Genomic DNA, 60,948 nt, shown 5'->3' with positions numbered 1-60,948 from the left:
CTGATATAAGCCATTTTTATGGATCATCCAGTATTGAAGAATTGTTCCTCCATTGCAACACATGCTGTGTACTGTTTCCTTTTCCTTCCCACTGGAAAGGATAAAATTTTACCACCTGTATTTGGTAGCGGACACCGACAGTAACTCTGCCAAGGTCTGCTGGTGAAGATGTGGACAGAATAGTTTAGTCAGTGTACTGGCTCTATCACAACAGATCCTCTGGAAGTAAGTTAGTAGGTTTACTGCTAATACTTTCCTCTTCTCCCTTTAAAGCACATTGTTGTTTGCTGCCATTTTTGTCAGGTCACCAAGAAGTTACTGTATTCCAGTTGCTCATGCAATTTGTCTCAAAAAAAGCTGGTATATTCAAATAAAGACATAGGCAAGCTTATGCATAAGACAACACCTGTAAGAACTTATATTAAGATTTGCACTTGAGCCTCTACAAGGTCACATTTTCATTACAGCAAGAACTAAAACCAATGAACTACCATAAGAGGAAGTATTTCCTTCTGTACATTATTTTTATTATTTACATAATACAATATAGCATAGATGCTGGGTAGCTTATGTGCAATACATAAATATGAACTATCTGTACATGTTTGCATATCTAATAACTCAGAAGAACAAAGAAGCAAAAAACTGATGCTTTTAATAGTGAAGTAAAAACCAAGACTGAGCACTGGCAACGAAAGTCAGGTCAGAAGTAATGCCTTGTGTCTGTATGTAACTATTTACAAATGAGAACAGACATTACCACAACACTAGTCTAAACCGTATTTGTTTATATAAAAAAACCAAATTTCATACATCACAAAACCCCCTTCCATTATAACACAGAAGTGATATATATTACCAGACAAGCATCAGTGAAGAATACTGCCTTTTCTAAAGTTGTTATTGTACAATGCTGTAGATAATGCAGCCCATGCAATACACCCAAGAACACTAGTCCTATACCCAAGTACAATTAAAAACGATAAAGCAGCCCTCCAAGAGTGGTTCCAGCTACCATTTAAGTCTACAGCAGCCATGTTAGGTATGGTTTTCTATGCAGAACGGTGCAACTGTTACATTTAAAACTAGAAAAATTAATCCCTAATATTTTTCTGAACTTGGAACAAACAGAACATAAGTAGTACATGAATAATAAAACTGCTCTAGTATTTCAGCAACATATTTAGACCTGTGTTGTTGATAGAGATGCTGTGATATGCCTAGAAACGCTTGTAACTGTTTTTTGAAAACCAACCTTACAATATTGTGCTACACAATATTTTTAGCTATGCAAGGAAAAGCAGACAACTCTGTTGCAGGTCAGCTCATAAGCTCCTAATGGGACATTTCCTTTGGGAATTTTTTTTCCAAGATTCTAAAGTAAATGTAATCTTTTACAAAACAATTTCTTCTCATATGTATCTAATTTTTTCTATTTTTCTCAGGGCAGTTGTTAACTGACTTAAATATGGCATCAACGTTCATCTTACCAGGATGATAGACCCCTCTACACAGCTCGCATTCTGCTGGAAAACTAAAATGGAGTGTGGCAACTAAAAGTAGAACAAGATTTTAAATGATAGAAGTAGACTGCCAACTGTTTTGACGACTCCTTCTCCAAAACAGGCATATAACATATGCCAAACATTAAATACCCCATGCACATCTCAAAAGGCAGAGCCCTTGCACACATGTGAATTGCATACATCTGTTTGGCACATGTGAACTAGAGTCTGTCTCTGTGCATGTGTACACCTGTGCAGGTTTCTGATCATCCATCTGTTCTGAGGAGGGCATATATATTTTCAATGGCTGTATCAATCCAATTCCGCCTGTAATAAACACCCAAACATCCAAAGTATCATTTAGACGGACAGGACTAGAAGTAAAACTTTGGAAAACAAAGGAAAATGACCATGCACCTGCTCTTCTCATGTTTTTTTAGGATGTATTGAAAAAAAAAGCCCCACAAAAAGTCAGTCAGTCTTTTCACAAGCAGATTAATTTATATTCTCTGAATTTTTTCAGCCACCACAACTGGATTCTCTTTTCTGATTTTTGCTGCAGCTTCTGCTTTGTAATCATATGGGCAGTTATGCTTGTCGGAATAACGGTGAAGTCCACAAAATAGGTTTCCACATCGGCAGTCAAATCCTGTACACATAAAAAGAAGCAACATTACTAGGAAGATTAGCTTTTAATTAAGGTGTTAATTAAGGGTGCAGTCACTACAAAGTGTATATGTTTGTCTCCTATGACATACAGAGCAAGAAAGAAGCTGATAAATTTAACAGAACACATATTTTGTCAAGTTTAATCTAGCAAGAGGTAACTAATCATGCATATTTGTTGAAAACTGACAGTATTCTCATACCTGTAAGGCCAACCTTCTTCCTGCACATGAAACATCTGTTCTTCTTTGGTTTTGGCAGTTCAGCAGCTCTCTCTTCACTCTCTGAAGTACCAGGCTGAGAAACTGATGGGCTTGGTTGAGTAACAACTGTTAAAGCACACAAAGGAAGTAAGGGTTAAATTTGCTTTTCTTGACTTCACTAGGTATCCAATAGTATGCGTACATTAAGGATTAATTCACCCACTATGACCCTGACATCTGTTGCCTAAACTACTACACAGACTAGTCTAAAATGTGAATCAGAAATAAGGATTTAGCTACTTTATTCATCCCTTCCGATTCTACTTGAGATACTCAGATTTTTCTCCACATTTCAATCAGCTAGAAAAGATAAAGCACTTACTCATTATACCTATACAGGCTTGAGAAGCTTGACAGAAATTCCATGTATACATTTTATATTTAAATAGGTATTATGATCAAGTAAGAATCTAAACCAGTAACAATACTGTCACAGCTAAAGATCCTGAACACAGATACCTCTGTAGGAAATGTAACTAATAGAAACATATTTTAGAAAAAAATTAAATTCAGTAACGTGTTCCTGCTAAAGTTGTTTTTGCCACTTCTGTAGTGAAGTCAGGTATCTAAAGCAGTTCATCAAGACAGCAGCTAGGAAGCTGTTAATTCTGTGACAGATCCAGAACACAGCTACAAAATACACAGTTCAAAAGAGCCCTCATTTAAGTTAGAAAGTGCAGATTTGCATTGCATATCTCTTGTGTTCCTCTGAGGAATGGTTTTTCCCCTCAGAGTCCCCCTGAAGCCTGTGCTATGTAGTTTAACCCTTCTTCCCTATCACATCTACTCCTGACCCTATTGGCTCAGGGCCAATATCTTTCCTTGGCCCAAAACTAGATATACCCCTGTCTCTTCCTGGTTCTCTCTCTCTCTTCTTGGCCTCCTGGAACATCACATCGAGAATAAAGCTTGGTCTGGAGATGGGGGGTGAGAGCCACTCTTTTGAAATCTTTATTCTGTCTCTGTGAAATATATTTCCCTAAAACCCCTGAACAACTGAGCTAGCAAGAGCCGGGGGGTGGCAAGAGGGAGTATATTTTCACATATCTGTATTTTTTGTAATTAATTCAGTTTCAGTGTTCCATGAAGTATAGTGAAAATGAGTACTTTCTCAATTGCCACTTTAGACATCTTTAGAACATTGTTAGACAGGCTGTTTTACTGAAAAAACTGGTTTTTTCCCAAAATTTTAATTTTTTTTTTTAATTGCTATCCTCTTCATATCCAAAACTGGAATTAAGGAAGGCTGAGAGATGCATTTGTATACAACTGTAATACCTGCTCTTGGTACAAGTTTGCTGAACTCTCCCTGTGAACATCTACCATAATGTCTATTACCTACATAATGCATTTCATAAAAAATGAAGTATATAAGCCTCAAGGACATATTTGCAATCAACTTCATACAAACATGTTTTGTCAGGTGAGATTCTTTTGAATAGTACTTGTTTTTTAAAACTGTGTTTGCACTGTCATAAAAAAACTTCACAGTTTACCATACAACAGGAAAGGCCCCAGGCAAGACTTCATAATCTAAACAAGACTTAAGCAACAAACTCTCAGAAGTAACAGGGAACCCTCAGTGCTCATCACCAAAAAATTTCATGCAGTAAAACAAATGACTGCTAATATTTTCTTACAGTTCTACATTGTAGCAAGAGTCCTAATGAACAATCAAGGTCACTTATGACCTGGTTTTTTTGGTCACATCGCAGATATTTTATAACTACTTTTTTTTTGTGAAAACAATTTGTTTTGATTAAGATTTTCTAGATGAACAAATATGACACTCTGAACTAGTCTTTAAATACTACAAAAATCAGTGTTCACTACCAGTTTGTCTAGTAGAGAGCCTGTGACCAAAAATTGGCTTAACAGCCAGCAATATCACAAACTGAGTGTACCATTGGATGTTAAGCCCCTTCGCCAACCACCATCAGCTATGGCCTTGAAAAAAATAAGACTAAACAGCTCCCCAAAAGCATAGCCAAATCCCTTTTTAAAAGATTTGTTATACTGCTAGTCTGCTTCAAAATGAAATGCTAATTGTAAGCCAAGACACATGAATAAGAGGAACCAGACACATGCACATTGCAATTTGGTGGGTAGTTAGCTAAGGGAAAGCTTCATCTGCATTTATATCACTGGCTAACACATGTCAACAAGGAAGCAAAAATGAAAACAGCAACTTCCCAGGAATGACCAAGGCAAAAAGACAGCTTTGTAGATCACCTTACTACAAAATAAAGCCTCTGACAATAAATTAATCTTGGGAAAATGTTACCAATTACTACAGGTAATTACTACTTCCATCCTCACATCAAGAAAATGCAACAATGGCAGCCCACAATGTGTAACGTGATGGAAGTGATACTAAGCACATTTCCTGAAAGTGCTGCTGAACAGGATCCTTCCCCCTGAACTATAACATCTTCCAAGGAGGAAAAGCAATACACAATTTGCAGTAGTAGTCACTAAAAGATACCATGACAAGAGGGGAAATAGCTTCCTAAATCGAAACTAAAATTATTACTTTACTACTCCCCAAGAATAAAGGATTCTCCTACTATTTTATGCCAGTAGACTTTAGTCTGATTGGCTTTTATGATGTTAAATGTTCACAAATGTGCTTGCAAGTAATCGTAAGAAGAAAAAGCTGCCTACCCAGTCCCCTAAAGCTCAGAACAAAGCTCCTTTTCCAGTAACTTTTCAAATATGAAAAATATTGAAAACTGTTGTTGTTCTGCCATGACATCAGAAGCCCACCTAAACCAAAATACTCTTCTTACAGTTACTTGTCACAAAAGGCTTCCTTTAACACAAAAGACAAATCCAACAGAGCAAGTACAATTCCAGCCCTCAAGATATTAAATAAAATCATGCCAAAAATCACAGAGTGTTAATCAAAGTGCTCTAAATGATTTATGTATCATCACAGAACAGGTAGCTGAAAAAATGCCAAAAGCTGGAAAACAGCAGTTACTGGTACCAGTCGACCTGCTTCCTCAGTAACAGCGTTCAGATGAAGCCAACTCCTTGCCACTTAAATGTCTCACCACCGTAAAAGAGCTCTTACTGGCATGCACGCACTTTCTCATCCATACTGGAGAAACATAGATTTGAAGGATGGACTATATGGTGGATAAGGAATTGGCTGGACGGACACAGCCAGAGAGGTGTGGTCAATGGCTCTATGGCCAGGGGGAGGCTGGTGATGAGTGGTGTACCTCAGGGCTCTGTCTTGGGACCCCTGCACTTGAATATCCTAATCAGTTACACACAGTGGGATTAAGTGCATCCTCGGCACGAAGGATGGGATGCCGGACAGGGACATCTGGACGAACTTCAGATACGGGATCAGGACCTGTCCATCTACTCCGCTACTACAGACCCCACCTGGAGAGCTGAATCCAGCTGTGAGGTCCCCAGCACAGGAAAACTGTGAATCTCTTGCGTTAACACCAGAGGAGGGCCACAAAAATGATCAGGGGGCTGAAGCACCACTCTTATGAAGTCAAGCTGAGAGATATGGGGTTGTTCAGCAAGAGATGACAATGCTCTAGGAGTAACTTATTGAAACCTATCCAAGCTTAGAGGGCTTACAAAACAGAGGGACAGACTTACACATGGGCAGATAGTGACAGGACTAGGGGAAACATTTTTGAATTATGAGAGAACTGTATTAGATGTTAGGCAAAATTCCTAACTCCAAGAGTAGTGACACACAGGAACAGAGGGGCTGGAACTAGATGATCTATAAAGCTCTTTCCAACTCAAATGGTTCTATGGTTCTGGGTAGCCCTCTCCATCCCTTAGGTCATGTCCTTTCCGTTCTCTGGCTCAACACCTGCAAAAGCCTACTTCATGAGAATTCTACCAGATCAGTTCTCTGACTACAATGCCAAAAGCCTTTAGGAACAACTGATTCTCAGAACTGGGTAGGCTTTTGTTAACTACTGTTTTGGTCTTAAATTATTGCCTGTAGGCACTCTAAAGATGCATTACCATTATGCCCAACGATAACTATTATCCTAGCAAATTAATGATAAAGACTAACATAATCCTATACTGGGGGGTGGGTGCCTGAAAAAGTCTGCACAAATACAAGCATTTCATAATGAATTTGGGAAAATTTCCTTCAAATGTAGCGTAAACATAAGATGCATCTTCACAAGAGGAGCAGTAAGGCCACTGATGGAACCAGTCATGACAAAGTACAGCAGCTACTCAATCTACATGCAGAAAGGTTCTACAAACTGGGGAATAAATTTCTTCTTGGACCCATGGGAGTGCCACTCAAAATTAAAAACCACTCTAAGAAAAGAATATTCAAAGCTGTCAGTAGTTTTTCTTATATAAAACAGTATGGCTGCTTCAAAAAAAGCATTTATCAGTATCACAGAGACTTCACACTGGAAAGGAACAAATCTAATGTTTCAGTTGAAGAAAACACATTGAAAATAAACCAGTACTATTTTCTAACATTTCCCATACCAAAAGTGACCAGAAAAGGATACAAAAGTAACAGAATAAAGTTTTTAGAAGCTTCTCTGACAGAAGCAAAATTCACCAAGAAAAGATCTAAACGCCTTAAACTTCAAGGATAACGGTGGCACAAATTCTTGAAAGCACAGGGAAAACAACTGATTTACGGACCATGATGAAGCTAACTGCTAACTCCCACACCATTAAAGAAATGGAAAAAATAAAACAAGAGAGAGAAAAGGTAAAGTCAGAAGTTATCAGAAAAGACATTAGGTGCATTTCTGCAATTCTGGAGCTGAAATAACAGTAGAAGTATTAGAAACAATACAATCCTTATACTGCATACTAGCACAATTGTCCTAGTTTCAGTTGGGATAGTTGTTCTATTCTCAGTAGCTAGTACAGTGCTGTACTTTGGATTCAGTCTGAGACTAATGTTAGTAATATTAATAAAACTAATGTTCTAAGTGTTGCTAAGTAGTGCCTTTACTTTAAAACAAAGTCTTTTCAGTTTCATGTGCTCTGCAAGCAAAAAAGTTGCACAAAAAGTCAGGAGGGAGCACCACTGGGACAGCTGACCTGAATGAACTAGCTAAAGGAATATTCCACACAACAGAACACCCTTCCCAATACAGAAATGGGGGAGGAGTTGACTGGGAGCTGTCAATCACTGCTGGGGAATGAGCTGGGCATCTGTCAGCAGGTGGTGACCAAATGTAGTATGCATCACTTGTGAAGTTTCTGGGCTTTATTCCTCTTTCCCCTCTTTTCATTACGATTATATTGTTATTGTCATCCGTACTGCTTATTTTACTTTGTTTTAATTATTAATCTGTTTTTATCTTAATCCACAGGGTTTAGGTTTTTCCCCTCACAATTATCCTCACCACTGGAGAGTAAGAACTAATGGCTGCACAGTACTTAGCTGCCAGCTGGGAATAATTTAAGACAACAAAACTTTTGTACATACAACTTTAGTCTTGAGAGATGGGCAGTACCATTATGCTTCATCAAGCTCCTGCTCAGGAACAACTGCTATGCCAATCTAGCTTCCCGTGACGCCAATCTAGCTTCTCCATCACACTTACTTTCATGTTGAAGAGCAGGAATAAAAATGTTCTGCAGCATGCCACTCACTTTCTGCATGCCCAACACTTCACTCGTGTATTTGTGTATTTAGTATCTTAATCTAATATCTAAATTTAATATGCCACATTAATACAACATAAAGATACCCCAGTTTCAGTATCACACAGAAAACAAACTTTTAGTTATCATTAATACTTGATGTGTGTGGTGTATCACTGCTAGAGTAATAACAAGGTGCTATCACCAAGATGTACAGCACTAGCAGTAAGGTCCTCCATGTTTCTGTATGCAGTGGACAGCTTCAGGGCTTACAAGAGATTTTATTTCTGAAATTTTTCAATCAGGAACATTTAGCAAAGCTACAGCAGACATGGGAAAAATTAAGAGAAGCTAATTATTTTCAACACAATAAAGAATTATCGTATCAGACAATGTCACTAATACAACGGAGCTGTTTACAGAGAGCAACACGGTGAAACTACTACAGCCCTGTCTGAAAACAAACCAGAACTAACAAGGAACTCATTAGAACCAGATTTAAGGAACATCACATACTTACATCTTGATCTTACCAGATCTCATAAGCTACCTTACATCTTACTCACAATGTTACCTGCAACACACTGGCTCTACCTACAACATAGCAAGAGTAACCCATTACAGGGTCTCTTGGTCTGAATGCCAAGCAGGTGTAAAATAGCTCTAACCCTAACACCTTGATAGAAAGCAGAGAGGCGGGCCAACCACCATTGCCTGCTGTCTTCTAACACTGCTGCTGCTGAACAAAAGGGTAAGTTATAACATGGATGGAAGTTAACAGTATTTGTGTATTTTTAAAGTATGTAATTTACACAATACCATTATCAGTTCAACTGCTGGTTGAATTTTTTATAAGCAATACTACTTGCATTTAACACTACTCCCTAAATCAGAGTATTACTGCATTAAAAACCCACCCCAACCCAACTAAAAACCCCCTAAATAACAACAACAAAAAACAACCACAAAAAGTACTAGACCCTTGAGCCAGTGCTGATACTGTGTCTGGAAACAGACCTGACAAGAGGGTTATCATTCAGCAAAGCAATCACCTACAAGTCCAAAAAAAATGCTAAAAATATGCTGTACAATAAAACAATATGATTGTTTAAATAAACTTGTTCTCAAAATCATTTATTTTTAGTAGTGTATTGGTTTTGCATGTCTTGGTTTTGGTAGCAGGAGGCTACTTAGGTGGCTTGTCTCAGAAGATGGTAGAAGTGCTTCCATGTCTGGCAGAGCCAATCCTTGGTGGCTCCAAAGTGGAATGTGCCGCTTTGCGGCCAATCAGAAATGGTGGTAACACCTCTGTGGTAACATATTTAAGCAGAAAGAAAAACAGAAGTCATTGCACAGTTGTAATTTCAGCCAGAGAAGAGCATGAACATGTTAGAAGAACAACTCTGCAGACACCACAGTCAGTGAAGGAGGTGCTCCAGGTGTTGGAGGCAGACCGTGGTGCAGACCTGTGCCCCTAAAGCCATGGAGGTCCATGGGGATGCAGAGATTCACCCACATCCCAGGGAGGAGCCCCACACCAGAGCAAGGGGATGCCTGAAGGGAAGCTGTGACCCCATGGGAGACCTGTGGAGAGTGGAGCCCCCACTGGAGCAGCCTGTCCTTGGAGGACTGCATCCCACAGAAAAGTGACCCATACTATGGCAGTTTGAGGGGTGCCACTGCCCATGGGATGGATTCATGTTGCAGCAGTTCTCAGGCAGCTGCTGCTCCTGACATAGACTCATGCTGGAGAAGTTCATGGAGAACTCTCTTCAGTGGGAGGGATCCCTCAGTGCAGCAAGAGAATGACTCCTCTCCCTGAGCAGGAGGAGCCTCAGGTGATGAACTGACCGTAACCCCCATTCATTCCCTGGCTCCTGGCACCACTGGGATAGGAGGGACAGAGGAGGTGGGATGTGTATAATGAGGGGGTGACGGGGAGGTGTTTTTAAGGCCTGGTTTTGCTTCTCATTATCCTGCTCTGATCTTGTTAATGATAAACTCCGTACCTTTAATTCAAGTCTGTTTTGCCTGTGATGGTATTTGTTGAGTAATCTCTCCCCATCCTTATCTCAACCCATTAACCCCTCATTTTATTTTCTCTGCCCTGTCCAGCTGTGGAGGGGAGTGACAGAGAGGCTTTGCTGGATGCCAGGCATCCAGTCAGACTCACCTACTACGAGTTACAAGGAAACGACCATTTGAGTTACAAGAGTTACATACACCATGCCTTTCTTCAGATGTTAAAGTACAATTAACTGTCTTAGCACCAGGTTTGTTCTACAGGTGAATCTAGGTTGCAACCTCAACCTGACCAAAGAGGAAAAACCCAAAATCCCAACAAAATCAAGAGAAACAAGCTTCTCAAACTTCATAGTTTAATTTTTTTCTCAACTTCTCTACCTTCTAGGCAGTTGTTTCAATTTCAAAAGCAAAAAAAGAATAATTTTATTCTACAAGACTGAAAAAAAAAAGTTTACCAGATGTAATCCTTCTTTTAAACTTTCGGAATCATAAGGGAAGCATATAAAATTTATTTTGCTAATGAACATCTGGCAGAAGAGAATGTGACTGTTGAAGATACAGCTCATGATCTATTACCATCTGGTTATGAAATTGTCCCTAGTGTCAGGCTATGCTTACAGCTACACTGTGCGCCATTAACAAGTCCATGACTGCACCATCTCAGAGAATCACACCTCAAAGAAAGTATTAACTTTTGTTGCTATTAGGTGATGCAAATTATTTATCACTGCTCCAGTTTGTCCTAGAGAGACCAACACATAATGGATGCTACTGGAAGAAAGGAAGATAAAAAAATCTGCCTAGTCCAGACACACCAGGAATTTTTTTCATAAAGGTCTAGTCCAGTTACTCTTGCCTGCAAATAGCCAATACCGTTAATTTAAGATGCCCAACAAACCCTAAGAACAGTATATAAGGACATTATGTTATGCTGTCTAGGATCTGTGCCAAACAATAATACTTAAAAGCGAGCCTGGGCATTAGAGCAGCTGAGGCTGCCTCATGAATTTACAGGTATGTTCTCTCAGGAGGTAGTTTAGTTCAAGTTTTTTCCAGAGGCATATAAGTTCTCTGGTAGTATTTCCAATCTTCTTGACACAAGCTTGTGACAATTTACTGGTTTCAACCTGTGAGATCATTTACTCTAATTCCTCGGTATCTTTGGATTTCTTCTCCCATTCTAATCAATAGTGAGCTGCGCAACTTACTATACAACTGACCCACAGTACCTGAAAAACAGGTTATATGTCAACAATAACTAAGGACTTTCTTTACAGCTGGCAAAATGAGAACTGTTCTAAGAAAAGTAAAATCACCTACTACTTCTGCACTACTACCATTTTATGTATTCCTATTTCCTTCTTGACACATTCCAGTGGTATTTCATAACATGGCACAATGGTTTAATTAATATTGTTGTCAAGTCAAAATTACTTTTCAGTCACATATTGAAAGTCTCTTCAGATTACATCAGCTACAGAAATTTAATAATAGCACAAACTCCCTTTTAGTTCATACATAATGAAAACACCCAACATATTGTATAACTGCACTTTAATTCATGTCACAGAACCTTGATTTAGCATGACTTACAAAAATAGTAAAACTCTCTGTACAAACACTGAGCAATTAAACATCAGACCAGCCTTTGTTGACAAATATATAACTAGACAAAAGTCACTTTGATACAGGGCTGAGTAGCATCTGATGCCATTTTCATCTCAGTGACTTCAAAACTGAAAAAATACATTTTATCTTCAGCTTGAGTAAACAGACTTCCTACTACACATCAGCTTCTAGTTTTTAAAACTCTTTCAGAGCTGGTAAATTAAATTAAAAAGTCTGGATTGGTTGAAGTACCAAACAAGTGCATTAAGCTATCCGTTTGAACAAACTCCTACGCATTCAGCTGTTCACTAGTTAGGTTAAACTAGCTGGCCCTCCCTCTTTGCCTCTCTCCAAGAAATAGTTTACACACTGAAGTTTTACTACGCCAGCTACAACTATCCAGCATGAGAACAATCTGTTAGACAAGCCACACACAGCAATTAAAGCTGCAACTACCCTACATCTCTGAAACACCATTGGTTATATCTACGGATTACTTAATTATTTCAAGAACCCTAAGCAACTTTTGTTGCTTCTAAAGCACATATTCTCCCTTTCCCCACAGCCCCACTCCTCTGTAGAATGGAATTTATTAAGCACTCTTCTCCAAATACAATAATCCATTTTGACTGCCATGAGTCAGCTGGAATTGTTCTGCTAGGTAACATACTGAACCCCAAGAGTTTGACTTCAAAACCAAACACTTTGCCCTAAGAGGATTTTAGAGTGTCTCACTTTTAAAAACAAATGTTAGGGATCTAAAAACTCTCTCATAAGCAGCAATTCTCCTACTAACAATTAACATATATTTGAAAGATGTTCAGGACTGAGTCCATTTTCTTGATTCTGAGGAGACTGTACTCAAAAGCATCTTAAACACATTTCTTAAGACAACCACCATAACAGGAGAAGGCTACTCAAAAAGCAAACAAACTTGTGTTAAGTCACTGGTTGTGTCCAGTGTCAGTCTGAGAACCTACCTGGCTCAGTCTCTGTTTTCGGTGTTAATTCTTCCTCTCTTGAAATGCTCATTTCTGTCATTTGCTGTGTTACAGGCAAAGCGGCAACAGGCACGTTTCTGTTTAAGCACAGTGGAACACATAATTTACACTGGTTTTACATTCATAATAAAAGCTTGGACTGTCAAGATCCATTAATGAACTGCTGGTTCAGTCACTACTGATACATTATCCTGACCTATGCTTCTACTACATTCAAAACATACTTCGTTATTCTGTTTTAGTTTCCCTAGAAGAAAACAGGCAAGCCTGTAACAAATTAGCTCTGTAGATACAAAACCCATTATTCTTACTGCAGCACTAGAATACCAAATATTTGAATGATTTTTCTAATTACATGCAACCATAGAGCCCTGTCAGATCCTTTTTCCTCTGCAGACACTCACTGCAACAAGGCAGGATTGCTGCAGGCCTTCCTGCACACACACAGCTCATTCAATTGTCACAGTACAACAATAATTTTACCTTGTTTTTTCAGATGTGCTGCCAGCAGCACCTTCACAGTTGTTTAAGCCAGTGTCTGCTCTCTGTACAGATGCAGAGTCTGAGGTAGGACTGTTTGAACCACTGGTTGTTCCTATGTAACAAGAATTTGACAAGTTATGAACAAACTGTAGAAAACACATTAATCAAATAGTCTCCTATGCAGCTGTGAACTGCCTGAATACAATTTTCAATGCTATTGCTTATTACTTCTTACTTAAAGAAACTTTTTACTTAATAACCAAAATACAGATTGCATAAGAAAATGCTAACAGAAGTGGCTAAGTGGGAAAGCAGGTTATGACTGAATGCCAAGCAAACCAGAACACGTTACACAGAAATTTTTACCTCTGCTGTGCTTTTAAAGTAGTATTCTCTTTGAACATTCATTCTTTCAGTTTAGCTTTAGAAGTTCCCTAAAAAATGTTCTAGTACTCCTTGTAATCCACTGTATATTTTATTTTGAAAGAAATAAAGAAACCCCCAACTACTCCCCACACCCTTACCCATTGGGCTGATTCTACCACTATTCTGCTGTCGCTGAAGATGTTCTTTGTAGCAAACTGAACACATCCCATTTGTCCTAGGATTTCCATAAAATCCGCATCCTGTACTACACAGCATAGGCCCTGGGGTCTGGTTTGTCTCCTGAGTCATCTCGATGCTGTAGATAAAACAAAACACTGCATTAGGAGCTGGCATGTCACCAAAACCAATTACAGGGTTAAACGTATTAAGAATTAAAAGAATTATGTCTGCTCATACTGCCCCACCAAGAGATATCACCATTCTTAAAGAGGCTTATATGAATGTTAATATACCATTCAAGACTGCAATTGATTGCTAAGTAATATCATTATGAACCTTTAAGACAAGAAAAAAAGTCATCCTACTAAGAAATACTGAGAAATAATATACTTGCTGAGCACTGAACTGCATGTGCAGGTTAATTTAACTTGACAGTCAAAAAAACCTCCTTAAGTACCAGCTTCTGAGCACTAACAGGGACGTGCAAAATAAGTAGGACTAAGTTCATACCCACAAAACAGTTCTGGCAAATAACATAGCTTACTTTTGCTGGACTCCAGCAGAGCCAAGAGACTCCAGCAGAAATGCCCTGCTTTTTCAGTGCTGATCTCACATAATTTTGAGATTAATTCCACAATTAGCAGTACTCACTCTCACAAAACTCTTCCAAGGGAGACAACATCGACAGCTCCAAACTGTTGAGTATATTCTATTACATATATTACACACTTATGAAAGGGAAAAAACCTTCTCTAATCAAGTTGTGTCAAGACTTCTAAGTCTCCCAGAAGCAGACAGTGCTAAGCATTTTAGAAATAAGGTTTTCACCTTCACTGCCTGTTAACCTCTGCAAAGCAAGGTTAGTAGAAAATTGCTTAGCAGCCAAATCCTTGATTCCCAAGGGCAATAAAACTGGAACACAGTAATCATGCATTTGCTACAAATTGAGGACATGTAATAATATTACACTAAAATTTAAATTTAGTAGAAGTTGTGCATATGGCATCTAAAGACATTTTAGTATAAACTTTGGATTGATGTTTTCCCATTCATAAACTGTCACAGTAAGAGCTGACACATCCAGATGACACGCTAGACATCAAAAGTCCCCAAAGTGAATTCATTACACTGTAATGAAAAATGCTTGTAATTAAGAAAGCTCACACTGCAAGTAGTACACTTATGTTTCCCTGGTACTACAACTGCAACTGACAAGTGCCTTTAGCTAAATTAAACTTCTGGGATCACAGTAAACCAAAACCAAGAGAAAGTAAACAAGCAAAATTCATCTTGTCTCCTGGTGATCACAGGACCAAATTTTCCAGACATAAATAGCTGTACTGTTTATAGCTTTACAACACTTTCCAGGTATAAATAGCATCCTTTCTGGCTACAACAAGGCTTCACACTTATTCTGATACAATTTTACAGCCAAACACAGCAAGGGAGGTAGAATAAAGCCTGAACCACGTAGAGAAAATCTAAAAAAATCTTGTCACATTTGACACGATATAGACCTATGTGTATATAATCCAGAAAGACTACTTCTGCCCTTTTGTTACTAACCAGGTAAGATCAACATGCTATCAAACACACTGCCAACATCAACTGACCTGCTTAATTTCCAAGTTAATGTGCTAAAACAAATTTCACCACTTACTCAATGTCGCTTTAGGCGCCAACTCTAATATTCCAGTACAAACTAGACACTCAGCAGCTCCTTTGGTCTTCACTCTTCCACTACTTGAAATGCACGCCTCTAGATCGAGTTGTTGCCACCCAACGCCGAACAAGTCGCGCTTTTCCAGGCCCCGGGAAGCGGCCGGAGTTTCACCCGCGTTCGTTTTCCAGGCGCCTCCGGACAGTGGGAACCCCGCTACGGCGCAAGCACCCCGGCCGACCCCTTACCGCAGCCCTGCGCCGGGGCACGGCCCGCTCGGCGGTGCCGCTGCCGCCGCGCCGGGTCGGTCACATGGGCGGACGAGCGCCTGCGCTTCCGCCTGTCAGGCGGCGGCGTGACGGGCCGGGGCCGCCCGGCCTCCCTCGCCGCCCGCTGAAGTCAGTCCCTATTTATATCTCCCGCAGGCCGCCGGCTCCGGCGAGAGGAGGCGCCGGCGAAATCCGATGGCCCTTCCCTCCCAGGGTGGAGCGGTGAGAGCGGGTGCTGACCTGCAGCCCAGAAAATGCGGCATCACCAGCCCGCCGCCTCCCGCGGTGGACGCCCCAGGGCAACAATCTCTCCACAAATGCGCCCCGCAACCCGAGGCGGGTAGGGTTACACCCAACTGCTCCTCTTCGACAGAAGGGAAAAACGTAACTGGAAAAGGTCTCCTTCCACAAGCACCCCCGCCGTCACCAGCCCAGCTCGGAGGAAGGGGAGGGTAAATCCCGTTAGCGACCTCGACCGCGCACCTCAGTCACCCTTTGGGCCCCCAGGCCATGGCTGGGCTGCCACCGTCCCGCCGGGCGATCCCACACCGGCGGCGTAACGACAAAAACGAGGGCCCCAACGCGCGCTGAAACCAGCCCCAAAACCCGGGCACTGCGTTAGCTACGGGCTCACTGACCTAAATATGGAATTGCAACATCCTCCTCCCGAAGAGAGACCACGATAACCACGAGAAACACAGGATCAAAACAAAAGAAGCATGCACAAGGGCTGCGCGGGTCACTGGCCTCTCAGGCCGCGCTCGGGCGAGGAAAAGCCCAGTGTCGGTACGGGGGAACTGAACCGGCACAGGGAGCTCCCCAGGCAGGTGCAGTCCGGCGGCTGACTCAGACAAAGGGGGGGCTCCTGCCAAGCGCCCGCAGTGCCGCGCGTCTTAACTGCGTCGCCCACCCCCCTCCACCTCCTCCGCCTCCCGGACACAAAAGACCCGCGAGACTGCCGGGCTGAGGAGCGGCGGCAGCGGGCGAGGGTGTCCGGCCGGGCCGCTCCTCGCAACCGCCTGAGTCACGGTCGGCCCCACGCCGCCGCCAGACACTGGAGCCTCATTGTCTCGCCGCCCGCGTTGCTCCGCACCGGCCCCGCCGAAGGCAGAACGCGACGAGGCCGCCCACGAGGAGGCCCGGGCACACCCCGCCAGCGTGAAGGCCTCGCGGAGCCGAGTCCAGCCTGCCACCCCTCGCCTACCTGTTCCCGGCGGGGGCCACAAACCCCGCGGCGGGTGCCGGAGAAGGCGCCGCGGATAGCTCCGGGCGGCGGCGGCGAGAGCGCGGGTTGCGGGGGGCGCCGGGCTGGCGGCCGCGCCGCCGCCGCTTCGCTCCTTTGTTCCCGCAGCGGCGGCCGTGTCCGCAGCAGCGCGAGGCGGGACCCGCCGTGCGTGGAAGGCGGGCGGCGGGAAAGCGCTGGAGGCGGGTGGGTGGGGAGGGGGAAGAAGAGGACGGCGACGAGAAGGAGGAGGAGGAGGAGGAGAAAGAGGAGGAGGAGGAGGAGGAGGGAGGAGCCCAGCCCGCCCGGCGGACGCGGCTCCTCCCCCTGCCCGCCCGCCGATGCATGCGTGCTGCCGCCCCGCGCTCCGCCCGTTGCCGCTCTGGAGCGGGGCGGTCCCGGTGCCGCCCCGGTGCCGCGCGGGCTGTTCTCCCCTAAAGCCACGTCACGGAGTGTGGGAGCCCCGGGCGGGCAAGGGTCCGCGCTGGCGGAGCGCCCGCTACTGCTAGGTGTCCGCGGGCGGAGCGCCCCAGAGCCGGGACATCGCGGCACGTCGAGTCTTAGAGAACGCAGCTTACCTTTAAAATACAGTTTTCTTGGTTATTTCTTTCTTATTATTTGACCTAATTTTTCCTACAAGAGCCAGGCGTCTTGTGACATGGAAAGTAAAAATGCAGGGGCTTTGCCGCGAAACGGAAGAGAACTTCCAATTGACATTGCCGATTATAAATTTCATTGCCAGTTGTCTGATAATATAGTCCTTTCACTTCTCTGAACAGCAGAGCTTCACAGAAAAAAAAAAAAAAAAAGTGACTATACATTTTACTTAATCCAATGATAACGGGCTAATTCTACTTGCCATTTTAGACAGAATCTTATCCTCCAAGAGGTTAGTACCTTGAAAAACACCGTGAGATTTACAAAATCTGGCTTGGAGACCTTTTTAAACTTGTGACATTTGGGATGTCAGGATCCTATAAAAGGAGGACACTCCCAGGGTAATCCTAGGATTTGACCACAAAGAGCAAAAAATCATGACGGTGATTTTGGATCTCCTGTTGTTTGCTTAGCAACATCACAAACAAGTTGCCTTCTGAGGAAATGGGTGACTGGTTCCACGGGCACACTTTTAAAGAAGTCTTCTGTGATGAACATACTCATTGTAGACCAGAAACATTCTGCTTCCATTGTCTTACAGCTCTTATTTATGGTTGGGTGTTGTGAATTCTCCAAGAATGTGGGTACCTTGAAGTTGGCAGATGAGTGAAGCAGGAAATAAGTGGTTTGGGAATCTGAGCAGGGTTGCAGACACTTGACCGTGAGCTCACCTCCTGAAGAAGGGCATCTGCTCTCTGAAGAGGATTGAACTGTAGCATTCATGAAACGTTTTGGTAGTGACATACTATTTTTGGACACATAAGGTGTGCAGTCCAACAGGGGGATGAATGACTCTCTTTCCCACAGATTATTCTTTAAAATGTGTTGGACTACTTTATGGCATATCATTTTAAGCTTTCACCTAAGAAGGATAGTAGAAGACTGCCAGTACTTTCTCCCTGCTGCTTTCTTCTGTAATGCTGACATTTGAGTACCTCACCTCCATTGTAGGGGATGACTAGCCTACAGGGTCTTCATGCTCTTCTTCTGTGCACTACTGAAAGTGTTATGATCTCCCATTTTGAGGTACAAGATAATAGTTAATTATTATTATAACAATGATACATATTATTATAATATTAGAATTATTATTGCCGTAATTTAAGGCATGCTGAGTTGCGGATCTCTGTGACTGTGGTGAACAAGTGCCTCAATGAAGCTGTCTGTGTTGATCCTCGCCAGTGCTTCTCAATTTTCTCTCCTTGTTGTGCCAATGACACATTAGTCTTGTCCAGATTTACTTTAATCTTCAGAGATTACTGTGCTCCCAAAAGTCATGTCAGTTCATTGACTATTCTGCATAGTATTCTCTTTGTGCAAATCCTCACATTCTGCTCTCATATCTCTCATTTTCAACCCTCAAGAGCTGTTTTTAATATATGATGCTTTAATACTTTTGTACCTTGTTTTCTGATGGTGCTTTAAATAGTTTTGCATCAAAAGATGCAAAACCCAGTGTCTGGCTCAGCTACTAGTTTAATTTCTCTAATGACTGCATTACTTGAAAACCAAAATCAATGCACAGAATATAATCTGTGGTTTGATAGTCTGTACTTGTGACTGGAAAACTGTATCTGACCATAGGTCATCCAACTCTTTTCTGCAACGTTACAAGGAAGAAGCCCACATGTTCAGATGTTTCTGTCATCCAAAGCATTGCAGTTGTTTAAGATACTTACATGATCTAAATCAGTGGTGTCCAAAGTGGGGTACACAAGATGATCTAATGGGGTGCAGGAAGAAAATACTAGAACTCCAATCATGTATATATACAACCGATAAAATAAATGTATGTAAACTAGGTGTGCGTGCTCAGAAATACTTTACTATTAGGGATGCACCAAAAATGTGAAGTTGTAATAATCTTTTTAGGTCACACAGAAATCCAAGTAATTGCTGTGCCCTGATGAATTTATCGGTGGAAACCATTGGTCTAAGTTATGCCAGGTTTTTTTGGTGGGTTTTTTGTTTGTTTGTTTGTTTGTTTGTTTTTTAATGCAATAAGAGGATAGATTATTTGTTTTATTTGACCATGTATCTTCCTCTCAATTATTTTCCTGAGAAAAATTGCTGTACTGGTAGTGTATATCTACTTGTCTTCATAATCCTGATTGATTTTTTTTTTTTTTTTTCTTCCTACATTTTAATAGAATTCAGGGTCAATCAGACTGCACAGAATTTCTGCCCACTCTAGTACTTTTTTTTATGTAACTGACAATTAAAACATTGCCTTAATTTGCCTTATTGTATTTCTCTGTACTTTTGAGCATCTCCTAAGCAAAGACCACACTGTACTTGTGGTATGACCACGTGTCCTGATACAGAGAGTCTGAAATGTGACCAGTTCTCAGTTCTGGAGAATCAACAGATGTGTTTTAATTTTTTTGCAAAAAAAGACGAGTATTTGGAGGTGGATGTTATAGCTGCAGTGTTGATTGGTAAAGGGGTCAGAGGGGTGAGGTAGCAGAGAAGCTGCAGTATGAAAGCAGGTGTATCTGCAGCACCTATTTGTTCAATAGAGATGAGCAATGTCCTTGATCACATAATGCTCCTGGTGGTGGCAACATTCTTTTGTCTGTGTAGCTGTGCAGACCCTGCTAAGCTACCCAGCTCTACCTGTGGACAGAGTGTGCCTTTCTCAATACCTTTCCTTATGACCTGTGTAATTGTAAACTAGGTTTTTTTGACTCATACTAGGACGTATGTCGTACAAAAGATAAATTCATCAGGACACAGCAATTACTTAGGTTTCTGTGTGACATGGAAACATTCATACAACTTTACCTGGAGCAATTCACTTTTCTATCTTTTAAAAGTGTTATTCTTTTGACCTAATTTGGATGTGTTAATTTATAATTTGCTTACCACAGAGATGTAAAATTTGGCAGGATATTGTCAGTAGTGATCTGTGAACGCCTTCATTACGTATAAGGAAGAACACCTTCCCCCCCCTGCCCCCCCCCCCCCCAAAAAACAAAACAAAACAAAACAAAACAAAACAAAACAAAACAAAACAAACAAACAAAAAAAAAACCACAAAAAAACCCAAAAAAAACCCAACAAACCCCATAAGTTTAACTCTCTCCTCTCAGGAGTTTTCAGGACAATACTGTTTCTGTTTTCAATTTCCTCAGTGTCCTAGGGTAACTTTATGATGCTTGTATCCCCAATTGTCTGTTCTGTTTGTGCTGTATATTGAGTTCTGTGCCTTTAAGACTGGTTCTAAGAGCAAGGAGAAGCGCGGAGTTTGTTTTGAGAAAACTGCCTGACTCCTCCACATTCTGCTGCGGACAGGGTGTTCGGCAGAGGCTTGGAGAGACTGCAGGACAGAGATTTTTTTGCTTTTAGTTAGTTTCAGCTAGCTAGGGCAGAGAAGTTCCCTGGACTGTTTTTTTCCTTTTTCTTGGAACTGTTTAAGCCTGCTCTGGACTGAAAACCGAGGGGAGCACTGGGGGCTGCACCTGCGGCCCACCGGGGCCTGGAGCTCGGCATTTTCCATCAGTGCTGGAGGGACTGGGACTGATAAAAACTGAGAGAGAGCTGAGCTACACCCATGGCAAGAACTTTCTCAGTTTGCCATCTCACTCCAGAACGAGAGGTTTTATTGTTTGATATCATTCATTCTTTATACTTGTATGCACTTTGTTTGTTAAGCCAAATAGTTTTTTCCACTTTTCTCCAAAGAAGTTTTTTTACCGAACTGGTTGGAGGGAGGGGCCACTTGGGTTTGCTTCCCAGAGGGGTCCTATTCAGGGGTTTTCTCCCAAATTTGTCCCTAAACCAGGACACTCAGAAAAATGTCTTACCTCCCTTCCCTGTATCCCAACACTGATATATTACTGTGATTCGCAGAGCAGTCACATGGAGAGAGAGGTTTTCCAGGGCAGAGGTTCCTCCGTTCCGACTCAAAGCTGAGACAGGGCGGAGAGCCTCTTTGTTTATTTCTTACTTTTTATACATTTGTGGGTCTAGCAGAAGATTGGCTTCTGGGGTTTTTCACCTTTCAGCCAAGTGGCTAAACTAACTGTCAGTTACAATTGTTTTCAAGTTAGAAATATGCAAACAAAGGACAGAGAATGAAAAACAAAGGATTTTTTTATGTTACATATGTGGGAAAAAGGTAGAACTGCTTCTAATATTGTACTATAGCTAAAAGATCTGACTCCATTTTAAGAAAATTCAAAAGGCATTAAAAAACTCAGAAAAACCAGGGTAACATCGATATGGTGGGAACCCCATAAATATTAGAGTATTGGGTCAAAACCAACCTGTAATAAATTTCCTCAGAGAATGAAAATTATGAATATGAATTGGTGGAACCATAAAAGAAATACACCATTTTAAGCTACTTAGATCATTCATGCAAAAGAGCACAAGGAATTCTTATGCCTTGGAGTTAAGACTGGATCAAGGACATAGAAAGGAATAAACCTTACATCTGCTGTCATATGGAGACTCATGCAGTACTAGCAACATTGTAATGAGTAGATTTGCAGGCTGCTGGGTGCAAAGAAGCCAAAATTATTTTATGACAAGTATGGAACATTTTAAAGGATGGGATTTTAAAGGCATAACTGAAACTTGCGTATCAGGACAAAAAAGTTCCTCAGTAACAGGAATATTCAGGGTACTGCCAGCTTCAGAAGACTAGAGATAATATGAGGCATTACTCAGAGTTATGATCTTTGAAAATTTTCTTCCTGTTTACATTTCAACAGGCCTTAACTGAGCGGTAGGGATTATGCTAACTTGTTGCTGAATGATACCTTTTGTGGGAAAACCAACTGATAGCCCCCGATTCTATTAGTTATTTATATTATTGTATTGTTTCATAGCATTACTTATGTATTATATGTTAATAGTTTTATTGGGATTTCATGGGTAGATAGATATGTAACAGTCCTTGTAATTTGTGACTATAGGAAATAGTAATCAAAGAAGATTAAAAAAACCCGAACTGGATAAAAAGGGATCAGTACACAAATAATTTCTTTCTGCAAATTTAGGTGGTTTTATGTTAAAATGTTTTCCTGGCACAATAAGGACTGACTGAAAATTTGGTCCATATTATGTTATGCCTATTACCTTCTGCAGTGGTTTCATGTTAGCTAAATTTTGGTTGCTAAATTTAGTGTAGTGGTCTTTGGGTTTTGTTGTTGTTGTTGGGTGTTTTTTTGTTTTTGTGGTTTTTTTTTTTTTTTTTTTTTTTTTTGGTGGGATAAAGATTAGGAGAAAAAAAGAAGCAGGTTCAAGCTTTAAAATAAACAAATAGTTTTATTAACACACACTAAAAGGATGGAAAAAAGAAAGCTGGGAAAAAACTAAAACAAAACAGAATGAAACTCCAAAACACTCTTCCCTCCCCCTGCAAACTGTTAACCTTCTTACAAAACAACATAGAGAGACACAACCTGTGATTTTCAGTCAGTTTCACCATTTAAACATAATCCTTCATCACTTTGGGAGGGGAGTCTCTCTAGAGTACCATGGAGACATTCGCCACAAGACCACAACAATCTAGTGGCTCCCAATGTCACAAATCTGCAACCACCTGGAATTTTTGCAGATTGTGAAGTTCCACCCATTAGCAGCCTTTTCCCTGGCTACTCATGGGCCTCTCAGTGTATTTGGGGTACTGTTTAAGAATGCTTCTTCTAGTACAAAACAAGAATTCTCTTCTCTCTCCAAAATCGTCTCTATCTCAAAAGAAATAAAGACCTCCTTTTACCCCAGGAGCTGAGGGTTTTGAGATTCTCATTTAAATCTCAATCATATCAGTCCCCAGTTTTGATTAGAACCAGCATTCCCCCAAACAACAATAAGTTGTTACAAGAAACAGTCCATTTCTCCATAGTTTATCCCAGGGAAGTCCAGTTAAAAAAAGTCCATTTCTTCAATCCCATTGTCCAATAATCTTTATCCGTTCTTTCACTCTTGCTCCACTTGCGGTGTCTTTTCTACAACTATTCTGTCTCTTTCTTCTCTTTCTCAGGAAAGAGTTAGGCCTTGGAAGCTTCATGTTGGCAGGAAAAGGTTAAATCTGCCCAGGCCTGCAGTGGCCATGTGCTCTCTGCCCCAGGCTGCAGAGATGCAAAGCCCTGCTGATGGGGGAGGCTGGTGGATGTTCTCCTTTCCACCCCTCGGTCTCATTTAGGGCAGCTCAGCTCGGGGTTGTTACAAAGCTGCAGGCTTTCTTTCTCTGCTGCTAGCGGCTATTTGTCGGGGGCTTACCCCGGCATTCAGGGTGTATTTAGAGTCCTTTGCCCTCTGCACAGCTCTGTGCCAAACCGAAGGAAGAGACGGAGTCTTCAGGTTTAGATTTTTCAAGGTTGCATACTTCATTTATTGTTTCTTATCTTACAATTTTCTCAGTGCCCCACAAGAGATGTTTGCCGCGGCTTGGACTTCTGACGACTCGCCCCGAACTGGGGCTGTCCTATCTTTTATACTAATTGCTACGTATTCTTTATTTACTATTTCTTACCAATGTCTATCACTAATACTAAAAAGGTCATCTCTACTCCGACCCAATCCTCACTAACTACTTTGTGCCCACGTCACTGCTGAAATGGAGTGAGGCAAGAAGGATGAAGAAGAAGGAGACAACACCCCAAATTCTCCATCTTGCCCCCATTCACTTCAATGCTAGAAATACAAATTTACTGTTTTTTCACCCTGTGATATACTAAACTACAATCCTTCACACTCTTGTGGCCTGCAATGCTTCCTGCAGTGCAGGAAGCCTTTCTCATGGACTGAAATCAAAGCCAGTGTCTCTCTGAGCTCTGGGCTGGGGTCCCAGATCCCCCTGTCCAGGTCCCTGACCCTCCAGGGCAGCCAAAGGAATGCCCTGGACTCCAACAGCTATTAACTCGGGCCATGGCTTGGCCCCCTCTGCCGTGGCCCCGGGCACGTGGCCGGCACTGCCGAGCTGCAGCCGCCCCTCTCCCCCGCCAGCAGCAGCTGGGGGAAAGGGGCTCAGCCGGCCCGGGCTGCTCCCCGCCTGGGCAGCGGCTCTCAGAGGCCTGGCCGGGCCCGGCCCGGCCCCCCAAGGGCAGCGGAGCCTGAGCCGGGCCTCCTCTGCCACCCACCACGTTACCTGGTGACTGACCTGGAAGCTAGAGAGCGACCTGCAGGGAATCGGGATTTATATGGGTACTGCCCAAAGCCACAATTGGCATTCAGAGTGGTCACAACAGATGCCAATATCCCAAACTAGCCTTCTGATAGGTCCCTGTCCTTTCTAAAGCAATTCCAAGGTCCTAACCGGGAAAAAACACTCGACATTCCTCCATAACTAAGACCTGTGCCAGCCCATGACACCTTCAGACAGCACAAGTTGTTTGGTAAAGCATCCAAGCTCCCTTTCTAACTAAAATACTAACATGATTTTGAGGTCTTGCTTATTTTCTGGATTTTTTTGAATGTTCAGTGGCCTGTGGAAGATGGAGTTATGGTATTTCAGTGTGCTGTAGTGTACCCATATCCATGAAGGAGCATCGTGGCAGCTACTGCAATTTAAGGTGACTTAAAGACACTTCTCTGTAACCACAGGTACTTATTAGCAGAATTTAACTAACTGGTAGCACCAAATTTGTACGTATCACTAGATTTGCAAGCACACCAGGAATCTCAATTTGTATCCCCTAGTAATTCTGCTGTAACTCACACAGAGATCAAAACAATGCATTCCCAGAGAAGCCAGCTGTCTGATGCATAGCCAGACTGAGAGAGTCTTTAAAGAAGATGCTTTGGCAAAGTTCCTATAAGCTCCACCCTGAACAGAAGCACAATGTGTCCTTGAAGGTGTCCAAGTTACAACATCTAGAGATCCATTTACCTAAAATTCTTAAAAGCTTTTGAAAATCTTGATGTAAGCACTTTTAAGAGGTATTTGGCAACCCAAGAAAACCAAGATGTGTGTTAGTCTGATGACTTGTTTCATGTAATGGCCGCTTTGGCCTTCTGCAAAGGCATTCATTGCATGCCAGCCCGGTATTCTTGCTGTGGCAGCCTCAGATGATGTTTCCTCAATTTGTGAATGTAAAGACATTCATGAAGAACTTTCTCTCATAGGCCATTTGCATCCAACTCTTTTCAGAACTGTCCATGTTCTTGTTTTGGCAAGTCTTTAAACTCTCTGTAACTCAGTGTATTTTAAAATCCTTGTAAATGTAAACAAATGCAGGTAATTTCATTAAGAAGATGCTGGTTTGATTTTCATGTTTCATATCCAGAAGGAAGATATGTTTGGAAAAAAAAACACTTCTACTGCTGAGAATGCAGTTGAAAGATATAGAATATGCAGAATTAACAATTCTGAGAAAACATTTACTTCATTGTCCTCCAAAGTCACCACAATCCTTTATAAACCTGCTTATTCATTTCTCAGTGCCTGAAGATTTCTTTGTCTGAGCAATGACCCATTTCCAGATATCTGATGGCACCAGTTTCTAGCTTCTGCTTGTCCCTTTGATTGTCTTACTAAAAAATTAATTTATAAATTAATATATAAAAGAATAAAGGTAGTGTTAACCTAGAATATAGGATAGTGGTGATAGAGAAGAGAATGAAAGATGGCAGCAGGGAGAACTGTCTATACAGGTGTGCTTCCCAGCATGTCCTGCCATTTTGGGTAATGCTGTATTGTCTTGGTTTTGAAAGACAGTTGTCTGCCAGGAAAAGCTAGAGCTTCCCTTGGAATGGAGAATGTAAACCCCCTTCCCTCCAAATTATTTTAATTTTGCAATTAGGAGCTTTCAGGAAAAGATATGGGGATAGAAGTTCTTTACTAGGAATATTAAAAAAGGAAAATACAAATGTAGCAGTACAAAAAAAAAAGCAAGCAAGAAAACAAAAATCCTGAAAAAAACCCTGACAGGGCCAGGGGTATGACCTGACACCTTGTTGGTCAGGGTGTTGGAAGCAGTCCGAATAAGGCCTCCTGGAGTAACAGACGTGGTTCTGTAGAGTAGATCCTGTAGAGAGTCCAGTGGTGATGGGATGGGTCCGGTCTTCCTCCAGGATCCAGTAGAAAAACTGGATACCTTCTGTTCTTCAGTCCCAGTTTTTATCTAGCTAGGAACAGTCGGCTCCTCCTCCACTGGGTGGAGCATCTCACAATGGGATGATGCAATGTGTCATGTCATTGATGGGCCCTAATGGGCCATTGTCAGAAGATGTCCCCCTTGGAGGATGGAGGGTGGTGAAAGAGATAAGAAACACTGCCCCACCTGGTTTTAATGGCTGGGCCGTTATCAGAAGGCATCCACCCCCCTCCTCTTGGAGTCACAAGAGATAAGGCAAAAACATCTCCCAAGCAGCTTTCAACAGATGAAACAGAATACATGTTTTTTTTGTTACATAACCCAACATGTGTATGTCCCCTTGCATTTTAATCTGAATTCAAAAAAAAAAAAAAAAAAAAAAAAAAAAAAAAAAAAAAAAAAAAAAAAATCTAGTGATTGCAACATTTATCTATAATATTGATACATGTCATTTATAGCATTTTTTCTGCTGATGATCTCATTACATTTGCTGCTTCTTTTATAAACCCCCCAACCTTAGCAGAAGATACATTCCTCTCCTGGGATGAAGAGGGCCTGCTGTACTGGCATCAAAGTGGGAAATACACTGAACCTTTCTAGAAATCAGGTCAATACCTTAGTCTGGATTGATGCGCTAACTTTTGAACATTTGTCTAATAGACTGAGACAAGAGCATGTGTGATGACAGTGAGACAATCAAAGGATCCTTGGTGCTCTGCCATTTGTTTAATCCTTTGGAGACTACTCTCAGTACTCCTTGTTAAATATTAGCCCAGCCTGCCATGCTAGTTCATAGGCTCAGTTACACCTGTTACTAGACATACAGCCTTAGAAGCAAATTTACTGATATGAATGTGTCTCCATGGCATCATATTATTTTTTCTACTGTGCTGGTAGGTGCAATTGGCCAGTTTAGTTTGTTTTCTTCATAATCTGGAGGTTGAAGGCTGCAAGAGGCAGGGAGAATCTCCAATGAGAGCTGACACTCAATGTGAAAATACACATTGATTTTCAGGGAGATTTCCAAGCCTATCATGAGCAACACCAGGGCTAGACACTTCAGCTTCATTCATTGAGGCTCACCAGTGGTCCTGCAAACTCAGTCACCATAGACCTGAAAATCCCTATAATAGTCCTTTAATATAATAAGCATTCAAAAAGTACAATACAATACAATACAATACAATACTGTTATTCAGATTATTTCTTAATCTGGGAAAATATAAAAATTATCAGAACTCTAAGGAAGTATTCATTCTTTGGACATTTGTTTTCTTTTCTTGCTTCTTTTTCCAGTATGTCTAAGAATGCTGTATATCCTATATATCCTTTCATCCTGTTAGATTTTCAGATTTTACCTGGGTTTAATTTATTTGTTTCTAACACTTTTTAATTTTTAGCATTATCCTTTCTGATGTGTTTCTATTGTTGATGACATTTCTATTATCCTCTAGTTTCAACATCACATTTTTTCTTAAATCTCACAGCTTATGACTAAAGCAGATTTTAAAGTCAGGTAGCCATGGGGGAGTTTACTGAAGGTATTCACGTTTGACTGAATTCTTGGAGCTTTGGATTATTAGTTTAGTGGAATTTGAAGTCCTTTCTTGTCCATCCAATTCTGTGTCCTCATCGTCACAGTAGTGGTATTTCCACAACATTTACAGTGCTTTTTCAAAAGATGCTTTCTCTATCATCAGAATCCCACCGTAAGGAAGCTGTGCAAGGACCTTCTATACATGTTGAAGAAAGGCTTCTTTGCAGTGCATTCCAACTACGCACATGAAAGAGAAACTAATTATTTATTTTTTTCCTGAAAAGAAATGCAGAGACCAGCAGATACCATTCCTAAGTGGTCAGTTTTTAAGAAGTAATTTGATATCACCTCGTTAGTCTGGTCTTCTCCTTTCTTTCCTAAGAGTCAAACTATTTGTTGAAGGAGGTGAGTGTCTTGTTTTAACACAAGTTAAGGGGGTTATCATCCGTTGGCACAATTTTGTTTTAGAAATGTAAACTGTTTTTTCCCTGCCCTGACTGTGCAGTGGTTTGGGGGGGAGGACAGGGACCTATCAAAAAGCTGGCCGGGTTGACCAAATGGAGGTGTTAATGCGACTTTGGAGGAGATATTTAAAGATAATCTGCTGCTGATCGCTCTCTCTCACTTTGGAATCAGCCATGAGGCAACATCGTAGGCGGTGGGCCACCCTGGGTCGGGCCCTGCTGCCCCTCTGGCTGGCCGGGCTGGGCTCAGCCGGGTCTCTGAGGGCTGCTGCCTGCACAGGGAGGGCCCGGGCCGGCTGAGCCCCTTTCCCCTGCCATGGCAGGGAGGAGAGGCGGCTGCAGCTCGGTAGTGCAGGGCCACGTGCTTGGACAGTGGCAGAAAGGGCCAGAACATGGCCCAGATTAATCACCGCTGGCAGCAGAGAAGGAAAGCCTGCAGCTCCATAACAACTCTGAGCTGAGCCGCCCTGGATGAGACCAAGGGGTGGAGAAAAGGACATCTACCAGCTTCCTCCATCAGCACAGCTTTGTATTTTCTTCAGCTCCTGCAGCCCGGTGCTTGCACGTGGCCTTTGCAAGCCCGGGCAGATTCAACCTTTTCTTAGCAACATGGAGATTTTAAAACACAATTCTTCCTTAAAAGAAAGAAGAAAGAAAAACAGAAGGTACATAAAAACAGACACCAAATGAAGTCAGTTAGATGAGAAGTGAAAGAACTAATAATATTGGAATAGGATTGAAGAAGTGGACATTTTTAACCAGACTTCTCTAAGGCAAATTATGGAGAAATGAACTGTTCTTTGCAGCATCTTAGTATAGTGGGGTAGAACGATATTCTAATCCAAATTAAGGACTGGTGTAATTGAGATTTATTTGGGAACTTTAAGGCCCCTGCTTCTGGGTTAAAAGGACATCTCAGCCTTTGGGACAAAGATGATTTTAGACTAGAAGAAGTATTTGTAAATAGTACCCCAGATACGCTGAGAAGCTTTTACTGGTAAGAACAACGCAGTCTGCGAAAACTCCGGGCGGCAGCAGATGTGTGACATTGAGAGCACTGGAATGTTTTGTCTTGTGGCAAACGTCTTCATAAAAAGATCTCAGAAAGACTCTTCTCCTAAAGTAATGAGTGGTTATGTCTAAATAGTGAAACTGACTGAAAATCCTAAGTTGTGTCTTTCTGTGTTGTTCAATAAGAAAGTTAATAGTTTGTAAGAGGAAAGAAGCATGCTTTAAAGTGTCATTCTGTTTTAGTTTAAGTTTTCTTTTTCTCAACTTTCTTTTTTTCTTTCATTCTTTTAGTGTATTTAATAAAACTATTTTTGTTCATTTTTAAGCTTAAGCCTGCTTTGGTTTTCTTTTTTTCTCCTAATCTCTCCCTCCCACAAAAAGAGAATAAATGCTAAAACCCCTTACATTAATTGGTGTTTCTGCCTGGTTTTACTAAGTTAAAACAATTACAGGGGTGCACAGTCTAAAGTGAGTTGCTTCCCCTGTAGTTTAACCAATCCCTTTTCACCAGTAAGGAGAAGCAAATATTAGTAGATATAAGTGAAAAAATAACAGTTTACAAAAAAAAAAAAAAAAAAAAAAAAAAAAAAAAAAAAAAAAAAAAAAAAACACAACCACCAACCAACCAAAAAAACAAACAAAAAACAAAAACCCACAAAAAACCCCAGAACAGCAACAGGCGAAAAATATCAGAAACCGTCACTAGTTACTAAGGTGCTGAAATCTCACTGACCCTGGGGACAGAGTGACTCTCCAGCTGGCAGAGCAACCCCCAGTATGGTGGTTCCATTGCCGACTGCTGTGGGGAGACAAAGGGATATGGTGGCAGCCCTGCCCTCCCCTTCCATCTCTCTGGTGGCAGCAGCTCTGTCTGCAGATGCAGCTGGAAGCTCTGGTGGCTGGTACTCGCTATGGGGCTGGTATTTGCTCAGGGGCTGGTACTCAGTCAGGGGCTGGATATTTGTCAAGGTCTGGAATTCATGGAGGGATGATATTCTACTGTTGGCAGCAGAGAGTAAGTAGCCAACTTGGGCAATTCAGACTGCTGTCTTGCCCCCTCCTCCTGTACTCCATAGCTATCAATGCTGCTGTTCCCATGGGTGTGATGCAGGGGCAAAAACAGTGTCCCTAGGCACTGAAAATGGTACCCTCTGGCCGTTACTGCTGCAAAACTCACTCTGAAACAGTTTTTAATTGTGAAATGCATCTTCTTGGGTTGCTACTGTTGCCAGTAGAGCCATGAGGCAAGAAGCAAGAGAGGCAAGTGTCAAGACAACAAACAGGAGAATCAGCTTGTGGACTCTGACTTCTAAAAATGACCAGCAACCCCCTCTGCTGCTCTGTAGTTTCATTTCTATCTGCAGGGTCTTGAAGAGACAGTAACAATTTTGAGTACAGATAGATAAGGAATACAGTAACATTTTGGCTTATCCAGGACAGTGGTCTATCCCACTCCTATTTTTCTACTTTGCTTGCTTTATCATTTCACAGTTCGAAAAGCACAAGAGAGCATAATTACCCTTAAGAGTAGAGTTTAATATTGGAAACATTTCTTTATTTTGTTCAAAGGAACTAGCTTTTGCAAGACAGAAACAATATACCTATGAGAAGTATTTTGATGAAAATTATTACTACAGCTTATAAAACACAAACCAAAGATATAGAGTCTGGGAGAGCTTAATTAAGTCTGATTTCACTGGCAAAAAAGGGTAAATCTGAAGTATAACTAATTTGAATTTATATTTGTGTGTGTATTTATTTATTTATTTTTATTGTAGTTAAATATTTATTTAACATTTATTTATTTATTTATTTATTTATTTATCTATTTATTTATTTATTTATTTATTACTGGTAGCTTTATATTTGGGAAATTTTCACTCTTCCAGTCCACGGAAAGTCATGCACGCAGCTGGTGGGTATTTAAGCAGACAGTCTGTTAATAATGTTCTGCAAGTACAACTGCTAATTTTGAGACCTCATGTCTTGTCTGCCTCTTAGCCAAATTAATAATTAGATAACTGTGGTGCAAGTTTATACAACAGTTACATCTTGATGATGTTATCTCTGACTGATTCTGTGCTACAGACCTTTCTGGTGCGTGCAACTTTTAATGCCAAAACTATGTTTTTGTACCTGTGGCTTTGTTCATCTGTAGGAAGAACAGGAAAGCAGATTTGTTTTACTAGTACCAGAGATACTTTGGTGGAAAAAGAGTGATTTTTCAGTACAAGGTAGCAGGTTTGCTACATTATACTTTTTTTCCTGCCAAAGACAGAGATACCTGTTTGTAGACTTAACTGTAGCACCAGAATCGTGTAATGTGTTTGGATTCACTTAGCAATCTTAAACTTCTTCTCATGTTCTTTGAAAATTAAGAAACCATCTGAGATCAAAAATGATTTTCAATGAAAAATTGCAATCTTTGACAAAAGGTAGTCAAGAGTGGATGTGTAAGATGGGGTCACCAGGAAGAAGGGGCATCATACAGGGAACCTGGGCACCTGTAAGCTACTGAGGCAGTGTGATGCATGCAGGCAGATGTGAATTTGTCAGTAAATCCACTAATTAAACATCTCTACTTACCTAAATCCCAGCTAACAGGGCATATCTTCCACTTTCTGTTTTGTTTTGTGTGGTGGGGTGTTTTTTTTTTTTTTTTTTTTGTTTTTTTTTTTTTTTTTTTTTTTTTTTTTTTTTTTTTTCCCCCCACAGGACTGCTTGCCAAGTACAATCTGGGATTCAACTTGGCGTTCCACATTCCACTTGAGGTATAAAGTGCAGTTGTTGACCTGTTAGTTGACCTGCAAGCTCAGCAATATTGCAGCCATATTGAGGAAAGTGGAATTGAAGCCAGTTCTTGACAGTATCAAAGCCAGGGGTGAGGAAATGGTTGCGCTTAGGAAATTGTCTGAGTCACTCAAGGTATCAAAAGAAATGTAACTGTGATTGTCATTAGTCTCAAAATGATGACCTCAGAATAGTTAAAATGATGTAGCTTAGAATAAGCAATAGTTATTAATGGTGACAGGCAACAGAGGAGCACAACTAGCCCTAATATAACACATGTAACTTGGGTCCTTTTATAATTGATTGTGATCTGTAAGGGAGCAAAATGGAAACAATATAAGCATTGTGTACTTGCAATTAGGACAGAAGAATGAGGCCAAAGAGAAAACTCTATCAGTTATTAAGTCTAACCAGAACCCTGTAGAAATACCTGTGGATGATACCAAATACCAGTTGTTCTCTTTTGGGGAAGCTGATTTTATGGCAAACAGATAATCAAGATGAGTATTTCTTCCCAAGGAAGGTACCAGTGATGCACAGGTGACAGAGCATAGAAAATTATATTAACAGTCTCAGGGTATCAGGACAACTGAACCATGAAGAGATTATAATTTGATTTTTCCATTCTCTGGGGATTTTTTGCTGTACTTTGGGAAAAATACCAGTGTTTTGTTAATAAAGAAAACAGTGTGTTTGCCCTCTAGACTTGAGGCTGTCTATCCCATAATATTTTAAAAGTAGCATAAGTGTCGTTACTGAAAAAATTCCAAAATAATATAAAGTAATAAAACTGGTAATGAGAGGAAAATACTAAAATCTATGGAAATTCTGCCTACAGATTTTCTTGTTGTATCTCTTGTTTGCAGTTTCAGCCTCTTACAGGAATTCGCCTGGAAAACTTTGATGACTTTTTGGCCTGATACCTCACTATGTCCTGCTAACAGACACTTAGAAAGTTTTCTGTCTGGGCATTGGGTATTAATCCCTTCCCTTTGCATTGCAAAATTAACCTAAGTGTTATGTGCAGTTTTGTTGGTTTCTTCTACTACTATTTCAGGTTCTGGGACTTTGCCCTGTAGCAGAAAGACAGGAGAGTGGCCAGGCCTTTCCTTAGATACAGGTAAGCCCTGATGCCAGCCAGGGAAGAAGCCTGTGGGTAGTAAAGCCGTGAGTTAAGCAGTTCCGAGCAGCCTTTTGGTGACTACCTGCTGGAGATCTGATTTACACTGCCAGCAAGACAATATTATAGGAGCAGCATGGGAGGTCCTGAATTGTTCTTCCTCTGTGTTTGCCCAACAGCACAATGGGAAAATCCTCGTTGTGTCTGCTTACCCACAGCCTAAGCAGCTTAGCTGGCTTTGTTTCAGTTTAGACATTAGTGGTTTTTCAAAGGTACTAAGCTGTACTGACTGAGCTACACTAAGTGGAAAATAAATTTATTTTAGATTTCTGGCCTGGGCCCATGTGGAAGATCAGACAGCTACAGAAGCTGAGCTGGACCTCTTGGCCCTGGTACAGTGGGAAGCCATGGGAGAGGTAAACTCAAGGCAAGAGCAAAAGTGAAGACATCATGTCTGGTCACTGACCGCTCTATGAGAGAAGATGTGACAACAACCTTATTGATAAACAAAAAGATTTTGTTACTGAGTGTAATAAACATGATAAGCCAAATTCAGTGAATCAAAATTTAGAATTTTATTTGGAGACTCAAACATAGTCTCCGGTAGCCACAATTAAAAGGGACAGCGTTGATTCCTGGGATTTCGGCACTGGGTGAACACGGTAACCGACTCTGCCAGCCTGTTACCCTCTCAGTTCACAAACTGGGTCCCCATACTGCGGATTATTATACAGTCTTTCGCTGAGGGCTGACTGAGACCATGAGACTCGTGTCTCATGGTAGCTTCATTACATATTCATGTCTGTGTCCGGGGTCCGTTGAATAGCCGAACAATGTCTTGATTGCTGCCTCCGGAGAAGTTTTGGAAATGGTAACATCGGGCCGGAACAGATAAGATAGTGATCTGATACAATCAGGAGATCGTCAGGGCCCATATCTCCCTTTTCCGTTCCTTTATGCTGCCTTTGCAACGATATCTGGCAGAGATTCCCCATGCCCCACCGTGCAGCTTTCGTCTCAGTTAACCCTCTATGTATTTTTTAGTTTATTGCTTTTAAACCCAATTTAAAGTAGATTAATGCTATATGATACATTATTACATTCTGCCACAAATGAATTACATATTCTATTGCTTAACACGAATTAACTTTAGGACATATATCACAATCCCTCCCCTTCTATATACCTTATTTAATTCGTGTTCTGGTTATTGCCTTTTTTCTCATTCTGATAAAAAAGCCTCTTAACCAACCATCCCCCAAAAAAGTGTTTTTATTATTTCTAATAGTCTCTATTCTGCGGGCTCACCCCAATATGTTCTTTCTTTTCTTCTTCCTTGTATTTGAGCTTCAAACTTTGCCAGCACTTCCGCTGCTCTGCTCTTTTTTTCATTTAATTTTATGATTTTTAGTATTGTATTATTTCAGCTAAGACCCCCTGATGCTAATTCAGGATCTGTTGGCAATGATGCTATTTGCATCCCTTGAACTCCTGTGTGAATTAGTCGGATGAAGCAAGGAAATAGACATGGTAAGAAGATAACCCCAGCCACTGAACACAAGATGAAAAACGGCACTTTCTTCCACCAGGCTCCTGTCCCAACCAATTGATCCCACCAGGAGGCCTGGAGGATTGAGTTCCATTTTTGGACAGGTACATGAGCTACCTTCTTTATTTCAGCTGCTAGTCCCTTAATAGTCTCCCCATAATCGTTTATCTCAATGCAACACTCAGATTCATTGAATTTTCCACACACACCTCCTTCTTCTGCTAAGTAGTCCAGAGCGATCCTGTTCTGGTACACAAAAGCCCTCATCTGCGAGTGCTGCTGTGCCAGCAGCTCCAAAGCATCTGAGGTGCGATTTGAGACAATTTTTACTACGGCCTGCAGTCTGATGAATCTGTTGAGTAAATAGACTGGAGTTCTGTAACCCCAACTCCCATCCTGAGCCCATGTTGCAGGACCGTAGTATTCTATTATTCGTTCTGTGGGCCATTCTTCACTACCCCATTTCTGATTTCCCCCGGCATTCGGGAGTTCCCTTTTTGCTTCCCTTCTTTTTCTGCTAAGGGTTTCATATAATGGAGCTCCTAACAAGTTACTAGCTGACCGGGGTCGTGTGAAGAATGAAGGTCTGATACATTCCCAGAGTAAAGGATCCTTTCCATTGGCGAGGTAGCTCACTATAGGCTTTTTTCCCACAGACCCAGTATAGTCTATTTGGGGCTTTCCACTTATTTTCTATGCTTTCTGGCCATTCCCAGAATCCCTTTAAATTAGCTAGCGACTGGTAGGGGTTTGCCCCTGTCAAGCTATTCCAACACAGTTCAATCTCGCTTACCCATTTACATCCTTCCTCTTTTTCTCTGCTCCAGAATCCAGCTGGTGGCTCTGGTTGCCAGATCTTTGTTCTATTATTTGAGTTAACAGCTAAAGTGGATAAACAAGGGGTATATCCCACTATCTCAGTGTATGTATTTCCTTCTCTGCTAATGCAGGTGGTTCCTATTATTCGTTTATCTAAGGTCCACCCCTCTGGTCGTGACATTGTTTTTATTATTTGGTTATCCCATCTCAAAAGTTGTTCTGGTGCTAGGCTCTCTCCCTTCCAGGGCCATCTCTCAGCTGATTTTAATCCCCCACAAATCCAGCAATTTGACAGCCCAAATTCAGCGGCAATTTCTTGCACTGGGTCTACAAAAAGGTTTTTGCTAGAGACTGGCAGGCTCCAATCACTAGACTGTTTCTCTAATTGTTCATACTGTTCACTAAGCGACCTCATTCTTTCCTGCTCCATCTTTTTCCTTTTAGCCTCTAGCTACTGCCTTTTTAATTCTTGAGCAACTCTCTGTATCTTGCTTTCCGGGTCCATCCCCTCCTCATTGTGAGAGAAACAGAAGGTTCTCTCTAACTTCAGACAGACCTTTTCATCGTTTTCATTTAACATATTGAGAATGATGGGCCCGCTATTTAAAGCAGCTGTCTGGAGTTTCGTATTTTGCCCCACCCAATAAGTTTTTCTGTTCAGGGTGCACATTCCTAAATTATTCTGCTCGCAGCACAGCTTGTTTACCCGCAAATAGGCTACAAAGGTGGACTCTTTCTCACTCCCAACCCACACAGTTTTGTTACATTGTTCACATATAGGAATTACAGGTATACTATCCAGGTCTTTCCTCTTCCTAGACATTGCCACTGGGTTGTGGTATATCGTATTTTCCTTTAATTCACATATTTTAAACCAACTTTCATTGTGAGAACAAATTCCCCTTTTTTGGCTCTTTGGACAGTCAAAATGTGCCTTGAAAATTCCTTTTTGGCTCCCGGTGGGCTCTCGCTGAGTCTCTTTTAGGCATTCTTTTTCCTGCCCCATTTGCCCCTCAGGGTTGGGGAGGCCATTCGTGAGGTACATGGCTAGACTCAGGGTCACCAGGATTGCCCATAGGTGTATCCCTCTGCCTTCGCCTCTGCCTACCAGGTTGCCATCGGTGGCGAGGTAAACCATCTTCTTGGCAGTAAGGATATTCTTCAGGGTCTCCATGGTTAGTCCTTTGAGCATATTGCCTTTTGTACTGTCCCCACCTGGCCAATTTTATTTGGTCCGTTATGCAAGGTACCTTTACTGTCCTTCTACACTCAATTACCAGGGGTTCAGCCCTTTTATTTAGATTACCTCTTAACCCGTTTATGAATAAATGGAACCACTCCAGGGAGTCTAATTCTAATATACCTGCTTCAGTGGCAACGTATAGAAAGCGGTCTGTGAGCTCCCTTTCCTTCTCTACAATTCTCACACAGGCTCTGAGGTTTGGTTCCCCTGTAACAATGAGCTGCCCAAATTTGTTTACAAATTTACAAATTTGTTACAAATTTACAAATTTGTTTACACTTAAAATGAGCAAAAGGATAGCAGGGACACCCTGCTTGGATACAACTTATAGAGTAGTTGCTGGTCATCGGGTCTGTTGATGAATCCTCAGCTTCAAATCCCCTGGTGCAGAGGTGACTTTCCACTGCAGAGGGTTGTCTCTTGGCTCGATTCTTTTTACTCAAGAAGAATGTGTGCAACATTTTTCTGCGGTTCTTACTGAGGTGTCGGTGGTCAGGAGGACGAGGAAGGGTCCTTCCCAACGAGGAGTCAGCGGTGCTTCTTTCCACGTCTTGACTAACACCTTATCACCCGGTTAGATCTTGTGGATTGCAAATCCCAGGGGAGTGCTCTGTGACACCAGACCACATTTTCGGAGCTCCTGTAAATTTTTATTAATTGAAACAAGATAAGACTGCATTTGGCAATCCTCAATTTGAGGATGTCCCACTGGCATTCCATGTTCATATGGCATTCCATATAGCATCTCAAAAGGGGATAGCCCAGATCCTGAGTGTGGTTGGGTCCTGATGTTCAGAAGGGCTAAGGGGAGGCATTTCATCCATGACATCCTGGTTTCCAGCATAAGTTTCGATATTTGTGCCTTCAATGTTTGGTTCATCCGTTCATACCTGTCCTGAGCTTTGGGGGTGCCATGGTGTATGGTATTCCCATTGAATTCCTAGGGCATCTGCTAAGTGCTTTATGATTTTGGAAGTGAAGTGTGTCCCCTGGTCCGAATCTATGGAGTCTGGAATTCCATATCTAGGCACTATTTCCTCCAATAATTTTTTTGCTACTACTTGGTCAGTTGCCTGGGGGCCGGGGAATGCTTCTACCCAGTGGGTTAATTGATCCACTAATACTAACAGATACCTATGCCTCCCCACTTTAGGTAACTCAGTGAAGTCCACCTGAATCCTCCCAAAGGGGCGGTAGGCTAAAGGACGTCCTCCCGGTGAGGCTTGTCTGCTTCTAGATTTATTTATCTTTTGGCATATAATACATCCCTGGACTTCTTGTTTTGCTAATTTGTAGATACCTTTGCATCCGAAGAATTTCAGAAATTGCTCAGCTAGGGCCTGAGTTCCCCAGTGGGTCTGTAGGTGCAACCTTCTCAGTATTTTCCTGGCATACGCCTTGGGTATTAGTTCCCGCCCATCAGGTAGTTTCCACTTCCTATCGTCTAGTGTTCCCCCTATTTTCCTGAATCCTCCATCTCCTTTTCAGTGGGGCAAGGGGGAAACTCTTGGGGCTCACTTCTGGGGTCTTCCGGGGCATTAAGGGTAAGAAGTGCAGTGTTGGGAAGGATGAAGCCAGAAAGCCCTATAAATATGATTGCCTCTATTCTGAGAATGAGAAACCTGTAGGTGAGATAGAATTGAAAGTAAGTTTTGATGTTTGAGATGTATTAGATACTGGATCTCTGGGAAAACAGTTATGTGACCATCTGAAGGTTACCTGCAGCCAGACCCAGAGGTCAAATGGAATGTTCTGTCTCACCCCTCAATGTATGGTTCATCCCACACCTGTACCCCTCCCCTGAAGTATCAGGTATCTGTAACCCCATTGGCCCAAGGCTTGTTCCAGCCCACCTTGAAGACCCCTGATAAGGGGTCCCAAGGGGGCTGGACGGTCTCTTTGCTCTTTGCTCTCTTTCTGCTTGCACCCTTCCCTGAGGACTTTCCTCTCTTGGAATTTCCTCTCCCTACTTCTCCCTTCCCCCACTTTCCTAGGCCTTGCCACGAGCTGCAGCCTGGCAGCTCCGAGCAAGGCCTCCACATCCCTCACAATAAACCTCATCTTCTAAAACCTAACTTCAGAGATCTCTCGTCTACATTCATCTACACCGTCCTGGAGTCCTCAGCAGCAGGAGGAAGCTATTTCTACAATTGGCGCACAACGTGGAAAACGCCGGACCCAGCCTTTCAAGCTGTGAGAGACTTCCCCATGGACGGTAAATTACCAGTTGTATGCTAATCGGTGTCGTGAGCACAGTATATCGCTGCAGGGCAGCGTGAGGCTGGAGCTCTTTAAAGTTGCCGAAGACAAAACCTTGAGCACGAGGATCGTTACTAAGTAGCGAACACTCGGAGCTCTGAGGAGGTTTTGTCTGGCGTCCCTCGAGCACAGACGGCTGCTGCTGAGCGGCGGCCACTGGGGCTCACGGAGGGAGTTTTGCCGTGGTACGTTGCCACGTGCGTTGAGCGCGTGTGGGCACTGCTTTGCACTGCCCGCACTGAAGCGCCGAGGGGAGGTTGGAGTCCCTGAGCACGGAAGAGCTGTTCCGGAGCAGCGCCTGGAGCCGTGACTCTGAAGGGGACCCGTGCAGTGTCCTGAGAGCCGACTGGAGTGTCTGGCCAACCCCTACGTCGGATCTCGAGTGAGGACCTGCTTCTGCGACATCGAGGTGAGCTACACTGGTGTAAAAATGGGGCACTGCCATTCTACCCTTGATAGAGATCTCTATAAGAAACTTAAGTATCTTTTACGCTGCAATCACAGTACTTTACATAAGCAAGAGCTGAAAGACCTTTTAGAATGGACTCTAGTTAACTTTCCCAATGCTGACCGTTCAGCCGTCTTTACCAGAGACTTTTGGGACTCAGTTGGAAATAGACTCTTTAATGATATTTCACGAAAGAATTTTGCTGTTGTTGAGCTCCTTCCAGCTTCTAGGGCTCTCGCTGAGCTCTTCGCTACAAAAAATGCCGCTGCAGCTGCGGCACCTGGTCACGCCGCTCCCGGAGATCCCCTCCGCGTGGCCGCCGGTCTGCAGCGGAGCCCGCTCCCCTCCCCTCCCCCGCGCCACGTGGTTTCGGTTTCCGCGGCCCCGCCGAGCGCCGCGGCCCCATTCCCCACCCTCGTGGCTGCGGCACCCGTCCCCTCGGCCCCTACGCCCCCACCGGACCCTGCGGCCCCTCCCACCGCGCCCTCGGTCCCGTTCACGGCTGGAATTCCTGTTACCGGGGCTCCCTCCCCCCGCTCCGTTGTGCCGGGCCCCGTCCCCGTCTCTGCCCCTTCGAGCCCGCCCACTGACAGCGTCCCTGCGGTGCTTCTCGCTGCCGGCACGGCGGCAGCCCTGCCCCCTCCATACCACGCGGCCCCGGCTCTACCCCCCCTCCCCGCCGCGGGTCCCTCCGGCCCGCCAGCCTCAGCGTTTGCTGCTGTAGCTGCTGCTGTCGCAGGCCTACTGCACAGGCAGGCTGCGACGCTTTTGCAGGCGGCGCAGGGTCCCCTCTCTGCAGCCGACGCGGCGCTGGCGGTGCCACCGCTCTCGCCCGTGCCCGCCGCTGCCTCGCCGCCGCCGCCCTTCTATGAGCCGGCGGTGCCAGCTGCGGTGGTGCCGGTGCCCGCAGTGCCGCCGGCGCCGGTACCGGCTGTGCCTGCAGTTCCCCTCGCGCACACTAACGCGGAGATGTCCACCACACCCCCGCGTGTTCGGGCACCTGCAGACTGCCCCAGCCCCACGCCGCGGCGGATGCTACAGCCCGTTCCAGTCCCGGCTCCGCGGCGTGCCCTGGCCCTGCCCGCAAGCTACGAGCAGCTCACTCCTGCAGCACAGATGGCGGCTGACCATGCACGCCCTGTCCCCGCTCCGCGGCGTGCCCCGGCCCAGCCTGCGAGCTACCAGCGGCTGAGTGCTGCGGCACGGACGGCGGATGGCCGGGCACGCCCAGTCCCCGCTCCGCGGCGTGTTCCACCCCGCCCTCCCGTCCGTGCCAGAGCAACGGCTGCGGCAGAAGCCGTGGCTGTGGCCGAGTTCGCAGCACGACCCCCTGCCGACGTGTCCCCATCGCACGGTGACTCTCCGGAGCCCCCAGCCGCGGCCCCGGCGTGTCCTGTGCCCGCAGGCTTCTTAGAGATCCCTCCCACGGTTCCTGCTGCGATCCCTGCGCCTCCGCCACGTCCCGCGCGCCCCATGCAGCCCGCCGCCATGATAACTTCCTACGCCGACCCCGTGCACGCAGCGCATTCGCATTTCGCGCCAACGCGCCCGGCCGCGTCACCGCCTGTGATACACCCCCATGCAGAAACCTACGCTCAGCCGGAACTTGTTACAGTGCCATCGCAAATAGTCCACACTGCCGCGCGTGCTGCACAGCCCCCGATGCCACAGACTTCAGCAGTTTCTGCACAACCACAGCCTTCAGCAGCCCTTCCCCCGTCCACGACCCTGCACACAGCACAACAGCAACACGATTCTACAGCGACTCATATGTATCCTTCCGCGCCTCTTCCACCGCCAGACCTACGTGCTACTGTAACAGCTTCATGCCGGACGACTCCTCCCGCAGCTTCAAGTTCCTCTCAGATGTCTTCACTGACAGGCTCTGTGCCTCCTGCATTCCTGCCTGTGCCTCCTGCATCCCTGCCTGTGCCTCCTGCATCGTGCCCAAGCATGACAGAACCACAGCTTGGCACACAAGCCATGCAACGAGAAGGGGGAGGATGGAATGTGACAGCCACTTTAACAAATACAGGACAGACAGAGAACTGTTTTGCCCTTGCAGATGCTAGCCCTCTCAAATCTGAGGATCCACTAACACCAATCCCGATTTTGGAAGGTCCCCAGAAATGTTCTGATGACCTTCAACTGACAGACTGGCATGAAGTCACACGAGAAATTTGCAAAGAAGAAAATCTAAATCCTCTAGCCATGCCTGTGATATTCAGCCAGCAAGCCGGAGGTCCCAGAACATGGACACCTATCCCATCTCAAGACATGAAAGAATTGCGAAAAGTGATAAAGGACAGTGGCATCTGCTCTCCATATTTTAAAGAACTGCTGAAAAATACCCTAGAAAGAACACACCAAACCATAAAACACATTTTAAGTCAAGTGAAAAGGGGGAAAGCCCAAGCTACACCTCAAAAGAAATTGAAGAAAGCTCAGTATGTTTATAATTTTCTGAACAGCTCTGCAAAAGAGCCTCACCCTCACATTTACAGACATTTCTTGAACACTAAAAAGGTAAAACTGAAAGTACACCCCCCAGTTTCAATTAAAAATTTAAAATCAAGACAGTTAGAAAGACCATATAATCCTGTAACATGGGGGAAGAGGTTTGCATTTGCCTCCACAGAAAAAGGACTCCAGTGGATTCCAGCAAAGAATGTGAAACTGTACCACGCATCGAAGCCTGCTGACACACCCACATCAGCCAGTACTTCTGCAAACCAAGAAGCAAGCACCCAGACCTGAGCTGCGCAGAATCACCAGAAGATGATCTGCCAAGAACAGCCCAAGAAAAGACTGGAGTTTTATTGTTTGCATGTTACTTTTGTTCTTTTGTTTTAGTTTTTGTAGTGAAGCTTTACCTAAGTCAACCAAAGATGAATGTCTGAGTTGTTTTAGCCAAGTCTGTAGGCTCTGATACCATCTGTCTATCTGACAGAAGCCCTGAAAAACCTGTTTAGTTAGAGTAACTTTTCCAAAAGATTTTGAAGGTTTGTGCTGCATGAGTTTATCCGATCACTCTGTTTCCATTCATAAACAATTGCAAGAATTGAGAGATTTAGCTGGCCAAATTACAATAGATGACCCATCTTGGCTAGACAATTTTTTTGATGGTATGAGCTTTGCACCTTGGCTAAAGGAACTTCGTAAGATAGGTTTGATTGTTTTAATAGTAGTAATTGAGTTTTAGTAGCGGTTCCCTGCATACTTCAGTGTGTGCAAAAATTAATGAGTAAGACAGTATCTAGCGTTTTAGTTGTTAATAAGAACGGGGGAGATGTTGGGAAGGATGAAGCCAGAAAGCCCTATAAATATGATTGCCTCTATTCTGAGAATGAGAAACCTGTAGGTGAGATAGAATTGAAAGTAAGTTTTGATGTTTGAGATGTATTAGATACTGGATCTCTGGGAAAACAGTTATGTGACCATCTGAAGGTTACCTGCAGCCAGACCCAGAGGTCAAATGGAATGTTCTGTCTCACCCCTCAATGTATGGTTCATCCCACACCTGTACCCCTCCCCTGAAGTATCAGGTATCTGTAACCCCATTGGCCCAAGGCTTGTTCCAGCCCACCTTGAAGACCCCTGATAAGGGGTCCCAAGGGGGCTGGACGGTCTCTTTGCTCTTTGCTCTCTTTTTGCTTGCACCCTTCCCTGAGGACTTTCCTCTCTTGGAATTTCCTCTCCCTACTTCTCCCTTCCCCCACTTTCCTAGGCCTTGCCACGAGCTGCAGCCTGGCAGCTCCGAGCAAGGCCTCCACATCCCTCACAATAAACCTCATCTTCTAAAACCTAACTTCAGAGATCTCTCGTCTACATTCATCTACACCGTCCTGGAGTCCTCAGCAGCAGGAGGAAGCTATTTCTACAGTGCAGCCCTTCTTGCTTCCTGATCTGCTAAGTTGTTTCCCCTAGTTCTGAACTGTATTCCCACTTGATGCCTTTATACATATACTACAGCAATAGCCTTTGGTTCCCTTACAGCTTCTAGGATTTGTCGTATTAAATTCTCATGCACTAGGTTTTTTCCTCGAGTGTTTATTAATCCCCTTTCTTCCCAAATTTTTCCAAAGGTGTGTACCACTCCAAAAGCATATTTTGAATCTGTGTAAATGGTCCCAATCTTTCCCTTTAGTACTTTCAGAGTTTGTAGGACAGCATATAGTTCACATGCTTGGGCTGACCAGGATGCACTTAGAGGGCCTGATTCGATTACCTCCCCTGTTTTCCCATCTACGATGGCATAACCTGATTTTCTTTTCCCTTCCACCACTCGGGCGGATCTATCCACAAACCATTTCTCCCCCTCCTCCAGTTCCTCATCTTCTAGATCTGCCCTGATCTTTGTTTGGTGTTCTATTAAGTCAGAGCAATTATGTATTGGCCCTTCTGATGCTTCCCCAAAAAGGAATTCAGCTGGATTTTTAGCTTTCGTTGTTTTCAACTCCAATTCAGGTGCATGTATAAGTATGGCCTCGTATTTTAGAAGTCTTGCATTTGTAAGCCACTTATCTGCTTTTTGCTGCAAGATAGTCCTTACATTATGGGGGGTATAGACTATTAAAGGGGCCCCAAAGGTAATCTTTTTAGCTTCTTCTACCAGTAGGGCTACAGCCACAATTGTCTGTAAGCATGTGGGCCATCCCCTGCTCACTGGATCTAGCAATTTCGAGATATAACCTACAGGTTTTTTATCCCCTGCCCAATCTTGTGTTAGGACCCCATGGGCTGTGTGGTTGCTAACATCAATGAATAACTGGAACTGTTTGTTTACATCAGGGAGGCTCAGGACAGGGGCTGCTATTAGGGCTTCCTTTAGCTGCTTCAACTCCCTCTCATCATGCTCAGTCCACTTTACTTTTTCTGTGGTTAGCTTTTCATATAAAAACTTTACCTTTTCACTGTATCCTTCTATCTATTGCCGGCAGTACCCCAGGAGCCCCAGTAGCTGTCTCACTTGTCTTTTGTTCCTCGGGGGAGGCAGCTCTATTATGCCGGCTACCCTCTCGGGGTCTAATTTCTTTTTTCCCTTTGTAATCCAATGTCCTAAGTACTTCACCTTGGGCTCTGTGAATTGGAGTTTTGACTTGGATACCTTGAGTCCCTTTTCTCCTAAAAAGTTTAATAATGATGTAGTGCAGCCTCTGACCTCTTTCTCTTCTGGTCCAGTAATCAACAGATAGTCTACATATTGCAGGATTTTTGTTCCTTCCCCAGGGGAAAACTTACTCAATAGTTGTTCTAAGGCTTGCCCGAACAAATTAGGAGAATCTACGAATCCTTGGGGAAGAGAAGCCCATCTTAGCTGTTGTTTTCTATTAGTGTCTGGGTCCTCCCACTGAAAAGCAAAGTAGTCTCGACTCCCTTCTGCTGATGGGCATGTCCAGAAGGCATCTTTTAGATCTATTACGCTATACCATACATCCCCTGGGGAGACCTGGTTCAAGAGGGTGTATGGGTTGGCCACTACAGGGAACTGGCTCTTAGTTCTCTCATTCACTGCTCTTAGGTCTTGCACTAAACGATAACTTCCATCCGTTTTTCTGATTGCTAAAATAGGAGTGTTATGCCTAGACATACATGGTTCCAAAATTCCCTTTTTTATTAGATCATCTATTATAGGTTTTAGTCCCCACCTCCCTTCCAGGGAGATAGGGTATTGTTTTACCCTTATGGGGTCCCTAGGTTTCTCAATTTCAATTGAAATTGGTTCCATGTCCAGTTTCCCCGCTTCTCTTCCCATATGCCATACCTCTTGATTTATTTTTTTTCTCATCTTCTGCAGTTAACTTATATAAGCTGACCATTAATTTTGAATCCCTGACAATTAAGCTAATGCCTAATGCAACCATTAGATCCCGGCCCAATAAATTATAATCTGCTTCCTCAACTAAGAGCATGTCCCCTAAACAGATTTTATTATTGGATTCTATTTCTACATTTTTTACTACGGGGACCTTAAAGGGTACCCCCTTTGCTCCTATAACCATCATAGAATCCCTACTGATTTGACATCCCGGGGGCAATTGTTTAAATGTACTTTTCTCGGCCCTGGAATCCACTAGGAACTCTATCTCCTTTCCCTCAGGTCCTATTTTAAGTTTTACCACGGGCTCTTTAGATGGTATGGACCCCAAAATAAAAAGCCCTTGACACCCTTAATTGTCCTGGAATATTTTCTCATCCCTTATTCTTTTCTTGCAGTCCCTTTTTAAGTGGCCTTTCTTCTTACAATAGAAGCATTCGGGTCCCTTGTTCTGATTACCATGGGTCCTTTTCTGGGGAAAAACTGGCTTTTTCAGAGTTCCTGGCTTTTTAGTGTTCTCCCCGAGTCTTGGGGATGTTCCTGCTTCTGGGCTTCCCTTACAGCTGCCACTAATACCTTTGCCTGTATTTTCTGTTTTTCCTCATCCCTCCTCATATACACCTTTTGAGCTTCCCTTAGTAGCTCCTGTAGCCCCTTTTCTTGCCAATTTTCAATTTTTTCCAATTTTCTCCGTATGTCTTCCCATGACTTTGCCACAAATTGTGTTTTTAATAACGCCTCTCCCACGGGAGAATCGGGATCAGTTCCGGAATACATTTGCAGGCTTTTTCTCAATCTCTCTAACCATTCAGTAGGGGTTTCCTCCTTCCCTTGGCATTCACAGAATACCTTGCTTAGGTTCTGTCCCCTGGGTACCGCCTCCCTGATGCCTTGAATTACTATATTTCTCATGTCAATCATACTTCTTCTACCCTCCTCTGTCTGAGCATTCCACCGGGGATCCTGGCTTGGCCATTTCTGATCCCCGGGTGTGCTTTGGGGGTTCCTGCGTTCCCACTCCCTCATCCCGGCTTGTCTTATCATTTCCCTTTCTTCTGTATTAAATAATGACCTCAAAATTGCAGTGAGGTCCTCATATGAATAGATGCTAGTTCCTAGAGATTCATCCAATCTTTCTGACACCCCCAACCGATCATCCATAAGCTTTCCCATTTCCCTTTTAAAGGCTCTCACATTGCTAGTATTGATCGGTACGTTTACATATCCGATGATTCCTGGGGCCGTGGGCACCTCCCTCAGGGGGAAGAGGTTACCTCTTTCCCCTTCATTCTCACTTTCCAGTTCATTCAACCTTTTTAACTGTCTCCTGGTTCGCCTAGCAGGGGGAGTGTTCTGCGGGGCCAGGACAGCGGGGTTGAGAAACGGGGCCAAATCCAATTCGGGTGCTGGGAAATCGAGGAGCGGGGTCTGTGGTTTGGAAAGCGGTGTGCTCTGCCAGGACAATTGAAGAGCTGGCGTGGGTTCTAGCGGGGGAGGGAGTCCTGACAGCAGGGGCATAGCAACTGCCTGTGAGCTGTAGCTCCGGTGGCGGAGCTGACGCAACCGGCGGAGGGGAGGGGGCCCCTTGCCCAGGGGGAAACCCGGACCCTGGGAAGTTCTGAGGGATTCCCAGGTTTGGTGGAGGCGGAGGCAAGAGGTATGGTGGGGGAAGATTATCTAAAGGTTCCCAGTTATCACCCGAGGCTCCTGCGGGACCTTTAAGTTTTACCGGTAAAAGTTTGGTATCGGTTCTTTCCCAAACTTGAGCATACTCATATTCTTCCTTGTTCTTTCCCTTCCTCACGTAATTCACTAAAGCAGTACAGATCCACCCCTCAAAGGTCCCAAAGATGGGCCAGGTTACATGGTTTCGTACTTCAACCCCCCCCCCACGCCTCTATGCAATAATATATCATTTTTTCTTTAGACTTTTTTTTCCGTATAGGACACTCCTCCCAATGGTCTAACATCTATCCCAAAGGACTTTCAAGGGGGATTTTGGGAATCTCCTTGGTGGTTCCCTTCTTGGATTTCCCTGTGACCTTCTCCTGGGGTTTACTTTTCCTTTGTCCCATGATATAGAGTCACCAGCTACTGGCCCTTAAGGGTGATCGATCGCTCCCGGGGTTTTTCTCTGGTGATTTTTGAGCTCTCTTTTCCCTGTTTTTTCCTGGACTCTTCCCTGGTCCTAGGCTGAAAGGTTTACCAATCCCCAGAACTCTTGAGGATGTACCCTTCCCTTCCATCCTTCCTGTGACCGACCCCCAAAACTCTCCGAGTTTATGGGCTTTATGTGTGAGGTGCGTTTTACTCCCGAAACTTTCCTGCCCCTGCGACCGACCACACCCCTCACGGGGAAGTGGAACTGTGGTCTTGGGGTCCCCTCTCGCTTCGTGATAAAATCACGTCTCACTCACACGCTCGGTCACCCTCACTCAACCATGCAATACTTACGATCCTTTTCCTGCGTGGATTCTTCGTGCATGTAGGTTTTTACAAGTTGTTTCTTTGCTGCGGCTTTGGAGGTCCTGTACCCCAGACCTCCCCAAGTTCCCCGAGAGCTCTGACCTCGCCTACACCCCTTCTAAGTGTGGCTTCTCCTTAAGTTCGTCGTGTGGCTTGATCGGTTCCACAAGGTTTCCCAGCTCTGCCAGGCTGCTGAATTCAGCAGGGTGCCTCCTGGCCAGAGACAGGGGTCCGAGGGTCCCACTATCAAGCCATCACGTCGGGGTCACCAACTTTGTAATAAACACGATAAGCCAAATTCAGTGAATCAAAATTTAGAATTTTATTTGGAGACTCAAACACAGTCTCCGGTAGCCACAATTAAAAGGGACAGCGTTGATTCCTGGGATTTTGGCACTGGGTGAACATGGTAACTGACTCTGCCAGCCTGTTACCCTCTCAGTTCACAAACTGGGTCCCCATACTGCGGATTATTATACAGTCTTTCGCTGAGGGCCGACTGAGACCGTGAGACTCGTGTCTCATGGTAGCTTCATTACATATTCATGTCTGTGTCCGGGGTCCGTTGAATAGCCGAACAATGTCTTGATTGCTGCCTCCGGAGAAGTTTTGGAAATGGTAACATCGGGCCGGAACAGATAAGATAGTGATCTGATACAATCAGGAGATCGTCAGGGCCCATATCTCCCTTTTCCGTTCCTTTATGCTGTCTTTGCAACGATATCTGGCAGAGATTCCCCATGCCCCACCGTGCAGCTTTCGTCTCAATTAACCCTGTATGTATTTTTTAGTTTATTGCTTTTAAACCCAATTTAAAGTAGATTAATGCTATATGATACATTATTACATTCTGCCATGAACGAATTACATATTCTATTGCTTAACACGAATTAACTTTAGGACATATATCACACTGAGTGAACACAAGCATAAAATCTTGTATGGAACTTATAGAACTATGAATATAGGTGATGAGTGTAATCAGCTGGCTTTGTTTGCATAGCATGGTTCGTGTCTCTCAATTCCCACGAATGGTGTTCCCATATGTGGAATGACAATTCACCTACCTGGCCATCCCCTGGGGAGCCCCATGGAACTAACTGGAAGTGCTACTGAAAGAAAGCAGGAGCTGGCCAGAAACAATCCCTTCAGGTTTTGAAGGTTAGTTGTTGGTAACATGGGTAGTAATATGTCCTCAGAAGAAAAGAAAACTGGTTTTGACTTATATTTAACTTTTAGAGAAGCATGGCAAATCATTTGCTTCCTACCCTCTTAAACTGATTTTATGCTGGGTGGAATAACACATTCAAGGGTTAAATGCCAGCACAGCTTTCACAGAGGAACTATGGGGTGAAGTGAGGGTCAAGCTCTGGAATCAGGCAAGAAGAGGTGATAAGATTGTGGCTGGTTTCTTACCCCTGTGGAGAGCTATTTTAGACACTCTTAAAGCCCAGGAGCATGCCCAGAAAGAATTGTCTCCTGCTGCCCCCTCTGCAGAGGAGCTTTTAAGATCCCCCATTTCACTCTTCTGTGAAAGCACAAGTTTCTAATATGCCGATATGGGCCCCTGGAATCCAGTTTACCGCTTCTGATGGGGATTCAGAATTTGAGGATGATCCCTTTGATCCTGAACCTGTTAACACAGAGAATGAGCCTGATTTGTTTTGCCCTAATTTGCATAACAATTGGTGTGTTGGGGGTTAGATTTGTCTCTTTTTTACTTATACAGTTTTTTTTCCCATAAGTTACTAGGAGACTAACTACTGGGTCCTTATGGGTCCTTGACCAAAACAAAGAGTTGGCCAATAGTCTGGAGGGGGAAGATCGTGAGTTTTTGAGGCAGGTAAAGGATGGGGCAAGGGACAGCTACTCCTCTCCTGGTCTCAGCATTGGAGTGAGGACGGCCAGGCTGTTTGCTTGCTGCGAGAGGAGCTCACTGTCACCACCAAGGCCGGTCCTGGGAAATCTGCCACCATCTGCTCATGTGGCCAGGAATTCTGAGCTCCTCCTCCTGCCCTGCTGGAGCTGGCCCAGCCCTGTCCTGCCGTCACAACTTCTTCAGCATTGCTCTTTCTGCTACAGTGTGGCCCCACACACCCTGCCCTGCTGGGACACCCTGCCTCTGCCTGCTTGGGACATACCTGCTGCTCCAGCTACTACTGTGGATCTTCTGATTTATCTCACCCACCAGCCTGAGGTTTCCCACCATTCCAGCTTGATGCTCTGGAAGTCCTGTAGGGGCACCGAGATCAAACTGCCCTGGGTTTTGTGAAGCAAAGCCCGTGAGGTTTTGTTGTTAATGCTGTTTTGTTGTTTGTTTTGCTTTGCTATACATATTAGTAAAGAACTGTTATTCGTATTTCTATATCTCTGCCAGAAAGCACCAATTGCAAAATTATAATAATTAGGAGGGAGGGGTTTACATTCTCCATTCCAAGGGAAGCTCCTGCTTTCCCTGGTGGACATCTATCTTTCTAAACCAAGACACCGTGGCTCCAGCAGCAGGCACTACGAGGAAGTTGTTTTAGAAATTGCGCAAGCAATTGTTGCACCAGTTATATACCACAGGCAGAGACCCCCTGTGGTATATAACTGTGGTATATAACCTTCCCCTGGGAAGGTCTGTCTTCCTCAGTCAGCAAAGAATTATGGTGCACCATGGTGGAATAGGGTATTAATTCCCCATATTTTATTAATATGCTCTCCACTCTTCTCAATTCCTCTACTATGACTCCTCATGATCTAAAATCACTTTCCCACCTGCTGCTTTGTCAATGCAATATACACTCTGGGAGGCAGCATGGAAAAAGCTTTTAGAAGCAAAGCTTTTAACCTATGCAGGAAATGCAAATCAGCAAGTTGCTGCCTTAACAGTTGAACAGCTCATGGGGACAGGGCAATTCACAGCCGGATGCTCAGGAAAGGGGAATTCCATGGGAAGTTTTAGACCGTATTAGAGATGAGGCGTACGGTGTTTTTATGAAAGTCCCTGATGACAGCAAAACACAAAAGACTTTCACAACAATAACTCAAAGGGCAAAAGAGCCCTATATGCAACTTATTGATCACCTTTGAGAAGCATTAGACAAAAAGTTGCTCATCAAGAAGCTCATGATATTATTCTTCTAAAGTTAGCAATAAGGAATGCAAACAGTGACTGTCAAAAGGTTCTCAGGCCACTTAAAAACCCCACAAGTATAGAAATGGTTGAAGATTGTAATTGTATCAGAATGGTCAAACACAACTTGAAACTATGGATGCTGCTTTTACTGCACTTGAGGTGGCCCCTGATCCCACAGGACAGATTTATTTTGGCTGTGGAAAACCAGGCCATCTTAAAAGAGACTGCCATGCCTCAAAAGGAGCAAAGCCGAAAAAAAAAACCTGCCTGGACTTTGTACCAGATGCTGCAAAGGATGGCACTACACTAACCACTGTTGCTCTAAATATGATATCGACGGCAAATTGATCTTGAAAAGCATGAATCAGAGCACAGGACGGTGACGCACTCAAACACAAATTCTGCACCGGAAATCCGTAGCAGGTGTGCTGCCGCCTTACAGCCAGCCACCAGAGGAAGCGCTGGAATGCACATGGCAGCAACTTGCATGGTAACTATTTTAGATTCTTCCATACAGCTGATCCCCATGGGGGTTAATGGGCTTTTAGGGCAGGGATGAGATGCATTGTTTTTGGGGTGTTTTTCGACTACTTTAACAGAATTGTTTGTGCTCTCAGGAGTAATAGATACAGATTTTTTAGGAGAGATCAAAATCATGGTCTGGACTCTCTTCTGCCCATGTACTGTACCCCAGGGTTCTAAAGTTGCTCAATTAATATTTTTTATAATGCCTACTAACACAGAGAGGGGAAGACGGTTTTGGGTTCATGGGAGAACCTCAAATTTTCTAGACTCAGCAGTTAACTGTTCAATGTCCCACTTATAAATGCAAGCTGTTATAGCAAGAGCAGCATGTCACTGGCATTATTGATACAGGAGCTTATGTCATGGTCATCTCACAGGCTAAGTGGCCCCCTCGATGGCCACTTACTGTGGTTTCCCAGGCACTCACCCCAGGCATTGGGGGGAGCAGTACTAACTTTCAAAGCAAGGATTTTATCCAAATTGTAGGTCCTGAAGGACGCACTGCTATGACTAAGCCTTTTGTTTTGCAAATTCCTACAGTATTATGGAGCTGTGACATGCTCTCATGGATGGGAGTCAGAATTGGGTCTGATTTTTTGTAGGGGTCACTGATTTGCACAATACCCTGAAACTGACCTGGAAAACTAACAAATTGGCATAGGTAGATCAGTGGCTCCTGCAAGCTGAAAAATTGCACACCTTAAAAATCCTGGTTAATGAACAGCTGCAAGCAGGATATATTGTCCCCTCCACGGCCATGGAAATGGCCTGTATTTGTCACTTAGAAAAGAAGTGGTAAGTGGTATTTTCTTCATGATCTCAGAAAAAGAAATGCAGTCATGGAATATATGGGAGCCGTGCAGCCAGGCCTCCCATTGCCTACCATGATTCCTTGAAATTGGCACTTAACAATACATTGATTTGAAAGATTGTTTTTTCACAATTCCTCTGCACCCAGAGGATGCACCAAAATTTGCCTTTTCAGTGCCCAGTTTAAACATACAAGAACATTTGCAAAGATTCCACTGGGTAGTTTTACTCCAGGGGATGAAATGCAGTCTCACATTTTGCCAGTGATTTGTCACCTGGGCACTTAGCCCTGTATGGCAGGCAGAGACTCGTGCTACTGTATCACTGTATGGATGATATTCTCATTTCAGCTGAGATGAAACAAGATGGCATGAAGGAAACCTTAGCCCTCACCACAGAAGCTATGCGCAGGATTGCAAATAGCTCGGGAGAAGATTCAGCAAATGCCTCCATGACAGTATTTATATCGGTTTATTAGATCCAAAACAGTACAGCCACAGCAATTACAAATTCAAAAAAGAATTTCTACATTACATGAAGCACAAAAGTTGCTACGGGCCATTGATTGGGTGAGACTTTTACTGGGAATCACAAATTTAGATTTTGCTCCTCTTTTTGCATTGTTAAAAGGAGAATCAGATTTGTCTTCCCCAAGATATTTGAATCATGAAGCACAATTAGCCTTGCAAAAGGTGACAGATGCTATTGCCCATAGGCAAGCCTCATGATGGGTGCCTCACCTTCCATTTTTGCTAATCCTTTTAAACCCTTCATGACAACCACACGCCTTGCTGATCCAGTGGGATCCTAATATAGCCAACCCTTTGCTTATCAGCTGTGCATGACAAAGATCACAAATGTTGGCTGGCTGTGATTTTGAACAAATTTGTATTCCTTTAAGTACTGTCTAATGGCTTTTGCAAACATCAGGACCTTTTCAGATTGTACTAGATGATTCTTCAGGTCAGATTACTCTTCATTCACCACCTTATAAGTTGTTAGCTATTAACTTTAATATTGTGTTAAATCCAAACGCAGCAAAACTCCTTTACAAGCTCTCACAGTATTTTTTGATGGTTCTGGACGATCCCATAAATCTACTTTACTTTGGAGGGATAATGATACTGATACATGAGATGTATCAGTAACTGATGTAACTGTAGTTTCTGGGTCCCCAAAAATTGTGGAATTAGCTGCAGTTGTTTGTGCTTTCCAAAAATGGCCTACACCTTTTAATTCAATAACAGATTCTGCTTATATTGCAGGTATTGTTGAAAGATCTGAAGCTGCTGTTTTAGTAGATATTTCTATTGCTGATCTTTTCTAGTGGTTACAGCAATTAATTTTTCCTTTTAGATGCCAGACAACACCCTTATTTTGTCATAGGTGTTTGCTCTCACACAGTGTTGCCTGGCCTTATAGCAGAAAGAAACCAATTGGCTGATTTACTTACTTTACCTGTCCAGGTACTCTCTGATAATTTTGCACAGGCCAAATGTAGCCATTCTTTTTTTCATCAAAATGCTGCTGCTCTTTGTTGCATGTTTGCTTTAAAGTGGCAATAAGCTTTATTGCTGCTTGCTCTGATTGTCAATGTCATAATTTTGTGACAGGCTCACCAAAAATTGACCCGCGTGGCCTATAAGGCCTCCAGATATAGCATACTGATGTCACTCACTACCCTGAATTTGGTTGTCTCAAATATGCTCACTCATCCATTGATGTTGTTGTGTATTATTTGGGTTTATATTGTATTTCATTTTTATATTGGGTTTTGTAATGGTTTCTTCTGTACTCCCCTGGAAAATGTATCATCACAATGTTTGTCCCTGCCCCTTTTCCATGCCCATTCTCCCACACTGGAATGTAATCCAACTCTGTTCCACTCCCACCTTATCCCTGATTGGGTAATGACTTGTCCCTGCTTTTAGCCCCTTCCCCTGGATATAAGCCAGGAAATCACATGGAAATCTCTCTCTTGGCTGGGGGACAGGGACCAGGCTCCTGACCCAGGTGGCAGCAGGACCACATGAGAAAGACTGAATAAAATCCTGATTTCCTCTGGATCAAGTGCAGACCTTCCTTTGCCATCAGCAGGTACCTGCTCTCTCTAAAGGAAAAGATTCACAGCTACTCCCAAGATTTTTGGGGCCCTAAGGAAAAAGTCCTTCCAATTGTGGTTTGTCTCTCAAGATAGCCAGGGCTCTGAGAGAGAGACTTAGCAACAAGTGATGCCAAAGTGTGGTGCCCAAAGCCACTGGTGTGGCTCCCCAGGAGAAGGCTCAAGGAACTAGGCGTGGAGCACGTGGCCGAAGGACTTCATGCAGGCATATGAGTCCAAAAACGTGGTCCATCCACTCAGAGACAGACCCATCAGGCTTGGCGTTCACTGCGGAGTCCTCGAAACACCAGACTCCACAGAGAGAGGCTGTGGTTTTCCTTTGGACTTAAAAAACCCATCAGATTTCTGCAAAGAAGCCCCCTGAACAGCAAGCTGCTCCCAGAAGGAAGCGACCATGTGCTTGTGGACAGCCGACCCTGGCAACTGAAACTGGAAGCCCCTTCTGCCCAAAAAGGGTCAGTTTCAGGCAAAGGCAGCAACTGGGAAGCTTTTTCATCACCATGCTGGAGTTTGGTAAGTAAAACATCTTTCAGAGGCTTCAAATCTCAGGGAAAGGTTTTTTTCCTTTGGGGGAAGATTCTTGCCTTCGGGGCAAACCTTCAGGTTGCTTTTAAAAGAATATCAGTTTAGGCTGCGCAGTCTCCCTTGCTGGGGGAAGTAAAAGTTTGTCCTCCCGGGATTTTTTTTTTTTTTTTGTCTCCAGTGGTTTTGTTTGTTTGTTTCTTTTTGTTTGTTGGTTGGTTGGTTGGTTAGGTTTGGCTTGTTTTTTTTTAATTTTTTTTTCCTCTCATTTTCCCAGTTGCAGTCAAAGGGGACACAGAAACTTAAAATCTGAGCCAAAAAATGGTTGCTAGGCTGTCTGTGTCTCAGAAAAAGGTATTTTACCAAGTTTTAGGTGCCTTGGATGATGGTGGGACCCATTGCTCAAAGAAACAGTTGAAAAAATTTATTCGCTGGTTGTTTTTTCACTTTCCCCATGTGTTATCAGAACAAATAAGCTTCCTGGAATTTCCTGGGGCTGTTGCAAATAAATTGGCTGAATCAGACAATCCTAAGGACCCAGAAACTGCAAATTTTGCTCTCTGGAGCTTGCAAATTCGGCTTGCATTGCAAAAGCAAAATGAAGTTAAAAACCAGCCAGTTCCTAGTGAATTTTCCCTTGTTCCCCCAGTTTCTGCCTCTCCCGACCCCAAAATCCCTTCCCCAAGCTCAGGCATTCTGAGGAAAGCAGCTCATGAGCCAGTGCAGAGAAGCTGCAGTTCCCCTGGCTTTCCCCACATTCCTGACTCCCCTTGCTCGAGTAATCCTGGCCAAGTTGCTTGAGAAACTCCTAAACTTTCCCCAAACCTCCCTTCTTCCCCAGTTTGTAAACCCCATGTTGGGTTTTTTACAGACAGTTCGGGTGCCCAAAATCCCCAGTTTAGTGATCCCCAAGTTAGTTTCAGTTTTGTGGAGGGGTCACAAGATGGAGGGGACCACGAGGCATTTTTCTCTTTTGTTCCCCAAGATAGCCAGTGCCATGTGCGCCCAAAATATGTGGAGCCTCTTTCTTTGTTTCTCCCTTCTTCCCACAATCTCCTTCATAATCTGAGCAACCCTTTCCTCTCTCCAGACTCCCTCCTTCCCTTTGGCGCCACCTCCAGTGGCGCCCTCTCCTCCAACTCCATCCCCTACCCTCAAACCTCTGCCCCCTGACTCTGCCCCATGTGACTCAAGGCTCCAGCCCCTCCCTGACTCTGGTTCCCATGCTTTCCCTGCCCACAATCCCAGTTCCACACCCCGGAGTGGGGGAGGGGGAGCCTGCAACCTGGAAGCAGGAACCAATCCTGGCTTTTCTGCCATCCCTGTCATATACCGATGGTCAAAAAGAGGGGGTATTGTCCATGGTGATTGGGACCCCTTCCCCCAGCAAGTGATTCAGGATTTATGCAAAGCTCATATTGAGTTTGGATGCGAAAGTGAATACTTTTGCGACCTTTTAAAAGCAAATTTAAGAGGAAATCCTATTGCTTCCTTTGACCTCCAGTAGCTTTTCTCTTCCCTCCTGTCGTCCACAGAGTTTAGACTCTGGGAAGGTGCACGGAAAAAAAGGTGAAGAGATTTACTTCCCGAGCTGTGGCAAAATCCTGAAATGGCTGTTTAATAATCAGTATAATAATAATTTGCCAATTTGATTAGAACATCTGTGTGGTGATGGTGAATGGGTCTCAGCCCTCAAGCAGGCTCAGGAAATCCCTTTAGCTGTTTTGGAGTGCATTAAAGATGCTGCTTCCAAAGCATTCTTTTCAATCAAGCCCGATGGGCCTTTCCAAACTTACAGTAAAATAAAGCAGCTTCCATCAGAACCTTTCATAAGATTTGTGGAGCAATTAACCAGACCTATCGAGTTACAGGTTAAGAATGAAGGAGCCCAGGAACAGGTCCTGGAGGAAATGGCACTGACCAATGCAAACGAACAGTGCAGGGCAGCCATCCTCAGCCTGCCCTTGGAACCAGTGCCAACCTTAGATGACATGCTCCACCTGTGTGCCAGGAAGGTTCCCTTCATGACAGCTCACCCAAACCACAGTTCCAGAGATGCATTCAGACCACTTCAAAGAGCTGTTGCTGCAGACACCGTGCCTCCTGTGCCTGTGCCATGACCACTGCTAAAAAGAAGAGCAACATGTCTCCTGTGCAATCAGCCTGGACATTGGGCATCTCAGTGGCCTGTCTGGTGGCCATACAGTCCTGTGCCTTTTCTAGGGCTGCTTGTGCCTCTTGGGTGAGGGTCCTTGGAGATCTTAGCTCCTCTCCCCCTTTTAAAATATTAAAGAGGGGGTCTAGGCCCTCAGTGGTCAGACCTAGCCAAGGTCTCACCCAGTTTAAGGACCCACACAACTGCTGGACATCTGCTAAGGTCCTGATGTTATTTTTGACAACCAATTTTTGCGGCACAATGGTCCGCTTACCAATCTCCAGACTCAGGTACTTCCAAGGCGGCATCCTTTGAATCTTTTCCTCCTCAAGCTCAAACCCTGCAGCAACCAAAGAATCGATTGTCAGGTCAAGAACATGGGACAGTAAGTCATCATTGGGGGCACACACGAGCACTTCATCCATGTAGTGCAGGATGATGGCTTCTCCTACAGCTGCGCGCACTGGGGACAGCAGGGAAGAGAGGTACCACTGACAGATGGTGAGTTTTCATCCCTTGGGGAAGAAATTTCCAGTGGTATCTTTTCCTCGGGGCTTCTCGGTTGAGGGTAGGGACTGAGAAGGCGAAACGTGGGGCATTGTCAGGGTGCAGAGGGATCTGGTAAAAACAATCTTTGATATCAGTAATTGCCAAATTCCAGTTTTGGGGGAGCATCACTGGGGATGGCATCCCTGGTTGGAGAGAACCCATGTCCTCAATGACTTTATTAATTTGACGGAGATCGTGGAGGAGCCACCACTTGCCTTTGTTTGCCTTTTTTATAACAAAGACCGGGGAATTCCGTGGAGACGTGGTTTCCACAATGTGGCCTTTAGCTAGCTGTTCATCGACTAGCTCCTGGGGTGCCTTCAATTTTCCTTTACTGAGCGGCCACTGCTCTCCCCAGACTGGTGAATCAGTTTACCAATTGAGTTTCTGGGTAGGGCGCTCTTCAGTGGCCGCAGCCTGAAAAACCAGGGGGGCATCTGGAATGCCAATCGTGACCCCCCACTGGGCCATCAGGTCTCTCCCGCACAAGGGCTCTGAATAATCCAAAACAAACAGATGCAGTGTAGCCAATTGTCTGTTTGGACCCTTAATTTGCATGACACTCTGTTTTGCAAATTACATTCCCCCTACACCTTCCACATGCCCTGCCACATTTTGCAGTTCCCCATGTGATGGCCACATCCTTTCTGGTACAATCATTACATATGCGCCTGTGATAAACATTAACTATTTTTTGTTCACTGGAGATCTCAAGATAACAGGAAGTTACTATGTTACTATCTAAGCTTATAGTCAAACATACCCTTGCCCATTTCTTTTCTCTCCCTCTACTTGCTTAATCAGCTTTAAGTTTCAGGAATTCCAGCTTAGTTACCATATAAGGAAGAGGACAACTACAGCCTTCATCTCTGCGACCACCGAGAGACAGAAAGAGACCCTCCCAGCAACACGTCACACATACATCATCGGAGGAAAGAAGCAAGATAAAAGCAAGACTGAAAAACCTGCCAATTCACAGCAGTTGGCGGAGCGAGACTCCCCTGCCGTCCAGCGCTGTATTTGCCTTTGCTTTGCCTGCTGTAATGTAATAAATTCCTATTGGAACTTTTCTTCGTGTTCATAGTCTATTACAATTTGGTGCCGTGACTCGGATCCACCTGTGAGATAGGACTTTTGGTTCTGCCTGGGGGGTGCCCCGCCGATCAGTTGGCGGCCCTGGTAGACCCGATTCCTGTCTCAGTTGGACCGACGAACCTAAATTCAAAGCATTAGGCAAAGGAAGCCGGCAGACCCTATAAACTTTGTGCACAAAGGTCCGGACGAAGACGCAAGACGCGTGAGTATCTGTGTGGAAGATTCCGTTTGGTCTGGGTCGGGTATCCTGGAGTGCTGCGAGTGTGTGTGTGTGTGAGAGGAGAACCGGCAGCTCGGATTTTCCAAGCGATTGTGGACCCTCAGTAGTGCGGTTCTCATTGTCCGAGAGGGCGTGAGCCACGAACAAGGGGAAGTGAGTGATTTCTGCACCACACTTGTGTGAGGGCACTCCAGAAGATGGGACAGGGGAAGAGCAGGCCCTCTACTCCCATAAAACTCCCCCCGGTGCCTAGAGATAGCCCACTGGGGTTCATATTAGACAATTGGAAACATTACCCTAACACAGGGGGTAAAGATAAAGCTAAAATGATCCATTATTGTGTAGTAGTATGGGGTGGAAAGGAGATTTCCCGGAATATTTTTTGGCCTATTTTTGGATCATCAGAAGATTGGGTGAGGCAAAAACTCAACTTGTGGGTAAACACTAAAATTCCTTTTAGTCAGGAAGAAAGTGAATATGCTAATGTATGGGTTACAAGACCGGGGGGTGAAGTGCTCCTGTTTCCCCTCAAAGAGGGAGGACGAAAGAAAGACAGGAGTAAAGAGGAAGAAGCCTTACTAATCCCACCTCCTTACATACCCCCTCAGAACCCCCAGATTCCGGATGCACCTCCAATGGAGCCTCAGGAAGCAGGAAGTAATCCTGAGCCCCCCGAGGAAGTGCAGGGACCCATAACCCGAGGTCGGGCTAGACAGCATAACCTATATCCCCTAAGAGAAATGCCTGTGGGGGGGGGCCAGGGACCTCACCCAGCGATAGGGTTTGTTTCAGTACCTTTGAGTTCTGGGGATGTTCGGGAATTTAAGAGGGAGATGGGGAGCCTCCTGGAAGATCCTTTGGGGGTGGCCGAGAGACTGGACCAATTTTTGGGACCCAGTATTTATAGTTGGGCCGAGTTGCAAGCCATATTGAATATTCTCTTCACGGCCGAGGAAAGAAATATGATTAGACGAGCGGGGATGCGGATATGGGATTCACAACATGCACAAGGACCCTTAGCAGACACCAAGTGGCCTTTGCATGATCCCAATTGGAATCATCAGCAGCAGGATCACAGAATCAATATGCAGGATCTGAGGGGGATAATAGTACAGGGGATCCGGGAAGCGGTGCCTAGGGGGCAGAACATCAACAAAGCATTTAATGAGAGACAGAAAAAGGAGGAGACACCTACGGATTAGCTAGAACGCTTGAGAAAAAACCTGCAGATGTACTCGGGCTTAGATCCTGAGACACCGTTAGGGCAAGCACTACTAAAAACACAATTTGTGGCTAAATCGTGGGAAGATATCAGAAAGAAGTTAGAAAAATTAGATAATTGGCAAGATAGAGACCTGGATGAGCTATTGAGGGAAGCACAGAAGGTATGTGTGAGAAGAGATGAAGAGAGTCATAAGAGACAAGTAAGAATGATGGTGGCAGCAGTAAGAGAAACTAGGAGAATTGATGCCCCTCCCAAAACAAGTCAAGTGGCCCAGAGAAATGGGGGAGGGGTTCTCCGGGTAGAGAAAAGGATGGAGGCGTATGTTTCTACTGTGGGAATGAAGGACACTTTCGGAGAAACTGCAGGAAGCGGCTGAGGGATGAGAGAGTCTTCAAAGAGGACTGAAGGAGTCAGGGGCTTCATTTGCTGGGGACACGGAAACATCAGGAGCCCTTGATAAAATTAAAAATAGGTCCTCAGCAGCAGGAACTTGAGTTTTTAGTAGATACTGGAGC

The 60,948-nt window shown here is 43.9% G+C and overlaps 1 protein-coding gene across 2 annotated transcripts; it reads right to left on the bottom strand.

The window, feature by feature from the left end:
* Nucleotides 1-500: 500 nt before the first annotated feature.
* Nucleotides 501-16,963, bottom strand: ZFAND5 (zinc finger AN1-type containing 5). 2 transcript variants are annotated; one of them, XM_040090248.1, is made up of 6 exons: nucleotides 16,844-16,963; nucleotides 13,689-13,846; nucleotides 13,165-13,276; nucleotides 12,661-12,758; nucleotides 2,375-2,500; nucleotides 501-2,154 (listed from the first exon to the last, which is right to left on the bottom strand). In XM_040090248.1, exons 2-6 carry the CDS (start codon nucleotides 13,837-13,839, stop codon nucleotides 2,006-2,008), a joined length of 636 nt encoding a protein of 211 aa, XP_039946182.1. In that variant the 5' UTR covers nucleotides 13,840-13,846; nucleotides 16,844-16,963; the 3' UTR covers nucleotides 501-2,005. The 2 variants fall into 2 exon arrangements, with proteins under 2 accessions (XP_039946182.1, XP_039946183.1); XM_040090249.2 differs by lacking the exon at nucleotides 16,844-16,963 and adding an exon at nucleotides 15,371-15,660.
* Nucleotides 16,964-60,948: the final 43,985 nt, after the last annotated feature.

This window comes from Hirundo rustica, chromosome Z (assembly GCF_015227805.2).
Source record: "Hirundo rustica isolate bHirRus1 chromosome Z, bHirRus1.pri.v3, whole genome shotgun sequence".
Taxonomy (NCBI): Eukaryota; Metazoa; Chordata; class Aves; order Passeriformes; family Hirundinidae; genus Hirundo; species Hirundo rustica.
This window is presented reverse-complemented; position numbering and strand designations above follow the sequence as displayed.

Excerpts from the sequence above, each read along its gene's own strand:
- ZFAND5 (XM_040090248.1), bottom strand. The coding sequence starts at position 13,839 with ATGACTCAGGAGACAAACCAGACCCCAGGGCCTATGCTGTGTAGTACA. Across the intron at positions 2,501-12,660 it reads GAAAACAGAGACTGAGCCAG|TTGTTACTCAACCAAGCCCA; the intron begins GTAGGTTCTCAG and ends GTGCTTTAACAG. Across the intron at positions 2,155-2,374 it reads GAAGAAGGTTGGCCTTACAG|GATTTGACTGCCGATGTGGA; the intron begins GTATGAGAATAC and ends TTATGTGTACAG.